We start from the raw sequence: 72089 nt of genomic DNA on the forward strand, positions 1-72089 counted from the left end.
AAACGTATTATTTTTATTTCTGAGCAGTAAATCAAATACCAGTTTTCGTAGACGTAACTTTAAAAACGTTTTAGTAGTTCTTTAATAATTATTTATTTGAAAAAAACTTTACCCACAATTTCAGCCCCTTGTGGGCTGAATTTCCATAACTGCTGAAGCATGTACTTTTTTTATTTCATAGAAAACAAATACAATTTTCGTTGTTCTAGCTTCAAAATCACCTCAATAGAGACATATTTTCAAAATACCTTTCATCCCCCATTTCATCTCCTTAAGAGTGGAATCTCGGAAAATCCCTTCTTAAACGGCAATGACTAAAGATCAACATCCTCTCCAAATTTAATGTTTCTGTCCTTAGCGCTTTTGGCTGGGCGATGGTGAGTCAGTCATTCAGACAGTCATAAAAATTTCCTTTCGGATATAAAGATAAAAGTGTCAGAATTAGAAGGAGAATATTCCTGCCAATATTGCAAAAACTTTCTCTAAATCTTTCTAAATCATTCTTCTGAAGTACTCTGCCAATTGGTTCCACAGCTACGCCTTGAGTGTCTTCCTTTTTTCCACATTCTAACATTTATTATGATCTCACTGCGCGTCAGTCACAAATAAATGAAATGGTCGTATGGCATTGTAGATCGGAAGTCACCGTCTTGGCTGATCAGTCACCTGGTTCAAATCTTTATAGTTGACGCCACCTGGGCGACTTACACGTCTTTGTGACGTGTTCAGCAACATTTTTTCTTCTTATAGAACCATGGAAACCATGAAGTCAGCGTATTATGGTTACTTTCATGCAATTATGGCATTTGCAATTATATTTTGGGGAAATCGACCACTGACTAAAAAAGTACTGTGTGTACAAAAAAGAGCCATAAGGATCATGTGTGGAGTCCATCCTAGAGCCACATGCAGGAATTTTTAAGAAGCTTGAAATACTTACATCCACTGCGCAATATATATTGTCTTTGATGTGCTTCATAAGGAAAGAAAAATCCATCTTTAAGCCGAATAGTGCATATCACAGTCACAATACTAGAAGAAAACATGATATCCACTATGAACAGCCAAATCTAAGTATGGTGCAGAAAGGAGTCCATTTCAGTGGCTGTAAGATTTTTAATGCCCTCACTTCAAGAATTAAGTTTTTGGTAGATGATGATCTCTTGTTTAAAAAAAACCTTAAGGCAGTTCCTATTGCAAGGATCATTTTATACAATAGAAGAGTTCCTGAACTACAGTGTTTAACATTTCTTGTACTGTAAATTGCAAATGTATGCCCAAATTTGTATTTGTAATACCGAATATTTTTATTGTAAACATATATTTTGCAATATTTATTACTCTGTAACACTTATTATTTTGTAACATTTATCTATCTCTAAAATGTATTTTTTGTAGTGGGACTTAAGTTACTGTTTACTGTTTTTGTTTTGTTTTATGTATTACCATAAATTCTGGCCAAAAGCTTGTAAAATTGACACGTTCCATATCCTGTGATAGTGTCACAATATGGATCACCTCAACAAGAGATAAATAAATAAATAAATTTGTTGTGAAGACTGTATACACTCCGCTATAATCAGTACACACTTAAGACCTTCAATTTTGGCGCCAGCATCGTCCGTAATGTATATTATTACCGTTCAGAGTGGGACCCACGATCGCCCCTGTGGTTACTCATTCGAGCTCTCGTCCAGCTGCTTCGCCTGGTGAAGTGCTTCGCGCGCTTTAACGTGAATTCGTTTGGGTCAAGAGCCGCGGAGATTATTCTCAGAGACATGCAGTTGGTTTGACAGCGACGGATGTTTTTGTAACGAACGTGGCAGCTGGCGGTGCGTTATTTTTGACGAGAGCGCGCACGTGCCCGGCGGGCTAAAAGGCAGGACAGCGCCCGAGGAACACCGAGCGGCACGAGGACCTCTCGGCTCCCGGGCCCCGTGATAGCTACTCCACATTTTTTTAAGTGGCGACCCTTCCCTCTCAGCTTGGAGAGGAGAGCCCAGGGAGAGTTTCAACAGGCATTCACGTCGGATGAGCAGAGCTGCAAGCGACCTCGCGCTGGGCTGCCCACCTGAGCGCTGACTCAGCCCTGCACACACAGACACACACACACACATACACACACACACACACACACACACACACACGGCGTGGAGGGGAAGGAGGAAGCCGGACACGCGCCCCGCTGGCAGTGAGTCAGGCTTTACGCAGAAGCCGAGGATCTCCCTAATTGGTTCACTGCGCTCTAAGTGACTCTACAGTTGCAATATACCCCTTGCTGTCGGCGAATACAGGCCTTTATGAGGCAGCGACCCGCAAGGACGGAAAAAAATGTTAAGTCAACAAAAGGTTATTTGTGTGAGTCAACACAACTGAAGTGCACTTGGTGAGGCTTACGTTGGACGACGGCGACCAGGGCTCAAGTGATTTCCTTTTCATTTAGCATTAACTGAAGACGGGGAGAATTCAGTACAAAGAAAATACGAGAATTTCATAATTTCCTTCACGCATACACGATTATTTCTTTGTGTGTTACATTCACATATACGAGAATGAGATTTGAGACAGTTTAATATCTACAATTCTATTATGGACCCAGATAAATGGACAGAATTAAATAACACAGCAGACAAAATCTCTAGACAATTACAAGTAGATTTCAATAGAGGGAGATCATGGAGACACAGACGGAGAGGACGTAGATCTTGAACTAATGATAGCAGTACTGAGGAACTCGATGATCATATTACTGATAATGATGCAGACACAGATTTGGATAATTTAACTGATTCACACTTATAGCATTTTGTTGTAGAACTTTGTATAAAGTTACGTAACGAACTGTAATTAAATGTGGCAATATGTAGTAGAATCAAATGCTAAATATGAATTACAGCAGAGTAGGTTTAGATATAAAATAGGGTAGAAAATTGCTGGTGAGAGGGCCATTGCTCGATGATGTCATTCCGAGCCCTGCCCCTCACACCAGCATCACAACTTTAAAAAAATAATAAAAAAATGATATATTATTATAACAAGGTCGCATTAATCACTATAGATGTTGGATATGGATACACAATATGAGAACTAATATTTAGTATGAGGCCAAGAGTGGTACGGCTCGAGGAATGTTCCGAGGTTTTCTTCTCATGGCCTTGTTGGTGAAAGGATACTTAGTAAATATCAGTGTTTTTGTATTTTTGAGTTGGTATACTTTAAATTATAATAATTAAAGATCTCTTGTATTATTAATATTTAAAATTACAAGTATGTCTGTTTGTATTTTCTTTTCCTTTGCTAATTATTAAATGCTGCTCAGTAGTTGACTAAAACTGCCTGACACTGTACTTGGTCCGCCTCCACGGTGTGGGACTCGGGCAACGTCATATCAGTAACCCAAGTACACATATGTATTAGATCAGTATGTGTAGCTTTGATGGGTCTATGTTCATTACTATGTGGATTTTCCCTTGTTCTTGATCTTGAGTTACTGATGTGACGGCTAAGAGACCAACTGCAGTATTACAGCCCGCTTTTATATACAGGAAGTGGGCCTATTTGGCAAGCAGCAAGTGAAAAAAAAATTCCTTCATGTCCACTAGCGAATGGTTGATTTCAGGATTGCATGTATCACATTAGTGTGCGCCTGTGAGAAAGTGCAGGGTGCCCTTGACCCGCCCGAATAGACGAGTTCGTTGGTGTCAGAATCAGTGACCGCAGCCACAAAGTTTAAGATTCGCCGAACTCGGAAGGAAACGGGACTAGACAAAGAAAAAGAACATCCATAAATTGTCTTTACATCTGACGAGGAAAGTAGAAACCACAGGAGAAAGCTCTGTGCTTAGACTGGTTCACAGAGACGAAGTCGGGCACACAGGTGCAACGAAGCTTTCTGGACAAAAAACGCAATCGAACCACAGTCCCAACCACTTGTTCCAGGGGTGGCATACGTCGTTTACGGAAACAAGTAAACCCACTTTTTTCACGTTTCAACGTGGACAATGTAAGCCAGGCGTCTGCAAAGAACTCGCCAAAATTTGTGTCTACGGCAGCCGGAGAGTCGAAATCCCACGATCAACAGTGCTCAGATTCTTGCACAAGAGGTTACGTCTTTATATCTACAAGGTGTAGCTAGCATTAAAGCGGACACGGAAACTTCAGGGCGAACAGAATGAAATTTCACTCAGCAGCGAAGTATGCGCTGATTCGAAGCTACCTGGCACATGAAAACTGTACGTATGCCGTGCTGACACTCGAATGTGGGACCTTTGCGCTTCACACGCAACTTGGCGCGAACGGTTTGCTGCGGATACGCCAGCCAGGATAGACGGAAACAAAGTCTTTTCGGAAAAGATTTGTTTCTCCGATAAATCAGATTTTCATGTATATAGAAAACTGAAACGTCATAAGGTTCGTATTAAAGAACAAAGTGCCCTACTGTGTCATTTGGAAGTGCCAAGGCCAGTGTGTTTTGTGGACTTACACACAGTTGCGTCGCTGGTCTATTCTTTTTAAACGACTCTGCTGTCAACATTGATGTTTACCTAAGCATGCTATAAAATTTGCTGTGGCACAGTTGGTGAACCTATATCATGACGACATATTCCAGCACGATCGGGCACCAGCTCACTGGTCCGTAAATCCTCGTCCATTTCTGGATAAAACTTGCCAGATAGCTGGAATGAACGATGGGTCACCACCATCAGCTGACCTCACAGTTCTGGATTTCGTGCAGGATGAGGTGTACCGACCCAACGTTACATACCTACAGGACCTGAAGACACTCATTCGCAATGCATTTGGACGTGTCACCGTAAAATACCGGGACCGTACATGAAGAGAAACAGAGTACACTGGAGGGTGTCCGTGTCACTAGGCTTGCACACACTGACGATTACAACTAAAGAAACAAAACTGTTAGAATGTGCAAAAAAGGAAGACGGTCAAGGCATAGTTAACTGTGGAACCAACTGACAGCGAATTTCGGAAAACTAATGTAGAAAAGGCGAGAAAAAGTTTTTTACGATATTGACTGGTATATTTTCTTTTGGAAACCAATTTTTATTATCTAGTGGGGTTTTGAAGTTATTTACTATAATTTATGGTCAGCTTATATATCTCTGGGGCAACGGCCTTGCCGCAGTGGCTACACCGGTTCCCGTGAGATCACCGAAGTTAAGCGCTGTCGGGCGTGGCCGGCGCTTGGATGGGTCACCATCCCGCCGCCATGTGCTGTTGCCATTTTTCGGGGTGCACTCAGCCTCGTGATGCCAATTGAGGAGCTACTCGACCGATTAGTAGCGGCTTCGGTCAAAGAATACCGTCCTAACGGTCGGGAGTGCGGTGTGCTGACCACACGCCCCTCCTTATCCGCATCCTCCTCGGAAGATGACACGGCGGCCGGACGGTCCCGGAAGGGCCACTTGTGGCCTAAAGACGGAGCTTTTTTTTTTTTTTATATATCTCTGGCCAACATTGCTACCTTACGGAACACACGCGTTCCTGAGGTACCCATTTCTATTTGCTTTCAAAGAGGGAACGGTTACGTTTCAATTAGAGGATATTTGTGTAGATTACGTGTAAGCAGAATCGCCGAATTAGATTACCAGTAATTTTGCTTGGTCTGGAGTCTACGGTTATGACAGTGTACACAGCTGACAACAAACCACTACGTTACTCTGTGCTTTCATTCAGAATAAAAATCACATTTCTAAACTCACGAAAGCTGCACAGTTTGTTTATAACTGTTGGCAAAAATTACAGCGGCAAACAGAATCATTAGTCTCTCCCATCGTAGACGTAACAGTCATCTCAAAAGCTACCTGATTGTGGTTACGAGATTAACTACAACAATTACAGTAACGGATGTCTAAGCTCAGAACAACCAGTCAACAGACCTAAATAACATAACAAAGTACACTTGTCAGTATTTCATAGTACGATAAAAATATCAACTGACAAAACAAGATTATGGTTTACAGAAACGGGGAATCGTGTTGCAGGAGATGACAGTGACCTTGTTTTACTGTTAAATGAACAGTTGAGTCAGTATCAATTTCTTTTTCATTTAACTCTTTTAATTGTCACATTCGGCCGAGGTAGGACATATTCATGTCTAAAACGACGGTAAAGAAGAACAGTTATTACCGCCTGCAACAGCTGGTGCATCAACCGTTCTTGAATTATCTCTATGTCTTCATACCGGTCGTTTTACAGGTACTCATCATGTGATTCAAGTTTTTGTTTTTGATTTCCTTTTAAGAACCTATACTTATCGTTATTACCAATGAAACTTCATGATAGAATAAAACGATGTGCTGATCCGGGCCTCAAACCTGGAGCCCTTGACTTTGGAGGGGAGTGCTCTGCTGATTGACCTATCCAAGCACCCTCACAGCTTCACTTCAACCAGGATCTCGTCTCCTTCCTTCACAGTTTTCCTGCAAGCCTTGCAGGACCAGTACTTCTGGGATAAAGGGTGTTGCAGACACGTGGCGTACCCACAGCCTGGATGATCGTTGCCGGAACGAATATACACTCTGCAACGGAGTGTGCGCTGATATCAAACTTCCTGGAAGAGTAAAACTGTGTGCCGGATGGTAATTTGATAGCGAAGAGCTTACATTTCGCGGGCTTGTGCTCTACCGACTGAACTATCCAAGCACTAACTACGACATTCCCTCGGAAATTCACTTCATCCATAGTCTCAAAGGCAAAGTTCCCAGTTTCGAGTCGCTGTCCGGGACACATTCAGCGTACACTCTCCCTTCTCTCCTTACATCGACTACAGGCTGCCTGCGACGAATTGATTAATGGGTAATGACTCTTATATCTCGTGTAGTTGCTGGTGTGGCCATGTATCGCCACGCCGCAGGTGCAAATCGTAGTATTATGAGGACTCAGGCGGACCCACTATAATTTTTTTTCTTGAAAGTCAGATCATCCTCTATTTAATTACGATTCTTCAATAGCAGACCCTTTCCGCTAGCAAAGAGTAGACCCACGAATAATTTGGACGTAGATTGTTGAATCACATTTGTGGAAACAGTTTGCATTACTGTGAAACAAAGGAAGCCTCCATACACCGACGTTCCAACAACACGATTATATCTGGTGTTAATGCCCTCTTTCATACAATTTTATAATGAAAGTGTTTAAAGATAAGCCCTTCCTTGAGTACGTAAGCGTTTCAGTGAGTCACTTCAAGGACATCACTGGCTGCAAGTCGTTATTAAAGTTTAAATGTCAGTTTTCATGTTAACTAGGAATCGCAGTCAGAGACAACACACTGATAATCGAAATAATTCGTGTCAAAATATTACTCCGATATCAATTATGACTATCCTAGAAGACACCAGTAACCTAAAACAGTCACAATTAGATCGTAAGCGTTCTTCAACGAAGCCTAAGTGCCGTTACTAGTTCTAACAACCTCACACGGCGTAATTCACATTCCCTGAATTTACAAACGTCGTAATATAGTTCATTGCTTTCTATTTAATCATACACTGATTAAACGAGGATTATCAGTTCTTTAAGCTTTCTTGAAGTTTCATATACACTTATTACTGAAGTGCAGATTTATTTGTCAAAATTTTAGCAATATTAACTGTCAGAGATATTGCTACACTTCCGATCCTATGCAATGCGTAAGAACATTTACTGTCATTCAAAATTCAATTTCAGTTTCCATTTACTTCCTCTGAGCTATAAGAATCTCCATTTAAAATTGCTTGGCCAGTCTTCCTTCAGTTCGAAAGTAGTATTAAGTAACTCTCATAACTGAGATATTCTAATATATCTTGTGAGCACTTACTACGTATAATCAATCAGCAGCATACACGTATCTGATAGAACACAACTTTTAATGTTCACAGTGAGATGCAAGGTACAATAGAAAATGCAATCTTTCATTCTATTTGTCAACAATGCATTTTTAATCATCAAATTCAGTCTCGACAATGTCTTCCAGGTCGTCTGCCTCCTACTAACCGTCGGTTGGGCTTCAATAGATCCCGGTACACTCGCTACCGCGTCGTCAGAACAGCACTGGAACACCTAGCCGAACTCGATAGTGAATCCCGAAACAAACACAAAACATATTTTTAGTACATCAATTAAAATAAAATCTGTAATAAAGAATTATAACACATATTCCTACTTGGCTGGCATCGCTCAGCGGAGCCTACCAGTGTTTGCCACTTTTCATCGTAAACACTACGCAACGCGCTCCAGAGTGAAAATCCATTCTAAATTATTAGCATTTATTGGAAGTCAGTACCATCTCTTATTAGCAGTGACACAATAGGTTTTCTGGCGGATAGCGCCCATCAACTGCGGTGTCGACAGTGTCTTTGTCGGCTGCACACGGCGCGCCTTGTGCCGCTCTGGTCTCTACGCGATTCTAAACAATCAAAACCGGCCGGTTAAAACCGATACCGGTATTTTAGTCATGAATAACCATTGTTTCTCGATAGGTTTATAGACTAATATTTATTAGTAAAATGTGCAGCGCTTTGAAACATTTCGTTATTATAAGAAATGGGAAAAACGATCAGTGTTATTTTAATAACAATCCCCACAGAAACGAGTACCAAACACTTGGCTTGATTGGGTGGCCATCCTCCGCACCAAGCGCACACACACACACACACACACACACACACACACACATATATATATATATATATATATATATATATATATATATATATATATATATATATATATATATATATATATTGTGTGTAAATAGAAAACGTCTTTTCTTGCTGCGCTGTATTTTGTTCTCACAGACGCGTTCCTCGTTTTTTCAGTTTGAGGCATCATCGGTGTGGCCTACAATGATACAATTATGAAACACTTTTGTTGTGAAATGTATTATTCGTAGATTATAAAAGTTCACTTCTCGCTTTTTATGTAAATAAGTGATTACTGAAGTTCTTCGCGATTTTAACTGACATCAGCGTTTCCTCTCATCTGGTCACCTGCTGCAGGTCACACTACCGCTCTATTTACGAAACATAAGAATGTTTTTATGTTTCGATCACTCTTCTTCCCACATCTAGCAGACGACCAGATGAGAGCAAACACAGATGCCAATTAAAAACGCGAAAAACTGTAAGTAAACACTTATCTACTAAAAAGCGAGAAGTGAACTGTTTTAAAATCTACGAATAATACATATCAAACCAAAAGTTTCTCATTACTGTATCATTACAGATCGCACTGATGATGCCTGAAACTGAAAAACGGCGAGACGCGCCTGGGAGGATGAAAAACAGCGCAGCAAGAGAAGGCATTTTTTATTTATAAATTCAGCGGCTCCATCAGTATTTTAAGACGCCACACACCAAGACCTGTCCCAGATCTCGGAAGACTTGCAGTGAGAGTGCATCGCTGTAGCACGACGAGACTATTCACACAGCTGGACGGTGACTGAAACTAAACAAGTTCTATGGATATTTACACGCAACCACTAAAACCTCACATCATACTTAAAGTTGTATATTCTCTTCTGTTCAACTTGTAGATATTGGAAACGAATATTTTACGAATTTTGTGCATTTCTGTCAGTTGTTAAATTACGAACGCATCATAAACCAATCTCATCATGAAAATATCACTCAAATTCTAGAATGAAATTTTCACTCTACAGCGGAGTGTGCTCTGATATGAAACTTCCTGGCAGATTAAAACTGTGTGCCGGACCGAGACTCGAACTCGGGACCTTTGCCTTTCGCGGGCAAGTGCTCTACCAACTGAGCTACCCAAGCAAGACTCACGCCCCGTCCTCACAGCTTTACTTCTGCCAGTACCTCGTCTCCTACCTTCCAAATTTTACAGAAGCTCTCCTGCGAACCTTGCAGAACTAGCACTCCTGAAAGAAAGGATATTGCGGAGACATGGCCCGTCGCTGCACTTTTAAAACTCTAGGCAAACGGGCGTTGCTACTGAGCGATGCCACGGGCGGGCTTCGAAGAGTACATCCAACCATCTTTCTCTGCGTTCTGCCTCAAAGTTAAACCGAGAATTTCCACTCGAGTTCAACAAATCGCATGAGTTTTTAATCGCACGAACATTAATTCTGTACAGCGATCATCCATGTTTAGAACAGGTGCTTACAGGTACACAGTGTGCTGAATATCAAATGTAAAATGAGAATAAAATACACACAATTTCGGTTCCCAGCGTGATTTTCGTCCCGGGCATGTAAAATACGAGAAAACTCAAGCAGAGAAAAGATGCTCTGCCTACTTGATCCCAATACGAAATTGTAAAACTACAAAATTACATGAAATCTGGATTGAAATACGCCGTTCAAGACAATTGAGATAACGTGGTATCAGATTCGTTTACTCCTGTACAAGACATTCAGATTTGGAATAGCAATAAAATCTCATTTTTATAAAAAGACAAAAGCACAGCTTTGGCTGTAGAATTTTTTTTATTAAAACCACGACTAGTTTCACGCCAGTTTAGGCGCATACTCAGGTGATATAAATTGTCTCTACAATATTATTTTACGCTGTCCTGAAACCACTTCCCGTCCTTCACGTCACTGATAAATTAAGAGCCGATAGAAGCACTTGTCAAACTGATGAATAGAGGGTGTCTCAAATTATCATCCGCAGGCGATGCGGGCGCGGCCGTAAGGAACAATGAACTAGCTAGAGTTAGAGCTGGAGGGCTCTAGCTAGTTCAGTGTTCCTTACGGCCGAGCCCGCATCGCCTGCGGATGATAAGAATTGTGTTGACTAAGGAACGCAGCATGAACGCGCAGTTGGTCAGCCACAAAGATTAAGACCCACAGAAGATTCGGAAGCAACGTTCACTATTGTCTGGTTATGATAGAGGGCTCTTGTTTCTTCAGTGTTCCGTTTGGCTCGCATCGTTTCCAGCTGATATTGTGCGACACCTCCCCTTTTTATCAATTTGACAAACGCTTCCAGCGGGTTTTAATTTATCAGTGACGTGAAAGATAGGTAGAGGCTTTAGAACAGTCTAAAATTATGTTGTAGACACAATTCATATCAAGTGAGGATGCTCCTAAACCGGCGTGAAACCGGTCGTGGCTTTATTATAAACTTTTCTACAATCAGAGCGGTGTTTTTTGCCTTCTTATAAAAATTTGGACATTTGGTTTCGTCGTTACCCAGAATTGTAAATAATATGTATGCAATAAAATCATAAGTGAAGTTGTAAAAATTGATTAGTTGTCAGTTATTATTATTGTTATATTTTGTAACGTTAACTGGAATTTCTGCCGGTGCTTCGTAGGACATGACAATAATATTAAAAAGGAAGTTTTTCCTATTTAATATTATAGGTTATACTGCGAGAATGAATATTTCTGCGTATAGTACTCTTTTCTGGGTCTCTCAACTGTTGCCTGTCACTATATTTTTAAACTTTAACAGCAGCTCCATTCATGGCATTGGTGCGTGAATGGATAATGTATTCTCCTGTTTTATCTAACGTTGTAGACGAGAAAATTCATAGCATGCCATGCATAGGAATCCAGGAGTGTCTTTTAACGTACCCCCGAAAAAAATTATTGCTCGGATTTCGAATTTTAAAATACAAACCAACACATACATTCTACGTTTGTGATGATATAAACGATACATTGTTTCAGCTTGCGAAACACAGCAACGAAGCCACCGATTGGGACGTTGTGCAAACATCCACACTTTACAATACGCCTGCGGTTCCATCTCATGGCACCATCTTCACGTGAATCACACATAAAATACATGAATTATTCATATTACGAAAGCGAGAAGCAAAATTACAAACGAAAGTCGTACGAGCTCTCACAATGTCTGTATTGTGCCTAAAAATCCTTAATAACCTGTCAGTAATCATAAATCAAATGCGAGCTAACTGAAATACAAAATTAAAAGACAGCATTTTTCGTCGTAAAACATATTTGAAAATGAAATTATCTAAAACTGTAACTATTCTCAGCTCGAAGTTGGTTTGAAAACCACAGCGATGTATGATCCTGCTGCAGGTGGTACACCTGTCACTTCCACCAACCTTTGAAATGGGTGAAATGAATCGACAAACGGCTAGCCCCACCAACTTCTTCATGCTTCAGTAATAGATCAGACAAATTACATCTACAGCTGCATCTACATATACAGGGTGGTCCATTGATCGTGATCGGGCCAAATATCTCTCGAAATAAGCGTCAAACGAAAAAACTACGAAGAACGAAGGGGGAAACGAGATGGCGCTATGATTGGCCCGCTAGATGGCGCTGTCATAGGTGAAACTGCGTTTTTTAAAATAGGAACCCCCATTTTTTATTACATATTCGAGTAGTACGTAAAGATATATGAATGTTTTAGTTGGGCCACAATTTTCGCTTTGTGATAGATGGCGCTGTAATAGTCACAAACATATGGCTCACAATTTTAGACGAACAGTTGGTAACAGGTAGGTTTTTTTGAATTAAAATACAGAACGTAGGTACGTTTGAACATTTTATTTCTTTTGTTCCAATGTGATAGATGTACCTTTGTGAACTTATCATTTCTGAGGACGCATGCTGTTACAGCATGATTACCTGTAAATACCACATTAATACAATAAATGCTCAAAATGATGTCCGTCAACCTCAATGCATTTGGTAATACGTGTAACGACATTCCTCTCAACAGCTAGTAGTTCGTCTTCCGTAATGTTCGCACGTGCATTGACAATGCGCTGACGCATGTTGTCAGGCGTTGTCGGTGGATCACGACAGCAAATATCCTTCAACTTTCCCCACAGAAATAAATCCGGGGACGCCAGATCCGGTGAACGTGCGGCCATGGTATGCTGCTTCGAAGACCAATCCACCTGTCATCAAATGTGCTATTCAATACCGCTTTAACCGCACGCGAGCTATGTGCCGGACATCCATCATGTTGGAAGTACATCGCCATTCTGTCATGCAGTGAAACATCTTGTAGTAACATCGGTAGAACATTACGTAGGGCCGGGCGGAGTGGCCGTGCGGTTCTAGGCGCTTCAGTTTGGAACCGCGTGACCGCTACGGCCGCAGGTTCGAATCCTGCCTCGGGCATGGATGTGTGTGATGTCCATAGGTTAGTTAGGTTTAAGTAGTTCTAAGTTCTAGGGGACTGATGACCTCAGATGTTAAGTCCCATAATGCTCAGAGCCATTTGAAGCCATTACGTAGGAAATCAGCATACATTGCACCATTTAGATTACCATCGATAAAATGGGGACCAATTATCCTTCCTCCCATAATGCCGCACCATACATTAACCCGCCAAGGTAGCTGATGTTCCACTTGTCGCAGCCATCGTGGATTTTACGTTGCTCAATAGTGCATAGAGAATTATGCCGGTTTACGTTACCGCTGTTGGTGAATGACGCTTCGTCGCTAAAAAGAACGCGTGCAAAAATCTGTCAACGTCCCGTAATTTCTCTTGTGTCCAGTCGCAAAACTGTACACGACGTTCAAAGTCGTGCCCTGCAATTCCTGATGCATAGAAATATGGTACGGGTGCAATCTATGTTGATGTAGCATTCTCAACACCGACGTTTTTGAGATTCCCGATTCTCGCGCAATTTGTCTGCTATTGATGTGCGGATAAGCCGCGACAGCAGCTAAAACACCTACTTGGGCATCATCATTTGTTGCAGGTTGTGGTTGACGTTTCACATGTGGCTGAACACTTTTTGTTTCCTTAAATAACGTAACTATCCGGCGAACGGTCCGGACACTTGGATGATGTCGTCCAGGATACCGAGAAGGCACATAGCACACGCCCGTTGGGCATTTTGATCACAATAGCCATACATCAACACGATATCGACCTTTTCCGCAATTGGTAAGCTGTCCATTTTAATACGGGTAATGTATCACGAAGCAAATACCGTCCTCACTGGCGGAATGTTACGTTATACCACGTACTTAAACGTTTGTGACTATTACAGCGCCATGTATCATAAAGCGAAAAAAGTGGTACAACTAAAACATTCATATTTCTTTATGTACTACGCGAATATGTAATAATTAATGGGGGTTCCTATTTTTAAAAAACGCAATTGATATCCGTTTGACCTATGGCAGCGCCATCTAGCGAGCCAACCATAGCGCCATCTGGTTTCCCTCTTCAAGCTAGACGAGTTTCGTTCTCTGTAGTTTTTTCGTTTGATGCTTATTTCGTGAGATATTTGGCCCGGTCACTATCAATGGACCACTCTGTATACTCCTCAAGCTACCGTATGCAACAGAGAGGAATGGGCCTTGGACTACTAACAGTCATTTACTTTTCTGTTTCCTTTGCAAACATAGCGAGGGAAAAACGACTCTCATGTGCCGCCGTTCGAGCCATAATTTCTTTTCTCCTATCATTTTGGTCCTTCCGTGACATGTACGTTGGTGACAGCAGAATTATTCTGTAGTCAGTTTCAAACACCGGGTCCCTAAATTATCTCAATAATGTTTCACGATAAGAACGTCCTTTTCGCTTTAAAGATTCCCATTTCAGCACACGAAGCATCTCCGTAATACTTGAGTGTTAATCGAACGTACCGGTAATAAATCGAGTAGCACGTCATTGAATTATTTCGATGTCTTCCTTTAATCCCTGGCCCCCAAACGCTCATGCTATACTTAAGAACGGATCGCACTAGCGTTCTATATGCGGTCTCATTATAGATGAGTTACACTTTCCTAAAATTCTCCTAATAAACAGAAGTCGGCAGTTCGCCTTTCCTACTATCTTCCTTACGTGCTCGTTCCTTTTCATATCGCTTAAAATAACTGCTCAGTAAGATATGAGGCTACTGTAACAGCCGCAATATTTGGTAACCGCTTATTTAAACCATTACAGTTATTTGTTGCCACCCGTCCCGTAAATTGCACAAAGCGCACCTGTTGGAGCCCGTTTAGGCCGTAGCTTAGTAGCTGAACTACTTCGGAATGTTAACTTGTACTTTCTGTAAGTATATAACTGATGAACTGACGTAAACTCTGAATACTTATTCTCCTGTCATATGTGGAACGATTGTCGTGCGAATGAAAGCGACTTTAAACACCCAGCTGAACATGTATTCGTGTCCGTAGAACTTTCAGGACAGTTGAGCGGAAAAAATCCACATGAGCAGTTTGAAAGTTTGAAATAAACAATGATAATAGCTGCTGGGATAAATATCGTTAACTTACGGGTAACGTAGGCAACGAATCGCTAATGTTTGGAACCGAGTCTCGGTCCAGGAAAGATATAGAATATTTCATTAGGAAATTGTCCGATTCACGAAGGACGTGTCGTGACAGAACTGATGGGCATGTGAAAGCCCCAATGTGATACGCAAGGAACATGGAAATTTCTTGAACATTTTGGTGCAAAACATTGGGGAATAAACGTTAGTAGTCTCACCTTCTCCGAATTAACCTTCACGTCAGCTGAACAAATCGACATATGAGAAACCGATGGTATTTTTTTCGTTAAAAAAGTGAAACTCTTCATACCTTTCAACGAAGTGTCATAATTCAGATGCTGAAATAGCATAAAGTAGGTGATCTTGTATAAAGAACAAAGTACAGTATTTCCTCGCAGACTTACAACAGAGAGCATGCATCTCTTCTCGATCTGGAAGAAAATTAGCTCTCCAAAATTATAGCTTCATCCTTATGCCTTTCGCACTGTGTAATTATCATAAAAATCTGCCAAAACATACGTAATGATTTACACGTGGCCGTTGCAACTAAAAAGCGAATGAGCACTCATCTGCGTGAACTGTCGAATGAAAAATAAGAACCAAAAATAATAAACTGATTTATCGGATGATGAATATTTTTGACTCACCTATATAAATACGATATCCTTTCAACGGCATTGGAAATACATCATAAACGAGAGAGCTCCATTAATCGTGCATTTTGTCGAAAATGACAGGAGATCAAAGACGACTTTTTTATTTTTATTTTTTTGCAAGGGTTGTTGCGCTCTTGCCAAATTCGTACTTTCAAAAATTCATATCGATGTGAATATATGTGATGCGTCGAAAGCTCGTGGCCTCGAAAAGCATATCTGATTAACGATACGCTTCTGGAAAACTCAGCGGGAATGCTCTGCCCCGTTAAATATTCACAAAGCAGCCAACCAGATTCGGTTACACCAACGAAAGTTGCCTCGGTGGTTTGCCCACATTTTCGGAGGCTCCGATGTAGAGCTAACGATATTATTTTAAAATTCTCAGCTATCAGCATCACAATAAATTACATCGGTTTTGCAGAATCCGTGGAGGCAGAAACGCAAAGACAAGAAAAGTGCAATATTAATTTCTGGAAAAATAGTAGCTACTGCTTCAGTAATCGCGCCAAGAGAGAAACGTGTCTAACCAGGGCTTGCTGCTTATGAAACACTTAAGTCCATCAGAACAGCACACGATAATAAATGAAAGAAAAACACGAGATTTTCACTAATTATGTTCTTAACAGCAATAGTAGCTTAAGCATTTTTTTCCTCATGAGTATATATACCACAAAAAAAGTTTCGTTGTAACTTTTAATGGTAAAGCACTGGCGTAAACGAAAGAGAGGAGAAAATACTGAGCTGAAGTAGATATGAGATTGCAACAAACTAGGTCTCAAAATACAGCAGACGATATGAGGAGTTTCGCTACCTTGGTAGCAAAAAAGAACGCCTGACAGAGACACAAGAGGACATATCAAACAGACTGACGCAGGCAAAGAGAACATTAATCGTCAAAAGAAGTTTATTGCATTGCCTAACAAAAAGAGTGAAGCACTCTGAAGGAATGGCCGGGTGTCAGTGTAATTTCGTACAAGTGCACACCATCAGTAGTTGTACAATATACACTATGTGATCAAAAGCATCCGGACAGCCCCCAAAACATACGTTTTTCATATTAGGTGCATTGTGCTCTCACCTACTGCCAGGTACTCCATATCAGCGACCTCCGTAGTCAATAGACATTGTGAGAGAGCAGGATGGAGTTCTGCGCGGAACTCACTTCGAACGTGGTCAGGTGATTGGGTGCCACTTGTGTCATACGTCTGTACGTGGGATTTCCACACTCCTAAACATCCCTAGATCCACTGTTTCCGATATGATAGAGAAGTGGAAACCCGAAGGGACACGTACAGCACAAAATCGTACAGGTTGATCTCGTCTGTTGACTGTCAGAGACCGCCGACAGTTGAAGACAGTCGTAATGTGAAATACGCAGACGTCTATCCAGACCATCACACAGGAATTCCAAACTGCATCAGGATCCACTGCAAGCGCTATGACAGTTAGGTGGGAGGTGAGAAAACTTGGATTTCATAGTCGAGCGGCTGCTCATAAGCCAGACATCATGCCGCAAATGTCAAACAACGCCTCGCTTGGTGTAAGGAGCATAAACAGTGGACGATTGAACAGTGGAAAAACGTTGCGTGGAGTGACGCATCACGGTACACAATGTGGCTATCCGATGTAGGGTGTGGGTACAGCGAATGCCCTGTGAACGTCATCTGCCAGCGTGTATAGTGCCAACAGTGAAATTCGGAGGCGATGGTGTTGTGGTGTGGTCGTGTTTTTCGGGGAGGGCACATCCATCCCTTGTTGTTTTGTGTGGCACTATCATAACACAGGCCTATGTTGATGTTTTAAGCACCTTCTTGCTTCCCACTGTTGAAGAGCAATTCGGGGATGGCGATTGCATCTTTCAACACTATCGACTACCTGTTCATAACGCACGGCTTGTGGCGGAGTGGTTACACGACAATAATATCCCTGTAATAGACTGCCCTACACAGAGTCCTGACCTGACTCCTACAGAACACCTCTGGGATGTTTTGGAACGCCAACTTAAGTAAGGCCTCACCGACCGACATCGATACCTCTTCTTAGTGCAGCACTCCGTGAAGAATGGTCTGCCATTCCCCAAGAAACCTTCCAGCATCTGATTGAACGTGTGCCTGCGAGAGTAGAAGCTGTCATCGAGACTAAGGGTGGGCCAAAACCATTTTGAATTTCAGCATTACCGATGGAGGGCGCCACGAACTTGTAAGTCATTTTCAGCTAGGTATCCGGATACTTTTGATCATGCGGTGTAAATCGCAGCTGGAGTTCTCTGTGACAGGTAGAATATCCACCAGAGGGCCTTAGTGTTGTTACCAAGCCTGACAGGGCACACGAGGGACGTAAAATGCGCCAGATTTTGAGTAATCACTGAGAAGCACATGGAAATGGTGCGTACTCGTGTGAGATAGCGTTATCAGCAATTTGCAGAGTTTGGAATGCCTCATTGTGGACACCATTTGGCCAGTTTTCGGATATGATAGTGACTCGATGTTGGACCTCATGGAAACTTGGCGGTAGGCATACTCGTCGTCAAGGTTCCGGTCGACCACGTCTGGCCACCACAAAAGTGGATGGCCATACTGTGCACCAAGCGCATCGTAGTCCTTTCACATCTGCGCCTGACATCCAAAAACAAGTAATGGATTCCCTGCAACAATCTGAGTCATGCCGCGCCATCGTTCAGAGACTAACGGCAGCAGTACTACGGAACTACAGTCCCATGCTCAGGCTACCACAACATTAACGGCTGTGTTTGGAGTGGTGCCATGATCGAACATTGTGTTCAGCGAAGAATCGTGGTCCTGCACTTCCCCGAATAACCATCATCGGTTAAGTGCTGAGCTCTGTAACTCACTTGCCACTCCAATGGCCATCTAGAACCATACTGCAAGCTGGACGTCCTGAACATCCGTTGAGAGCGGACGCTTCAGGTAGACTAGAGACCCTACTGCGAACAGACGTACGTCTCGACCAGCCAAGTGCCGCAGCTCGTCGGTAACTTGTAATGTGTTACCGAATATCACTCTGTGCACTTGTAAGGTAATACGGAATAAAGTATCTTCACTCAAAGGATCTGTTCCACCTCACCACTGTGGAGTGGAAATAAGGGGAGAGCAATGAGTCCGACCAGCCAAGTGCCGCAGCTCGTCGGTAACTTGTAATGTGTTACCGAATATCACTCTGTGCACTTGTAAGGTAATACGGAATAAAGTATCTTCACTCAAAGGATCTGTTCCACCTCACCACTGTGGAGTGGAAATAAGGGGAGAGCAATGAGTCCTCTCATAGTACACATCGCAAATTTAAACGTACTAATCCAGGACCAGAGACCTGCAAATGGACTGCAGTCCCATTCTTCCAATGTTTTGGAGAGGCGCAGTGTCGTCACTTCTGCGTGGGAAGCCATCCGGTACGTTTTCCGGGCATAGCTGGTGGTGATTGAGGGAACTGTAATGACACAGCTTAACATCACAGGCAGCCTGTGTTGACAGAATCTTTGTGCCATTTTTCAGCAGGACAATGCTCGTCCACACGGCACGTGTGTCTATGATCAGTGTTCGTGGTGTTGAGGTACTGTGGGACCAGCTCAGACGTCAGTTCCGTCACAGTGTCAGTTTCTAGGATACCAAGGACCAGTTACAAAAGCTGTGGGCCAGGTTGCCTCAGGGGAGCATACAACGGCCCTACGACACCGTTCCCAATCGAATTAGTGCGTGTATCCAGAACAGAGGGAGTGCAACGTCATACTGACAAGTGAGCTGATTCTGCCAAATTCTTTGCAAATCTGACTCGATTTTGTAATCACTGAAATAACATAACATACCCTCTCAAAACGTTAAGTTTCATTTCATTGCCTCCTCCTAGGTACTTCATTTTTTCTTATCAAGCAATGTAGTATCAAAGATAGGTCTTAATTTGAGAAAGAAAATTGTGAGAAAGTACATGTAGAGCTCAGCGTTGTACGAAATGGAATCATAGACTTAGATGTAGTGTTAGAGAAGTCTACTGAAAATTAAGTGATACATGAGAGAAAAGGAATCTTCTGAGAGCCCCACAGAAATTTCATTGTGTTGGTACTATTGGCTTCAACATTGAAGCAAAAGGGGGTATTGCACTCTCTGACAATAAGCCACCGTATAAATCAAAATAGGTTCTATGACACGCTGTGCTCTTGTAGTGACGATATACTTATTTCGATCTGAATAAAAGAATGGAATGCGTTGGATCTGAACAAAAGCGTGGAATGCGTTTTATGCGGATGCAGTGTTAGCAGTCTATAGACACCCATTTCCGTAATTTCTTCATTCCGGTTGCATTACAATTAAAGATATAATCCGGTGACTGCAAATCACAGGAGAAAGTGACCAAGATACAAAAAACAATGACAAGAAAAAATAAGTGCAACAAATGACAATTGGAAGGAACAGTGTTCTCAACTGGTATTCCACACGCGCCAGACTTGCAGCACGAAACAAAAACTTCTCTGCGCCAGTTATGATACAGACATTTACTTTCATTTTGATATAAGACATTCGATACCGAAATATTGTTTACTAGTTTCGAAACTACCACTACAGGTTTACGTTCCAGCCCATCAAGCATAAAACAGAATAAAAGTAGGAAGAAAATACTTTAAAACATGCAGTCCATCTTCTACTAGTCAATATTCCTACGTAATGGCCAGTTTCTTTAATCTTTATGCCAATATTTCGTACGCTATTAGCGCATTTTCAACAGTCTGTTACTTGCTTAGATCAGAAGGCGTTTGGAATAACTAATTTGCTGCTTTAATTACGAAATAGTCCTTTATGTTTAAAAATACGGCTTTTCCACAAAATGACTGCTCATCAAGTGCAAATTTTGCAAAGAAATATTGTGGTTCAGTTTGAAACGCGTGTCGACAGGGACAGATCAGCGAACGGGGGCAAAGGGGCGTTAGGTGTAGGGCGCTGACGAAGTGATTGCAAATCCATTTGTATGCAAATGCGCGAGCATGGCATTCGGTGGGGGGTCCGCTGAATAAAGTATGATCACTAGATTGGCGGAAATGCGGGCTGAAAATCATATTTCACACCGTGCGCGTCGGGTGGCGCAGTGGGACTGCAAAATTTAGTGACACTCATCGTCCGCCGGCCTAATGGAAACGTCAACTACCGATGCAAATGAGAGCCGATGCGGTGGCCGCGTCGACGGCTGCGTCGTCTGCGCTTGCGGCGAGCACCGCCGCCGCAGAACCGCTGTACACCTGTGCTGGCGATGCGGCCAACGCACTACGCCTATCCTGGTTCGCAAATCGAATGTAGGCAGAGTATTCACGCACATATGATCCTTGTCTGATTCTACAAGAAGTGAGTAGGCCTACACGTTATTGCAGTTAGTATTCACTGTCACTGAACCGTGATTTATTTACAAAGAATATTCTTAAGAATTTATTTTATTTAATAGCTATTCATCAAGAACATTAACACATTTAATCACACTATGTAAGCATGGAAGTAGTTGCCAGGGAGTAACTGATGAAATCATAACCAAATTCCTTTTAACAAATGGGAATTTTATTCACTTTAATAGTGCCTAAAAGCATTTTTTCAAAAAAGAAACTGTGGTGGCACCGCCAGACACCACACTTGCTAGGTGTTAGCTTTTAAATCGGCCGCGATCCGTTAGTATACGTCGGACCCGCGTGTCACCACTATCAGTGATTGCAGACCGAGCGCCGCCACACGGCAGGTCTGGAGAGACTTCCTAGCACTCGCCCCAGTTGTACAACCGACTTTGCTAGCGATGGTTCACTGACAAAATACGCTCTCATTTGCCTAGACGATAGTTTAGCATAGCCTTCAGCTACGTCATTTGCTACGACCTAGCAAGGCGCCATTATCAGTTACTATTGATATTGTAAAACATGTACCGTCAAGATCGACGTTTTTCAGGAACGGATTAAAGTTAAGTATTCCACCAGCTACGTCCGTTTTTCTAAATTCTAATTTCCTTGTCCTGTTCCAGACCTCCTGCCAGCCTGCGTGAGCTAAAACGCGTGCCTTTCGGCCTCCTCTAGTAACACGGTGTTGGCTCTCCTGCCAACCAAAACAGAAACAGATTTAAAATTATAATCAGAAAGCACCCTCTAAATATCAAGTTACAATTTATTCAGAGGCATAAAGAAACAAGTTTTGACTGTACGAGCTTTTGGGCAGAGAATCTTGCCTCTCCCTTTTGACACGGCCGTAGTTACGACCGCTCACACCTCAGAAAGACTACACTGGTGCAAATCTGCAACACACCAGATTACTTTAAACTAAAAGTTTTAACAATTAACACAAGCACACGAACTATGCACCCCCTGTAGGAGGGATGGAAGTGGTACAAAACACTAACAAAATATTAACTTTACCACCGAAGGTGCAACTTGATTTTAACTTCTAAAAAAAGTCTTACTGTGAAAGGGTGGCAACTTTATATTCTAAAATGATCGTTTAAATAAAAGCCTATAAAATGCAATCTTATGTAAAATTCTACGAGGTTGACCAAACAAGATGCTCTACAGTACACAGATACCGCCTTTCAAGATGATAGGCAAGATCAAAACATATTTCAGGTTTTAGACTGTTATACTCCAAGCAATAAATCCGTCAACACACCAAATCCGACAACATGACAGAGGCAGCTCTAAACGACAGATAGACACTAACTGCCTAATAAATGCAGACGGGAGACAGACGAGCATGCTGGGGACGAGAGACTGACGAAGAAAACAAGTAGAATTTAACAAGAGTTAATCACACAACATATCACCAATCACTAAACTTCTAATAAACTGCCATTTCTCGCAGAGACCTGGCGCAGCACCCCCCAAATCGCTCTCCCGAACCGTCCACTGCCAGCCGCTTCAACGGTCGCAGAAAGGCGCGCCGATCTCCCGTCTCACGGCGTCGCAACTCGCATCGGCCAGACCGATGTCGTGGGTTAACTCTCGTTGATCTCGTGTCGACCGCGAAGCCACTACCTCTCGCTTATACGGCGCGGCCTACTGGACTCACGCGGCGACCTCACATGCGCCGACGCTCAAGACGGTCAAGTCATCTTGTGTCTCAGTGCGCGACCGACCAACCGATCGATCCAACCGCCAACGACCATTGCCTGAGCAAACTAGAGCAGACTGGCGGCCTAACGCGCAGAGTCAGATGCAGGAACTGAGCCCCGACTGGGCGACCACTCGCTGAGTTCTCTTACTGGCGGAGTGGAAGGACTCGCATTTTTCCGGCTTTAAAGGTTGATCCGAACGACAGACATACTAGCACTCCGAACGACAGACAGACACTAACTGCCTAACAAATGCGGACGAGAGACAGACTAGCAAGCTGGGGAAGAGAGACTGACCATGACTGATTCAAACAGCCCACTAGTGAGTTTTTTTTTTTTTCCTTTATTGATTTTCAATTCCTCCCGAAAGGGGGCGGGCTGGCAGCAGCTTACTACGCTGCTCTACAGCCTACAGACTTGTTTTAAATAAAGGAAGAAGAAAGAAACAAGGTAGAACAGGCGATAAAATGGTGATTTAAAGTGTAAAATGGCGTAAAAATGCGGAAAGTTAAAACAGAAAGCAAAAGGGGTTGGCAATGTAGATAAAATACACAGGAATCAGACAAGTAACATAGTAGACACACAATTAAAAAACACGGCGACAGTCTGGTTTCTGTACGCAAGAGATAAAAGGCACGCCCAGCAACAGTATGATGGCCGTTTGCAACGAGTCCCAAAAAACACAACACGGAACACTCACTGTAAGACACGCACTGTAGAACACTCACTGGAGAACACTGCACGAAATTGGCAGCACAAAGATGACACTCCCGAGCCAAAGGCAGATGGGGGGGGGGGGACCTGCAGGAGGGGGAAAAACAAGGAGGGAGGAGAGGGAAAAAAATGAAAAGGGGGGGGGACCAAGGAGGGAGAGGACTAATAAAGGGGGAGAAGGGCAGACGCGAGTGGGAATGAGAGGAGGGAAATGTAAAAGGACGCGGGGGAGAGAAGGGGGCAAAGAGAGGGGAGGTGGGGAAGAAAGAGGATGGAAGGGGGGCACTAGCGAGCACATAGCGCCCCTTAAATCCACGTGAACAGGCAACCTTTCCCACCAGAGGGAGACACCAAAGCTGCGATTGCCACAGCGGCGCCACCGCCAGAAACGGAGGGCGACTGCTTCACACTAGGCGATGCGGCGCGCTCTTCAAAACAGCAATTTTTACCTCGGCTCAGTCACATTGTACAGTAAACGTTGGTGCTTGAGTGGAAAACCAGGCGACTTGCACTAAGGTGACAAAAGTCATGGGCTAGCGACATTCACATATACAGATGACAATAGTATCGCGTACACAAGGTATAAAAGGGCAATGCATTGGCGGATCTGTCATTTGTACTCAGCTAATTCCGACGTTATTATGGCCGCATGACAGGAGTTTAACATAACCCAGAAAAGTAGTTGGAGCTAGACTGATGGGACATGTCATTTCGGAAATCATTAGGGAATTCAGTATTCGAGATCCACAGTGTCACATGAGCCGAGAATACCAAATTTCAGGCCTTACCTCTCCACACGGACAACGCAGTGGCCACTGCCTTAATTTAACCACCGAGAGCAGCGGGGTTGCGTAGAGCTGTCGGTTCTAACAGACAAGCGAGCAACACGGCGTGAAATAACAGCAGAAATCAATGTAGGACGTACGGCGAACTTAGCTGTTAGGACAGTGCGGCGAAATTTAGCGTTAATGGTCTACAGCAACAAGATATCGACGCGAGTGCCATCGCTAACAGCACGACATCGCCGGCAGCTCCCCTCCTGGCCTCGTGACCACAACGATAGGACTCTAGACGACTAGAAAACCGTGGTGTGGTCAGATGAGTCCCGATCTCAGATGGTAGAGCTGATGTAGTGCTGAATTATGGCGCAAGTCCCATGAAGTCATGGAACCAGGCCGTCAACACGGCACAGTGTAAAGTGGCGTTGGCTCCATAGCGGTGTGGAGTGTGTTTGCATGGAACTGAACCTATTATTAACTGGCGTAAGGACTGTGTCAAAATTCTACATTACATTTAAAACAATAAGGCCAATTTAACGTTATTCTTTGCATTGTGTAGCTCAGTAATCGATAGTAATAATCTAAGGGCGAAACATGGGAGCGCTATTCTAAGCATTGTTGTGAGACGAGGTCTGTCTGCGAGAGTGGAAGCTGTAGTGTCGGTTGTGAGCTCGGTGACAGAAGACGTGTCACGCTACCCTCACGTCGGTGATGGCAGCTCTTACCAAACTCAAGGCCTGATTTCATTTCTGTAGCCAGGAGAGATTTAGATGGCTTAACTACGCTTGTAACTTTCCAAGTGTAACTTCCCTTTAAAATGTTGTAATCAACTTTACTATTATGCTGGATGAATGTCTGATTCGTGGAATGAGTATTGGACTCGAATTGTCGTGTTCCGTGTTGTAAGTGCAAGTGGTGTGTCTTCTCTGTCTTATTGTTAGCAAAACTTAATGAATCGATTGGGCGACGCAACTACCAATACCAATAACGAAAAACGGTCGCTGTAAAATACGCTCAGCTCCTTAGGCACTGAGTCACCCGGTCCTGTTCAAAACTGATAACTTCGGTCCCTGTGCACATAACAAATAAATTTAACTGTCTTACCCCTAGAGCAGCAACGGAGTAACGCGATATATTCTGGTCTCTCATAAGAAAAAATGTAAATGCTAGCTACAGGCTCAGCAGTGTGCAATGCTGGCCATAATACTTGAAATGCACATGAAATTCATTTCGCTTATAAACGAGAACATTTAAGAAAATCCAACTTCTTTAAAAAATACGTGACCTGGACTGGGAGGCGGTACTGATTATGGTGAATTACTAACACTCAGTTTTTTTAGCAAAATTATATTGCAAATTAAGTTTGGCTTTTCAAAAGCATCTGACAATTTAAGCTACATTACTCACAATTGATTCACAAACGTCTAAGGCGCTGCAGTCATGGACTGTGCGGCTGATCCCGGAGGAGATTCGAGTCCTCCCTCGGGCATAGGTGTGTTTGTTTCTCCTTAGAATAATTTAGGTTAAGTAGTGTGTAAGCTTAGGGACTGATGACCTTAGCAGTTAAGTCCCATAAGATTTCACACACATTTGAACACCTGATTCACAAACAATGAGATTTAAACAGAAAGTATTATCTAACTTCATTAATCCAACATAAACGTAAATTATCAAATTACATACAGCTCTGTTAACAAATCCTAAAAGCATTTAAAAAATGAAATATCTAACTAGCCTTTTTATCAAAATCGTTTACGTACATTCCGGAGTTACTCAACATAAATTATCAGCCAATTCATCTATAAAAACGCGTCGGCAAAAACAAAAATCATAATTATTTAATATTTTTACCTTAATTCCATGAAGACTTCTGCTTCCTTGTTCAACAATATTGACATACCTACATTAATTTAACTCTTGGTGGCTTCACACAGCATACCACATAAACTGCCTACCCCATCGTCTTTGTCTCACAGACAGCTACCTACAACTGAGCGCCCAGCTCTCGTACTCCAACAAAGCAGTACAGTATCTTTGACTTTGCGGTCGCGCAAAGTCAGCGGTCCGCAATATCGAGCCTATCAGAGACCTACATCGTTTATAGTGTACTAGTTTCATTTTAATTTATCAGTATTCTTACCTTACTCTGGCGCCACATACGAGTGTGCCCCGGTAGTGTCTTTTCACAACCCTCCAGCGGAGTTTAACAAATTTGACACATATGTGTAAGTAACTTGTACAACAAATGTGTGGTAAATTTATCTAACTCTACAACATCATTAAACTCGAAAGAACTGATAGTGCTCAAATGCGCTACTATAAATCATAATCTGGTTATAATCTTAGTAAATTGTCTTGTAAAAGAGGTTGCTGGCAAATAAATCATGTAAAGCAAAATCATTATACAATCCTAATCGTTCAGATGATGGTATAGGATTGGGCAAGAGAAAGGAAGATCATGCCTTAAGCCTAGGAACATGTTGGAGTGACTGCATCATAACGTCCATATCTTTCTTTTGTGCAGGTTCAACAGCTAATAGTGACCCATGCGGATTTAATTCGGTGTACCAAGACATCTGAACTCCTTACTATTTTCCTCTGTCATGTGCAGAGACACAAGAGGTACTCAGCAGCAGATTGCCAACAACTGTAGTTGGCGACTACTATAATATCAGTAATGTGATGACCATCGTCATCACTGCTCTTCACAGTAGAAATTCTGAGACCCAAACAAAATATATAGTTACTTATATTGAAATATTAATACCAGTAGTAAATTGCTCCAATACTATGTATAGATGTAGGAGACTGGATAATGGAATTGACAAAGAAGTAGCAAAGGTGAAGTTGTGGAACATGACCATTTCTACCTATGTCAACATCGAGTAATCTATCTGATCAGAAGAAGTTCAGTATCCTAATGAAATTACAGACTGGATAAAGCAGCAATGCCTTACATCAGAGTGAATAGGCGAAATTTTAAATGCACTCTGAATAAGATAACATCAATAAGTGTGACATCAGGCTGCCAATTAGACATAGAATTACCCAACAGGACAGAGAACATCACTGGTTCATAATATTATACTGTGGCTCTCAGTGGCCTTGTATTTAGAATACATGCAAATCTTAACATCCAAAAAACTGAACATTAAATATCAATCAGAGGCGGCAAGAGGCCTTTCTACATAAATAAATGCTGATCTTAATAGCTATAAAATGTTACAGGCATCATATTTGTGGCTGAAAGTGGCCAAGTTTTAAAAAGAAATAATTGCTGACCTTAGTAACCAAAAAGTGACAAAAATATTCTTTGAGGCTCACAGTACTGGTTTTACATGAAATAAACGCTGACCTTAATAGCAAATTTGTGACAGAAAACGTTTGTGGCTCAAGGTGGCCTAGTTTTACATAGCATAAACAACAAATCTGAGAAAGTATCATAAAATGTCATTTACCTATAACTTTATATGGCACTCAGAGGCTTATGCCTAATTCATGATAAAAATACATAACAAATTGTATAAATAGCAGTATTATTTAAAAGTACAGCTCTGTATGGCCTGCATGAATACCTATTAGACAAATAGAATCATAGAATCAAAGTATGGTACCATGTGAGTAAAGACACAATATTTATAGGTTGTATAGCACTCTCAGGGCTTCGTAAAACTGACTATTAAATGACCTCTAACAATGTGGATATCTACAGTGAAGCATATGGGAATGATTTACAAGGACTGTGTACTTTATCTGTAACGAAAATGATAAAAGTCAATCGTCATTCATCTTGAGTCAAAAACTGATATGGCCACAGCAAAGAAAAAATGTGATTATTGTATATGCAAGCATAAACATGGGAGTACTAAACCAATATACTTTCGTGAGTAGATAAATGTAACATGTACCAAGGAATCAAGAGATAAATATACAAAGATGAAGGTCAATGACAGAAATAGTGGAACCCATAAATGTGATTATTAACCTGGAAACAAAAAAAAAGCAGTAATGCGTGTTAACATATGAAGGCAGTATCATAATCAATCTTAAAGGAATGGCGAAAAAAAAGTATTTAGGTGTAAAGATTCTGTAATAGTCTCCCACAAACACCTCCATTTATGTGGCACAAGGCAACACAGATTTTCCTGGAAAGGACACAATACACACCAAATACATCTTAACATCATAGAATATCATTAAGAAAAATCATCAATATATCAATATAATCCTCATTATTGGAGTGCAGCTCATGGCATGAACACTTATTAAACATTAATATTCCACCATTATTCCTAAAATTGGTGAATCTCAGGGGATGAACACTCATCTAACAATACTTTTATACCTAACACAAAATGCATAAAAATATCCTTAATCCTAATGTGCCTAATTTACCTAGTACACCAAGAGGAAAATGTTTATAAAGTCCTGTCAGGAAACAGTTCGAGAAGTGTCAGCGGTGTTTAGTTCCCTATAAGCTGCTTATATCGTGCTTTCTATGTACTGCATTTCCTGCACTTCCATGTGCTTCTATTTATGGGAATAATAGTTCGTTTGAATATAATGAGCCTTTGGTACATTGATTCTGCAAATTATTCAGAATGGATGAGTACATATAATGGACATGAGTTACAGGGTACATTGATTTCTTAAATCAAGCACAAGAGATATATCAAATTAGAGCATAAGATTAGGCATAAATGACACATAGCGACATCGTAAAGTACAAAGAGTGACTATATTCTTATTCTGGTGCCACATACAAGTGCTCCCCAGTATTCTCGTTTCACGCTTGAAGATGGAATTCACGGTAAAATTCGCAAGCATAGAAAAAAAGCAATTGCAGGTTTAGGCTCGTGATTGTTTGTCCGGGTTTGCAATAATTTTTTTTTTTGGTTGTCAGTTAAGGAAGCCTCCTTATCCTCCAAACAATAATAATTATTCTTCACATCTAATTAATAAATAAAATCTGTGGTTATTAAATGTTAATGTTACTTTGAAATTGAAATAATTTGTTAATCTGGCACCCACCCATTATTAATACCCATGTCAATGTCATTGTCTATTAATGGTCATAATGATTCTGAAGTTTTAAATAGACTGAATTTATGAAATCCCTTCTCACAAGTTATTTAGTAGTTAACAGGACCAAGGCAAACTCCTTTTTATTAAAGTCATTCCTAGTAGCAATAAGCTTTAGCCGCTGCTGCTGCTTGCTGCAAACCACATGGAAAGAGGCAGTCATCTAAAGAGGTGAATGCAAAACGTAGGGCCAAAACAGAGTCACTGACACACCACAACATGTCATGTACTCTAATACAGTAAATTTCGTTGCACAAGTCACATTCTTTATCACTCGTAAATTATTGTTCAAAAACGCAGTCAGATAGCTTAGGCATTCATTGTTACAGGTTCAGTTATTCCTGTAATTTTTCATATTCAAATACGCAGTCAGGTAGCTGGTCCAAATGTTAGTTGTTAGTTTTTCATATAACGATGTGTCGAGGCTTAAATGACAGTAAAACTGACACTCATACAACAAGCACACAGTGTTATGCAGGTTAGATTCCGTTTACTGATAGCTCAGGTGGCTTATAGAGTCTATTTTCACAGACGAACATAGGCAATATTGGTTTTAGCTACGTTACATATTGGTTGCACATACATGCATACATAATTGCTGCATACACTGGAAATGGTTATTTTCGCCTACTTGGAGACCATTTGTAGCCATTTATGTTCCCTAACAAGAACGGAATTTTTATGGATGACGCTGTGCCATCTCACCAGGCCACAACTGTTAGCGATTCGTTTGAAGAACATTCTGAAAAATTCGAGCGACTCATTTGGCCATCCAGATCGCTCGATATGTATCCCATCGAACATTTATGGGACACAATCGAGAGGTCAATAGGTAAAAAAATCCTGTACCGACAACACTTTCGTAATTATGGACGGCTATAGACCAATGGCTCATTATTTCTGTAGAGGATTTCCAACGACTTGTTTAGTCCATACCACGTCGAGTTGCTGGACTACGCAGGGCCAAAGGAGATCCGGCACGATATTAAGAGGTATCCCAAGAGTTTTGTCGCCTCAGTGTATAAACTCATTGCACTTAAATCAAAGAGCGACAGTTACAGAAGAAAATACCAATTGGACTGGATAAGAAAAGGCGTAAGGGAAGTTGTTCTGATTATTGTTTGAGAACATGCGCATTTCCCAAACTTTGACCCAGTTAACAATTGATAATATTTGTGTACATTTAAATTGCCTTCTGAACTTACTGATAATTCATTCAGGTTTGTAGCTTGCTCTCCGTTTGAACCCTTGCGCGTTTGAGAAAAAATACAATAAGAAGAACTTGGGGTCCATTGCACTCAACCATATTCAATTTCTTCCTAAAAGAAAGATTCTTATGATCAATTGTGGTGAGTGAAGTGCTAATTCGATGTGTCGCTGTTGCACGCTTTTCAAGGTTGTTTTACGTCTGTGTTTTAGTGTGAGATGGAGTCTGAGTTCCTTGATCAGTGTTGCGTGTGAAGCTTCCAGATTAACCGGAGGCATCGGAGTTGAAATTTGCGTTTTGAACTTCAGTGGACATATTTTTATTGCGCTGTTAGTTTATCCGTTGTTAAAGATATTGGTGATTGTGACAAAGTGTATTTAAAATTTGCGTCACGAATGGTGTTCAAGCCCTGTCTGCCCAGTCCTTCCATCTCCAAGGCAACCAAGCGGCTGGCCGCGTCACAGGAAGCCCGCTGTCTGACCCTGTCTTGTCAGTCTTGTGACGAGAGTACTAGAGCTTGGAACTTAAGAAGACTTCCGCTTCCAGCCAGCCCTGTAATAGAAGTTTACAAATATTCTTGTTCCACTTTGAAGGGATAGTAATCCTTTACGTGTGATGAAGTCTTTTCTGAAATTACAAAAATTACAACTGGAAAGTGAAATTCTTTCAAATATGAAAAACTATTGCAAAGTACAACATGGTCCTCTACCGAGGAACAAATTTACATTCAGTTCAGATTTAATGATGCAATCAAGATAACCTCGTTAGTATTTAACAATCTATGAGTTACATTATTATTCTACTACAGACAAGTAATCAGTAATAAAACCAAATTAAGAAGTATTATCAAAAATCAGTAGCTAGTCAAAAACATTCTGAAATAGGAGGAAGTGCCAAATAACATAAATTTCCATTTTCGAGACAGGGAGAGTTATTAAGACATTAAGGAAACGCAGTTCATTTGGATATATCACGTGTTTCATGGTATAAGACCTTCTTTCGTTTCGAAGTACAAGATAGTGCACGGCCGACGATGTTTGACTCAACCATCCAGTCGTTGTGTAACTAGCTTCAAAAATGTGCAGTATTTCACTCAGCATAAAGCTCTGTAACGAAACAATTAACAGTATCCTGCAGATAACTTTAATATGTTATACAGAACTTAAATATGAAGAACTAATATTTACAAGCGCTACACAAGACACAACCTCAATTCTCATAACAACAAAAACAAGAAGATGCCGGAAACTGCTGATGGTGATTTCTAGTGCGCATTCCTTCAAGTGACTGTAAAATCAATCACTAGACTGAAACACCGATCAGAAAACATCATGTGTTCCTATACACACAATCCTCCAGGTACAACATTCTCTCGTATTTGGGGATACGATAGAGTGCTTTTCACTAGGTGACAAGGAGATAAGAAAATGAAAGAAGAAGAATATAATGTTAGCGATTTGAAGACAACGTAGTCCTTCTAGCAATGGACGAAAAAATATTACATTAAATAGTAGATATCATTTAAGCTAATGGAGAGAGCTATGGAATAAAAATCAATACAAACAAAACAAAAGTAAAGGCACCAGGAGGAAATGAATTGTTAAAGATACTGCTGCATGCAGAAACATTAAAATATTTGCAAAGCTTTATCTGCCTAGTAAGCAGAAATGAAAGCGATCCGAACTGCAGTACAGAAACTAAAACCAGAAATCCGGTGGTGAAACATTTATTTTTGGACAAATGGAGAGTTTCCTGCGGTAATATGCACAAAGATTTTAGGAGAAGACTGATGAAGTCGTTCGTACTGTGTGTCCTCCAGTATGATGCTGAAACGTGGAGATTAACGAAGAGAAAGCAGGGCTGGAGAGTTCTACCATATGGACGGGGTGGAGAATGGAAAAAAATAAGTGGAATGGATGGGATGAAAAACTGAGGAGATACTGAAGAGAGGAAGAGAACAGGGGCAGTTACTGAGTTTAGTAGATAGAAAGAATAGGAAATGGATAGGAAATGTACTAAGAAAGAAGAAGGACTGTGTGGAACGGAAGAATAACGAACCTGGACAGCTTGTTGGAAAACGGCACATAGAGCAGGATTAAGAAAGAAGCAATGGACAGCCTCAAACGAAGGTGAACATTTTACCACTACAGCTATACAGTTTACTGGAAGCAAATGAAAATACGTTGCGGACCGGGACTAGAAACCGGATATCTCGTTTTACGCGAGCGGTCACATTAACGGCTTCGACTAGCCCAGCACGCTTCGTGGACAAACCCAGAATTCCACATGTCCAGTGTCTGCTTCCAAAAGTGCTCACATAATTATGTGATTCCCGCACAGGGAGAGACTTACGCAGTTTTCTCGTTAGATTGACTTGGCTTTGGCGGGAAATACATTAGTGCAGTGTGACAGTGTTTGTAAAGTTTGACGCTATGTTCCTTCGGATATGTAAGCGCCACAGATTTTAATGTGCTTCCAATAAGTAGTATAGCTGCGGTTGTACTATATTAGCAATTTGTCAACGCATTTCGTGATTTGATCCGGTTATAAATCGTCAAAGTGTCTTTTACAGAAGCTCTCCTGCGAACCTAGCAGGACTAGCACTCCTGAAAGAAAGGATACTCCGGAGAGATGGCTTAACCACAGTCTGGGGAATGTTTCCAGAATGAGATTTGCACTCTGCAGCGGAGTGTGCGTTGATATGAATCTTCCTGGCAGATTAAAACTGTTTGCCGGACCGAGACTCGAACTCGGGACCTTTGCCTCTCGCGGGCAAGTGCTCTACCATCTGATCTACCCAAGCACGTCTCACGTCCGTCTTCATAGCTTTACTTCTGCCAGTACCTCGTCTCCTACCTTCCAAACTTTTCATAAGCTCTCCCGTTAACCTCCGCATACGACGGCCCATACATGTTCCAATGTCAACACCACGACATCGGCAACTACGACTGAAATGGGCACGTGACCATTGGCGCTGGACGTTGTCATAGTGGCAGAGCGTTGCATGATCTCGTGAATCCCGATACCTTCTTCATCATGCCGATGGGATGTTGTAAACCTGTTGTCTTCCAGGGGAACAGCTCCTTGACACATGTACTACGCGACAGAGATGATATCTCACAATAAGGGTTGCGATAATTTTAAGGAAGAACACATGGAAGACAGACCAACATATTTCGTCATTTGTTGTTTCATGGAATATACTTTATTGCTTACAATTATTATGATCAAAATTTAACCTTGTTAAAAAATAACAATGTTCACAGTAATTTAAAGAACTCAAAGAGGATCAATTCATTAATAACAAACTTAAACAATTCATACAGTTAAGAACAGGGCTAGAAACCAGGAATATACAGTCCCCAAATACAAGTAAGAAGTCACACCAACTAGGTGTAGCTGTAAGCGGGTTCAACAAACTGAGTTTTATCAGTAAAATGAATTACAAATGACTGCCACTAAACGTACTAACAATCACCAAACATGGATAACAAATTCAACAAACAGATAACTCCGATTCAAAATACAAAATGGATAACAAGTTACGCCACTGACTATGGCAGTTGGGCAGCCCTTATCGATGTATAAGCCTCACTACAATTCCTTAAGCAATAAAACACACAGTCCCGCAAAATACAAGCAAAGCTGGGAAGACATATAATGTAAAAGAGGCTCCCAACTGGTACACGCTAGCAGAAACATTGACAATGACCCTTAAATAAATATGCAGTCCCACAAACTACAAGATAAGCTTTCAAATAGAGCAGGCGGCTATGACAGCCAACAGGCAACAAGCAGGCAAGATTTACAGTGAGTGGAGTTAGCTAATGACTGTCGATAAAAGAAAACGCTCAGCAGTCAATATTCGTATGTAAAACGTCTTAAAACTTAACACTCTCCAGAAATAGCAATAAGGGAACAACGTTTAAACGTGTAGTTAAGGAACGGATATAGTGAGGCGGAATTTTGGGCTTGTAGAACACTGAATTCACAAATTGGATAAATCAAGAGTTCTCGTTTACTTGACGACGCTCCACCGTGGCACATCTCAGACGATCAGCTTTACTTGAATTGAGCCAACCGATGCAGGTGGCAGAGGCACCAGATTGCAAGTCAACCTAGACTCCGTGCCGCCGCAGCAGAAATAAGATACGTTTCTGCTCTGGGCCCTGGAAACACGAATGCGTCATCTGCTGGCAGAAACAACCCTACCAACACACATCAGAAGGCAACAGTAACCCGCCCAAATAAGGCCACAGACGACAATGCCTAGGATGTAGCCAATATTAACTTATTGTGGAAGCGACTACGCATACAAGTACAAGCTTAATACTCTTTAAAATTACTTAAAAAATTACAAGAATGAAATATCAGCGCCTGCTAACGTAATGACAAGGGCATACGCATCCACAAAGGATCCCTTGCCTTGGACACAGACTATGTTACAATTTCAATTTTATAAACTCAATTTATAACAGAGAATGCTCGTACATTTATACGGAGCATGGCATAAATTACAAATCAGTTACACTAACCGAAGACCATACACACGATCACACAGACGCGCGTTAATATAATGGGTCTAATTCCATGTTAACACAGACATGGCCTTACGATTACAAGCTCCAATAATATACAACTGATTTCATCATAGTGTAGAGGCAAAGGTGGAAAAATGGGCCCCTGCTGGTATTATGGGCCCCCTACATATTTGGAAGTACAGGAAACGAATTCTAGCGGAAAGCACATGAACTACTAGAACTAGTTGCCAAACTTCACTGTAGTGTGTGCAGACGTAATAGCTGTCATGTTTTGTGAGTAGTTGTGCTGTGAATTTTTTCGCTATCATCAAAAGTTTGAAATGTTAGTGTTTATTTGAATAAAACTCAAATTTCTAACATGTTATTACTAAAACTAAGGTAAGGTACGTATTTGGCTTGTTGTTGGGATGCCGTTTTACATTAATTAACGTCGGTGGCGAACCAAACTAACCGTAAGCAAAATCGTTTTTCCCAAGATGTCGAGAGTGGATATATGGGCCCCTTTTGCTGCTGGTATTATGGACCCCGTAAAATCAATCAGATTTTATGGGACCATTTACAAATATTGCTACCCTTTATGTTTCAGATGCTTCGAAGACATCTTGTACCACCAAAAAAATCGAAACGGCAATCGTGGGACAAAGCAAATATGTCAAATGCTATTGTAGCTATTAAAGAGAAAAAAATGGGGTTGAAAAAAGCGGTTAAAGTGTACTCTGTCCCTCGTTCTACACTCTAAAGGCTTTCACGAATCGATAAACCGGTCGAAGAAATAGTTGATATTAAACTGGGCCGTCCACCGGTTTTACCACAGGGACTTGAGGACGAACTGGTTAAATATCTTCTCATTATGGAATCCAAATTCTACAGCCTTACCAGAAATGACGTCAGGCGCATGGCCTACCCGCTTTGTACAAGAAATAAAATCCCTCATCCATTTGTAAAGGGCGAAGTTACTGGTCGAACTTGGTTTGACCATTTTATGTCACGGCACAAAAATATTCTGTCTATTTTGAAGCCATCCGCAACTTCGATTTCATGTGCTAATGGGTTTAATAAACAAGCTGTCGACAATTTCTTCAGTTTACTTGAAGCTGCGTTCAGTAACTACAAATATCCTGCGACCAGAGTTTTTAATGTAGACGAGTCAAAAAATGGCCCTGAGCACTATAGGACTTAATTGCTGAGGTCATCAGTCCCCTAGAACTTAGAACTACTTAAACCTAACTAACCTAAGGACTTTACACACATCCATGCCCGAGGCAGGATTCGAACCTGCGACCGTAGCGGTCGCGCGGTTCCAGACTGTAGCGCCTAGAACCGCTCGACCACCCCGGCTGGCAGACGATTCAGGTCTTAGTGTCGTTCAAAGAAAAATTTCTCGTGTCATCGGCCTGAGGGGAAAAAGGCAAGTTGGTGCATTATCTGCAGCTGAAAGGGGATCACTTGTAACGTGTAAAAATATGCTTATGTGTGTGACTATTGTGGATAGACTAGGCATAGGCTGTGAAAATCATCCCACCAGTAGACTAATTAACAGTGTTCAGAGTGAATCTTTCTTTCATTATACACAAAAATTAAATAAAGTTATTTTTTCAAATTTTTGTTTCTTTTTATTTCAAACCACCTTGGGGCCCATATTACCAGCACAAAGTCTTGACGCAACAAAATGCAGACTATCAGGAAAAATAAAATTTTGTTTTAAATATTAAAAAGTTGAACCAAAACATGTCGTAACTATTTGCAGGACATACTAGAGAAATGTTTTATGTTAATTTCAGGTGATTATACTAAAAATAAAAGGTGTTATATAAAAGAAACAAAGTGGGGGCCCATTTATCCACCTTTACCTCTACGGGCCTGAAGATGGCGTTGACGCAACGCCGAAACTAGTAGCGAAGTAAATTTAAAAAATCTTAAGTATAGCTGGAGGAATTTCATTTTTAATAAAAATTATACCAGCTGTGTCCCACCTTCAGCCAGTTTAAATATGGACGTACGAAGAATAACAAACAGCGCTTAACTCCACTCAGGTGTGAAGAAGCCGTGACTTCCAAGATTCCAAGCCGGGATGATACTGCGTCCAATCCGAACAAGCAATCTTCGAGGTGGCGTAAAATTTAAACTTGCAGAGTAGGCTGGAACTGGCCGACCAGGTTGCAAGCAACGTCCACTGCTCTTCCCGAAACTCGCTGCTATCTTTCATCCAGCCGACAAGACTTGCCTCCGACCGATTTTACCGCTCGCGGCTTCTCGGGGCCGTTACTGGACAGCAGGAGTCCCCCAAAAACTCAACAACTTGCCAGCCACGTGCCCTCCGTACCAGGACCCGCCAAACCGTCAACACATGCGTCGACCAAAGACCACAGCTCAAGACATATAAACAGATCGATATCGGCAAACCAAGTAGTTAATGGCGCCAGCGGACTGCCATGCCCACCAAAATTAAAGCCGCCACGATTCAGGAGACACGCTAGCAGCGGCTCCATTACACTCTGAGGAACATTCATACGGGCATCCGTGGGTCTAGTCTAGCAAGTACAAGGCACCATGACGCCCAAGGAGTATCGTACAATGGTTGCAGACAGGGTACACTCCTTCATGACGATCACGTTTCCCAACAGCAGTGGCATTTCTCAAAAAGATCATCCGCCGGGAGTGTGATGGAGTGCTGCGAGGAACACAGTGGCGAGTTCCAATTGATGTGCTGGCTCCCCAACTCGACAGATCTGAACCCGCTCGAACACATCTGGGATGTGATTGGACGTGCCATCAGAGCTCGTCGCGTCCCTCCCCGGAATTTACGGGAATTAGGTGACTTGGTTGTGCCGATGTGCTGCCAATACCCTCCAGCGACCTAACAAGGCCTCATTGCTTCCATGCTAAGATGCGTCGCCGCAGTTATCTGTGTCAAAGGTAAACGTCTGTTAGGTAGTTGCTCATAATGTTCTAGCTGACGAGTGTATACTTCAGAGATGTACAAATTCTCCTGCAGCCTGGCAGCCTCAATCTCCGCCGCAAGCATTAAAGCAGCTCAACCTGCCGCCACGGAAACAGAAGAGTACGTGTCTACTGGAGCACAGTCATTAAAGCAGGCCAGTTTGGATTTCTGCAAGCCTGGCAAGCTTCACGCGACCTGTTCAGCCTATGGCATTTGACAACAGGTAACAAGTCCAATATGAATAGCCAGGTATAAGTTTGAGTAGTTATTTCACTGCAGATTATTTATCACAAAAGTGAGAGCAGCAAAATGAAGAAACCAAACTTACGGGAGACTGAGGAGAAATTAAGACTTGCGGAACATATCCCAGTCATGAAACAGAGTCCAAGTCCAGCAGGGGGAGAACTGTCCTATGTTTATGACACAGATTCAAGTAAATCGTAGGTGATGCGCAATGCAAGTTGTGTAAAAAGTTAATAAGCACTCATTCAGGAACCTCGAGTATGTTATGACTTGTTTGTAATTTTGTTACAGATAATTTTAAAACTGGGGCAGCCACATCTAAAATAGTTATACATCACAGATTGATAGTTCATACAACACAACAAGTGTTTACATACAGGTCTTAAAACCAATTTGGATATTACAATAAAAAAAACTGTAATAAGCTAACAAACTAGTTAGCTGCTGAGCACCTAATTTCAAAAACTCAAATACTGGGAACTGGTCAGTAAAGCTTGGTGTCTTAATTCCGTTTGGTTATTGAAAGTATTATCAGGGGACACTCTTATCGACTTTATTACACATATATCACCTCAGCCACATTTAAAACACCGCCCTTTCTCTTTTTATGTAGTGTCTCCAAATTATTCTGGTGATCTGAAATAACCGAGCGAGGTGGCGCAGTGGTTAGCACACTGGACTCGCATTCGGGAGGACGACGGTTCAATCCCGTCTCCGGCCATCCTGATTTAGGTTTTCCGTGATTTCCCTAAATCGCTTCAGGCAAATGCCGGGATGGTTCCTTTGAAAGGGCACGGCCGATTTCCTTCCCCATCCTTCCCTCACCCGAGCTTGCGCTCCGTCTCTAATGACCTCGTTGTCGACGGGACGTTAAACACTAATCTCCTCCTCTCTCCTGATCTGAAATAAAATGTTGATTACCACATAAGTCAGATGTTAGTGCTGATTTAGAACTGCTCACATTGAGATGTTCTTTAAAGCAAATTTCTAAACCTCTACCAGTTTTGCTCAATGTAATTTTGTGAACAGTCGTCACAGGAAATTAAATAAACTCCTGTTTTCTTATTTTGGTTGCTGATTGACTGTTCCCTGTGTGTATTTTTCATCTGTATTCCGAGGGATAAGAAATGCTGCATTTATTTATTCTTTTTTTTAATATTTACCAGTTCTTTCTTTATCGCCAGTTAGACAGGACAACAACAAGAACTACCGTCACATTCCTTACTACGGCCCCTTTTCAGAAAGATTCCCAATTCTGTTCCTTCATTTTTTACGGCTGGATATTCATCACTGATTATGGTTTTTATCAACTGATGAGGGCTGATAACTTTGCCTAGCCACACCAACTGTTACTCTGATGCATTCCGTAACGGCTCCCTATCCTATATAACATATTATTTGTAAGTAACCCTCTTATGGTATGAAATTACAAATATTTTTCAGGAAATACGTATTATTCTTTATGGGGCAAATGTGATCCACACCTAGTTTCCTAACTAGATGCGTAATATTTTCTTCCTTGTTGAAGTCTATTCATTCAGTACTTTGAGATAGCTCGGATAACTTCATTCCCCATTTTCAAAGCATTATTTATAAAATTTTCTGTACAGATATACACCAGAAGATGTAGCTTAAAAGTTATGAAACTGGTTGTGTGGGTCTCTAATCGACTTAAATAAATACAGCTACAGCGGACTATTGGACTTTTCATTCAATTTATGCGTACGTTGGAACTTAAATAGTGGCAACACTGCTGTGGAGACACTATGCAATGGAATCTAATATTGTCGCTGATAGCACACGTTGTTAACATACCTACCTTACCTCCGAGCAAATGGATTCGCCCATCCCACGTCACGAGCGCGCGCACAATCGAGGGAAAAACAGTCACTTGCGAGCGAGCGGTCTAACATAACGGTGTCACTATGTTTACGAAACAGGAACAACGTAGTTGCATCAAGAGTGAATGTTTCCAGAATGAGATTTTCACTCTGTAGCGGAGTGTGCGCTGATATGAAACTTCCTGGCAGATTAAAACTGTGTGCCGGACCGAGACTCGAACTCGGGACTTTGCCCTTCGCGGGCAAGTGCTCTACCAACTGAGCTACCCAACACGACTCACGTCCCGTCTTCACAGCTTTACTTCTGCCAGTACCTCGACTCCTACCTTCCAAACTTCAGCACGACTCACGCTCCGTCCTCACAGCTATACTTCTGCCAGTACCTCGACTCCTACCTTCCAAACTTTACAGAAGTTCAGCACGACTCACGCCCCGTCCTCACAGCTATACTTCTGCCGGTACCTCGACTCCTATCTTCCAAATTTTACAGAAGTTTGGAAGGCAGAAGTAAAGCTGTGAGGACGGGGCGTGAGTCGTGCTTGGGTAGCTCAGTTGGTAGAGCACTTGCCCGCGAAAGGCAAAGGTCCCGAGTTCGAGTCTCGGTCCGGCTCACAGTTTTAATCTGCCAGGAAATTTCGAGATTGAATGTGCTAGAGGTCGTACAGCACGACAGTGTCGTCAAGGTCTTCAAGAGGCGTGCGGGGAATCGGCATTGCCGTACAGAGCAGTGGCACGTTGGGTAAAAGCCTTCATCGAAGGTCGGCAAACTGTGGAAGACATGCATTGGGCAGTTCGTCCTAGCGTCTCTGAAGAAGAAGTGCTGTTGCCGCGTTAGTGGTCAGTGATCGACGCCATACGATTCGTGAGCTCCCCCACGAAACCGGATTAGCGCATGCGACTGTGCTTCGCATCCTGAGGGAACGCTGGGCATGCGAAAAATTTCATCACGATGGGTTCCGCATGACTTGATGGAAGTGCAGAAATGGATGGTTACGACGCTGCTCAGACGCACTTGGAGCGCTATGAGCGCGAAGGAGAGGCTTTCTTACGCCGTATCGTAACACTGGATGAGACATGGGCCACATAGTACGAGCCAAGACTGAAACAACAATCCAATGAATGGCGCCATTATAGGTCACCGCGACAGTCGAAAATGCGTCAGAGCCCCAGTATGGTGAAAGTTATGGTGATTCTCGTGTAAGACTGTGATGGTGTTACCCTAACGCATTACGTTCGTCCACGGCAGACCGTTAATGCACAGTATTATTCTTCGTTTTTGGAGCATCACCTGTGACCAGCTTTGCGAAAGAAGCTTCGATACTCTCTGCGCAACCCGCCCATCATCTTGCACGACAATGCGTGGGCTCATAAGTGCAAGCTGTGGCTCCTCTTTTCGGCCGATGGGACTGGGAAGTACTGTACAAGCCACCATACTGCCCGGACGTAAATACTTTTAGTGAAACTTTGTTAGGGAAAGTCGTGATCCGCGCCTGTGCTGCTATTTTGCAGTCCGTAAGCTTCGGCGGCAACCTCTGCCACCTACACGGGCTGCCCACAGCGTTGGACTCTGGCGGTGGCTATATTCCTTGGATGGATATACCTCGATTTACACTCTTGACACCTGCAATGTGGCGGCAATCGAGTGCGAATTCGAGAACCACGCTGTCACCCACTACCAGGCCTGAAGACATCGCAGTCAGGTGGTAACTATCGCATTCGACGTGCCTACGCAAGCCCTATCTCTCGAAGACAGAAATTATCTCGAATCCAGTTCCTCATTACAGTACATTAAGCGAACACAAATCATCTTTAAATGAAATTTCCCGGTCTAGCCTCTTAAAACATTATTTATTTCTATTGTAATTTTAGCATATGGTCGTTTACAGGCATTCTAAAAACATTCAGTAGTCAAATATAATACACGCAATTACGAATTCGACGAACGTTGAAAGTGCAAATTTCGAAATTAGTTAAGTAGGGTTTTGTAACCCACTCAACAATGTAAAGCAGTGACATGCTGTGTAAGAGTAGTTGCATGGTGTAGCGAATTTGCCTGCCATTCCACATACCATACCTGTTACGAAGCTTGTGAAATACTGACGTAAACACTTAGGTTAAAATTTTATATAGCATGCAGGATAAATAGATCACAAAACCGGCAAAGATGTAAACATGCAAAGAGTATGAGTTATGTAGCGCAAAGATGCTAATATATGCATTCGGTGTCATGCAGTTTGTGAAACGTGTGCACAAGATGGAGAAAAGTGATAGAAATATGTATTAAATAAAAAGCCGGCCGAAGTGGCCGTGCGGTTAAAGGCGCTGCAGTCTGGAACTGCAAGAGCGCTACGGTCGCAGGTTCGAATCCTGCCTCGGGCATGGATGTTTGTGATGTCCTTAGGTTAGTTAGGTTTAACTAGTTCTAAGTTCTAGGGGACTAATGACCTCAGCAGTTGAGTCCCATAGTGCTCAGAGCCATTTGAGCCATTTGTTAAATAAAAACGGAATCCACAAATGATACTGAGACTATAGATTAAAAATAGGTAAAAACATTAAGTGACTATCAAGTCACAGTAAAGCAATCGCCACGAAATATAAGCACAAAAGAGGGTCAAAAATTTCACAAAGACTGTGGACCCAGTATCGAATTTCTGAATACAAATTATTTATTGACTCATTGAAAAAGGTTAAGCGATTATTTGGGTTGTCCATGGCTCTTTCACAGAGGTAAACAGAAATTAATAGTTGATACATTTCTGCCGGCCGTGGTGGCCGTGCGGTTCTAGGCGCTGCAATCCGGAGCCGCGGGGCTGCTACGGTCGCAGGTTCGAATCCTACCTCGGGCATGGATGTATGTGATGTTCTTAGGTTAGTTAGGTTTAAGTAGTTCTAAGTTCTAGGGGACTGATGACCTAAGATGTTAAGTCCCATAGTGCTCAGAGCCATTTGAACCATTTGACTCCTCGCTCAAGTTCTTGTTTATACAATTAAATGAATTTTCCATCGGTGTTAGACAGAATATGACAAAAATATAAAATAGGAGACACTTCCCTGACATTCTGGAAATATTACCTATTTGGTCACGAACTGGCAACTACTTAAAGACAACGTCAGGTGACAAGTGAATGTCACAACAACAGATAAAATATGTGCTACTCATACATACGTGAAAAATACATAAGATAATGATATAGTGAGTTTTTACAAAGAATAGTGTCACATTTTTACGTCACACAGGGATCGTTATATTTAACTAAAAATGGAAAATAATGTTTTATATAGATATTGTTACATATAAAGATGAAAAATAAAGTTTAATTTACGTCACTGTAATCTAATAGCTACATAACGAAAACTTAATTTAACAGAGGTGAAAAGGAAATTGTGTTTAATTGTTTAAAGCTAAGGTAGCGGTAAAATTTCACAGTCTATGTTGTACGGGTGGTATTTTGTTAAAAGATGTTCTGGGTAGGATGAATCTGTCATTTCCTAGTCTTCAGATTTACTCATAATCTCATATCTGTTATAATGTGTAACTGGGCGGTTCTGTGGTGAGATGCTAGAGTACAGAGTCGAAGGCGTTGGGTTCGATCCCCAGTCAAGGATTTTTATCCGTGACGTTGAGAGGCACCCACTTGCCTTACTCATACTGTGGCATCAAGCAGTCAGGCCTGCAAGATGAGTGGTTTGCCAAGCGAGTGGATTCTTCCTTAATTTATCGAGTAACATGAATTCTCGTATCTTACTATTTAGTTACAAATTATCCTTCTGTATGAATAATACGCAACGGAAACGCATATCTGACTATCAGTGATTTACAGAACTCTGACTGTACACTACGCACTGGCAATACCACATTTTCTTTTTGTCTTTTATTTAACGGCTTTTATTAACACGTGGCCATCCCACTGAATATGAATGGCGCACACATTATAAATTCGGGACATTATGACAACATACAATTCAATGAAAAAGGCCACCAATCTCTTTCTTTTCACTATCTGATTTATTCCTAAACACACAAATTCTATAACCTACAACAATATCACATGAGAAATTCCGCCCAGTGGGCATGGCTTTACATTAGTGAATCTCTATATTATGGTCTCGTAATTTATTTAACTCTACAGTGCACTTTCTGGATAGGCTGGTGGATCTTTTATTATACCTCACACTTCGACTCTCACAATCATCATCACGAAACTTTCCTCCAGATCGAGCGATACAGAAGGAACAAGCATAACCCACAAATCTTTTGAAACTACCTTGCTACTCCCCCATGCAAACCACACATACCCAAATTACATGACATACACCACACAACAATATGAAATACTACACAAAGAATGGTTACAACATTATCACTTTCAACTTTCCCACTTCAATTAATATTTATCCCAGTTTCACACGACACTGCCCCACTTTGTAATTCTACTTTCCTACTATGAACTCTGGAGATAAATGCACGTCTTCCTGTGCAATGCAAGCCAAGTGGCGTTGCTGGATAGACGGCCGACTCACCTTGATTCTCTCTCAGAGTTTAAATCTAGCGTCACACGGAATCATATCATGTAGTTTAATATTAAGCACACACGCGAGTCCTCAACTGATACCATGGACGAGTACTTCTCTTTATCCTTTGTCTCATACACAGATTGAGACTCACACAGTACTCACCACGTGGAAGTACCCGTCTCTAATTTCAAGTCCTGCACACGTAATTTCTTAAATATTTCAGCTTATGATACACACGCTATTTCTTAAATATTTCAACTTATTGTACACACGCTAGTAATTCAGCTTAACTTAAGCACACGGAAGTATCTCAACTTATAGCTACACGTGGTTTCATTGTGACCGTTGGTCACTTCCGAAGATTACTACAATCCCCTTAATATTACCTGCCTGACATTTAATTCTCCCCACAAAAGTTCCTGAGATAGAGAAATTATTAATTCAAACTACTCTTAAATATTCCACATGCATACCATGCCTCCACTCTTTCGTCATTACGGAGCACAACAAGAATAGGTCTTAACAGCAGAAGATCCAGCGGCAGAGTGCTGAAACATGGCCGTTCTGTAGGTCATCTCGAACCTCTGTCGAGGTGGGGGAAGCACCTTGCTATCGTATTGGTCAGCCACATTTCAGGCGCTCAAAGCTCTGGTACCTTTCACTCTTTGGTCCCACCAAAGGTGGCCAAAGGATCGACTCAAAGATGATCATATATCCACATTCACTATCTGCGGTTAGCAGACGACCATACATTCATTTATTTCACAGATCTCACCAAACTGGATGTAGGGATTTACTTTGTGGAAGTGCACATGTGATCAATTAAATAAATAAATTGTCATTCTTTCCCACACTGGTATCCGGCTTCGCTGTATTAATTGAAATTGAGTTATTTTTTTACACAAAAAATGTGTTGTTCTGACAAGAATAATGAAGTAAGTTGTACCTATTTTCAATGTCGGGCGGTACTGTACCCTTTCAACGTATCATCTTTGGCAGCGTTTTTCGACGTAAAAAAGCCGAGTTTCAGTGAGGTTCGGAGTGCACGATAAGCTCTAGGTTCGCCTACAGCTGACTGGATAAGCCAGTTCAAAGGTCGGAGGAAGGCAAGGACGTATCACTTCCATCAGGACCATGCCTAGTATGGCACTGTGATATTCAAAGCAATGTTTGTGCACGATATCACTGTCTTATCCTAGAATTGTTGCCATCTATGGCTCCCATGGTACCTAACAGAGATGTTACTATCGATCATTTTGGCATTTGTCCTATTATCCTGCCTCTTTAGGTTAGTGTTTCCTTCCTGTTTCCTTTCCTCGCCGTTTCTGCAGAGAATTGCAAATCGGTGCACTTATGAACTATGTACAGTATATAATTGAAGGTTTAGTTCTTCAGGATAAAGAAAGTTTCTACACATTTAAGATAAAGGAGGTATATTGACACAGTTAACAATTCCTGTTAAAGTACTAATGGAAAAATACATTGCCTTAACATGCAGGTGAGCCGCTGGGGATTTTGAGCCAACGGTGGTTTTGTAGTGCATTTGTTCCATCGCACAACCCATTCACAGGTGCTTGTAGCTGGCTCGTAACAATATCAGTGCCGAGTGTATCATGGCGATCTCTTCCATAACTATGGAGCAGAGCAGATCAAGTTACGAGTTTCAACATACAGAAATAATCTCGCAGCATCAAAGGTCATGCCTTTTACGCCAGCCCTTTATAGTCGTTCATGCTGGACTTCCGCTACAACGGCTCACCCTGCCATCTCCTCTAAGGTGCTTCCCCTACCGTCCTTTATCTCACATTGTATCTTCATCATTTCATTACAGGTTTCCGACATCTATCTAATCCCTGGCCGTGAGCGTGTGACAGTGCGATGCTGTGGTCACAGTCCGAAGACCGGTTTCGTGCAGCCCCTCATGTTATTTTATCCTGTACAGGCCTCTTCATTTCTGCGCAACCACTGCAACTTGCAGTCATTTGACGCTTCTTATTGTAGTCAACCCTTCCTTCTCTACAATTTTTACATCCCACACTCCCTTCCATTACCAAACTGACGATTCATTGATGCCTCATATTGTGTCCTGTGAACTAATCCGCTCCTTTAGTCAGGTTGAGCCACTATTTTCTTTTTCTTCAATTGAATTCAGTACCTCCTCATTAGCTATTTGGTCTACCCATCTACTCTTCAGCATTCTACAGTAGCACTGTATTTCCAAAGCTTATAATGTCTTTCTATCTGAACTGTTTATCGTCCGCTTTTCACTTCCGTACTAATGCGTTCAGAAAAGAGTTCCTCGCACTGAAATTCGTATTCGATGTTAACAAACTTTTCTTTTTCAAAAATACATTGCTTGGTATGTCCAGTCAGCATTTTACATCCTCTCCTCTTCGGCAATCAGGTATTTTGCTGTTCAAATTGGAATACTCATCTGGTACTTCTAGAGTCTCATTGCCTAATTTAAGATCGATCGCATTATTTCCTTTTCAGTACGTTGATGCAGCGTATATGCAAAGCAGAGTGACTCCGGTGTGGGTATATGAGCACCGACATGTAGGAAAGTGGTTAGTGTAGCATTCGTGTTCTGATGTGCGGGCGGTAAATGCGGAAACGTGAACTACGGCGACGTTATTACCAAGTAAGTCCAAACAGGACCAACGTACTGTTATTCTTTTCTTGGCTGCCGAAAGACAAACACCAGTACACATTCATCAGTGAATGAAGAACATGTATGGGGCCGCATGTCTGTCCGGGAAAACTGCGACAAGGGTTACTGCTGCTTCATTATAACAAACGACTCCATATCGCAAATACTGTAACGCAGAACTTACATCAACTGAAATGGGAGACAGCCCGTCGTTGTGACCGAGCGGTTCTACGCGCTTCAGTCCGGAACCACGCGCCTGCTAAGGTCGCAGGTTCGAATTCTGCCTCGGGTATGGATGTGTGTGATGTCCTTAGGTTAGTTAGGTTTAAGTAGTTCTAAGTCTAGGGGACTGATGACATCAGATGTTAAGTCCCATAGTGCTTAGAGCCATTTGAACCATTTAAATGGGAGACACCCGAGCGTCCGCCCTATAGTCCTGATCTCTTCCCATGCGATTATCACGCCTTCGATCCCTTAAATATGGCCTTGAAGTGTCGACGATTCCTGCCGCAGGCGGTTACGGTCTTCTTCAAGCAGCAGTACGCGGTCTTATCCCAAACGAGTATCCTCAACCTGGTGCTCAACGCTCACGCGATTTTTCCTGAATAACGTATCGATTCTTCGAATGGAAACTATTTTAACACCACTTATAATAACGTTAGTATTGCGTGATTTAATTCGACTGTTTTATATTATCCTTGTTTTGCTTTTGTTGATGTGCATCTTGTATCCACTTTTCGAGAGGGAATCACTTTGTTTCATCTAATCTTCCAAGCCTTTATCATCTCTGACAGACTTATAACGCCAGAGGTAAACCTCAAAGTTGTTATTTCCTCTCCATGAACTTTAATCCTTTTCCAAATTTCTCCGTGGCCAAGTTTACTGTTTTTCACTTTACACACTGAATTTCATTGGGAATAGGCTACATCCCTGTGTGACTCCTGTTGCAGCTACTGCTTCTGATTCATGTCTTTCGACCATTGTAACCATTATTTCTGCGTAAGTTGTAGATAACTTTTCGTTTCCTGTATTTTGTTCTCACTACCTCCGGAATTTCAAAGATGTGTTCCATTCAACAGTGTTGAAAACTTTCTCTAATTCTATGAAACCTAAAAACAAAAGTTCGCGTTTTTCGAGTGTATCTCCTAAGTCGTAATGTCAGTATTGCCTCGTGTGTTCCTAAATTTCTCCATGATCCAAACAGACCTTCTCTAAGTCTGCTTCTACCAGTTACATACAGGGTGATCCAAAAGTCAGTATAAATTTGAAAACTTAATAAACCACGGAATAATGTAGGTAGAGAGGTACAAATTGACACACATGCTTGGAATAACACGGGGTTTTATTAGAACAAAAAAAAAATAAAGTTCACAAAATGTCCGACTGGTGGCGCTGGACAGCAAAACGTCAGTGTCTGCGCATGACAATCGTGTATAAAAGGAGCTGTAATGAGAGAGAGAATCAGATGCACCAGCAGTTCAAAATGGTTCAAATGGTTCTGAGCACTATGGGACTTAACATCTTAGGTCATCAGACCCCTAGAACTACTTAAACCTAACTAACCTAAGGACATCACACATAGCCATGCCCAAGGCAGGATTCGAACCTGCGACCGTAGCAGTCCCACGGTTCCGGACTGCAGCGCCTAGAACCGCAAGACCACCGCGGCCGGCGCACCAGCAGTCGCAGCATGTTGACGTTACCTGAAACGGCGCTTTTAGTGAAGCTGTATTATCAGAATGAGGAATGTGCTAGTTCAGCATTACGATCCTATCGCCATAGGAAGGGGGTTCGAACGGGTAAAGGTCCGTTGACAAATGCAGCTGCGGCGAGAATGATTTCGAAGTTCGAAGCCACGGGTTGTTTAGACGACAGACATGGTAGTGGCCGACCGAGCAAAAGGCGTAATGCTGCTGAGACAGTTCAGGAAGAAATGGAGACTGTAGCGGGTTCGTCTATGCACGGGGAAGTCAGTGCTCGTGCAGTCGCACGTCGCACCGGCATTCCATACACTACTGTTTGGTTGGCACTGAGGCGTACCCTTCGATGCTATCCGTACAAAATCCATCGGCATCAACTGTTACCTGGCGATTTTGTGAAGCGGAGAGCATTTGCAGTGTGGGAGTTTAAAGAGATGGCGGAAAATGACGATTGGTTGAGTAACGTGTTGTGGACCGACGAAGCTCATTTCACGCTCCGAGGGTCTGTCAACGACCACAACTGCAGAATTTGGGCTACCGAAAATCCTAGAGCTGTCGTGGAAACTCCATTGCACGACGAGAAAGTCACGGTATAAGTTGGATTTACCTCATCTGCCGTTGTCAGGTCTTTTTTTCTTCGAGGAAATACGTGATTCTGGTTTTGTAACTGCTACCGTGGCGGGTGAGAGGTACCCCCCGAATCGCATCATCCCCAGCCTGGCTGATAAACACCTGCTGGAACGTACGATATTTATGCAGGATGGCGCTCCACCCCATATTGCTAGACGCGTGAAAGATCTCTTGCGCGCGTCGTTTGGTGATGATCGTGTGCTCAGCCACCACTTTCGTCATGCTTAGCCTCCCAGGTCCCCAGACCTCAGTCCGTGCGATTATTGGCTTTGAGGTTACCTGAAGTGGCAAGCGTATCGTGATCGACCGACATCTCTAGGGATGCTGAAAGACAACATCCGACGCCAATGCCTCACCATAACTCCGGACATGCTTTACAGTGCTGTTGACAACATTATTCCTCGAGTACAGCTATTGTTGAGGAATGATGGTGGACATATTGAGCATTTCCTGCAAAGAACATCATCTCTGCTTTGTCTTACTTTATTATGCTAATTATTGCTATTCTGATCAGATGAAGCGCCATCTGTCGGATATATTTTGAACTTTCGTATTTTTTTGGTTCTAATAAAACCCCATGTCAATCCAAACATGTGTGTCAATTTGTACCTCTCTGTCTACATTATTCCGTGATATATTCAGTTTTCAAATTTATACTGACTTTTTGACCACCCGGTATAATGATATAGGAACATTACGAAGACTCATAAAGCATTAATTCTTAAAAACTTATACGGTCTCTCTGCTACAATACTAAACGTAAAGCAGCAGTCATGGTTTCAATTATTACAAAGAAAATACTCCAAAATAGCATAAACAAAATTTTTCACACGTTTCGCGTGTATTATATGTGATAAAACTTTTTTATCACATCGTAAGTGAGCAGTCAGTAAGATAAATATATATTTGTGGATGATAAGCAGCGGACAGTTCTTCTTGTTGGGAACGTAACTCCCGCTGTTACTACACTGGAGCAGCTGGGAACAAAGGCGGTGGCGTGAAATATTACCAGCAACAAGCATCTCTTCCTCTATAATAAGCCTAAATGGCTAGGGAGGCCGAAATGTGACGTCGGGCACTAAATCTGCGAAAGGTACTCACTGAAACGTGTAGGGCCGTTTTCGTTGAGGGGAGAAGCGAAAAACCAGTACCGGAACAGTAAGAAATTCAAAGCAGGCTCTTTGTACAAATGACTCGGCGGTCGCGGTTAGTATGCATAGCCACGATGTATATATGTCTCTCTCGCTCGGCAGCGCCGCAATTGCCCTACTTTCATAAATTTTATGGAGCCTTCAACAGTGTAAACAGAGATCTCTCTGGAAACCATTGTTTCTCCCTTTATAACACCCACGGGCGCCCATACACAGAGCGGCGCGCGCGAGGCAAGAGTCGCGACGCAGTATTATACAGGCAAAGTTGATATCTCGCCGCCGGCCGACTGCGGCCCTGTATTTCTGCGTATCTCGGCGTCGCTTACGGCCCCGACGCCTCAGCCACGCCTCCGTGGACGCCGACGCCGCCACCGACGCCCGCCCCGCCATTACAACTCGCCACATTCATATCCTTTTTATCGCCGCTGCTTCTTCCTTTGTAAACTGACACTCCTTTCGGCTTTTATGGATCTATTTTTCATAAATATAATGTCCAAGTGGATGAGAAATGTGGCTCCTCTCCTCCTTTTCTCCGTTCCCCCACCCCTCCCCCTTCCCCTACGCACTATCTCCAGAATTTCGAGAGAGCACTTCCTTTAATTAGAGCCCATTTTCGGAAACGCCTTCTTTCACCGTGCGCGAATGAATCACGTGGGCGCCGCGTCCATTTCGCAGTTATTGGGGCAAAATGAATTGCGTGAATCGGCCCTTTTCTTGTCTCCTGTGTACTTTAATCTGGTTCTATGGTAGAAATAAAATGAGGAAGTGCGCCATCTCTTTCTGGTATATGGAGGTGTTTTAGAGACACCGCAAGAAGTGGGTCTTAAATAAGAGCGCCGTTCGATGCTAAAAGAGACAAAAGATAATGGAATTGGTTGCTGAAGTTACGAGGTGTAATTTGGCCTGTTTTCACCGCGAGAGCGTAACTAAAACTCCAGCTTTCAAGTACCGCTGGAATCGAGCATATACGACTGCTCTTAAAACGAAACAGAAAGACCAAGAGCATCGTGAAAGCAATTCTCTTCTGCCGTAAAGGTTTACAAGATTGTACAGATGTTACCTATATTACTCAACTTTCTGAATCATATTTAGTCCTCGGCTGACTCACTCCGCGCCCGTTTGATTTGCCATTTAATTAAGTCAGGCAGGCTGCACAAAGCATTGAGTTAAACTGCGTATAAAGTGCAATTTGTGACATGCCGCTTTGTAACCTACCAGCCTCTATATTTTTGTTAATGGTTCATATCAATAGTTTAGTTTGGAGCTATTGGACATGAGTAAGGATGGTTGACACAGATAACAAGCTTCGTTGCGAAATCTGGCCTGTTGCCTAAAACGGAAAAGAGTCTCTTTGCTTTAGAAATTTTAAAGGTCCTCAAATTATTTGATTCGTTACTAACACACTTCTTAACAACCACGCACATTTTAATAGTGAAATTTATTCCGATTTCGCTTTGAATTTTGCGACTGCTTATAGTTTTTTTTCAAATTAATCTTTCACACAGGGACAGTCACCTGTAGTCTTTATAACTTTTCAAGTAGTAATATGTTCCGACAGCAAATGCTGCTGACTAAGAATGACAATACTGATATGTCCATTTATTCCGTGTGTAATTACCAGCACCCTCCGAGAATAAAGCTGATAATTATCCACCTTCGCTCTATCAGTCGAATGAAAACTTTCATCGTATCTGCAATATGCGCAAAAAAAATTTAGTACGACTCATCTGCACGCGACCGTCCCTCATGAAACCTCGTATCCTGGTGCGCGATCCGTTAGTGCTTTGGGCATTGTTGAACGTAACAGCAAGACTGTTCCTGCCGAAGATGGCGCACTCCGCTCCGAAAGTTCCATCCAACCTGCGATGCATGAGGGCTACGATTTACTACGTCATAACGGTGTTGATAGTAGTACCTCTTACAATTTGCAGCTTACAAAAGACTGTAAGTTTACGAAATTCCTTAACAACAAACTTAATATAAGACTTAGTTAATTAACGTAACGCACACACAAGAACACACACTACGAAATGTAGAGTATAAATGATAAAATAAAAGATGAAAATTCCAAGTTCCTATTCAGAGTAGAAACAGCTTTTGAAAAATAAACAGATTTAATTTAGCATCATAATCTACTTTGCGAGTTAGGTTTGCCGTCTTCTTCCGCTCCACCAGTCCACTTCTTTTTTGGTAATGCCTAACGTCTTTTGACCCTTAGTCGGTACTCAGTAAATTGTCTTGGTAACTGCTCACTGGCCACTGGAAGTATGTGGTTCAGCCATTTGTGACTGTACTGCAGGAGTCTTCGCTGTGGATGTGATTCAGCCTGCTACAATCTTTGACTTCTCCCAGAAACTTTATTCTGGTCTTGAAATCTGAGCCTATCTTTGCCCTTTGGGATCCCTTCTTGGCTATCGTATAGAAGACTGGAGACTGTCACTGTCTTTAGAATCTTGTATGGTTCTCTGCGCGTTTGGCTGTCAAATGTTTTTGTGATGGTGACGCACATCCGAGAGAAAGTACCTAAATTCCCCTACGTCTCCTTCTTACACATCTGTCATACTGCAGACTTGGCAGTTAAACTTCGATATTTGTCTTCTAACCACATTATCGGATAATTTCATATCACTTAAAAGTCGTAGCTTTCCATATGCATTCGGAAGTCTAAAATAAGTCACAAGCCTACGTAATCTGTATTACTACGAGGGGCGTTCAATAAATAATGAAACACCTTTTTTTTCCTCGGTCAGTTTCGGTCGAAGAAACACACAATTTTCTGTGGGACATCGGGGAATATTCCCTCTTCAACGGCTACAGATTTATGAAGTTCCGATAGATGATGGCGCTATAAGTAACCTTCAAGATGGAGTCTTAATGGATGTGCGTTCCAAGCAGGGAGGTGTCATTGAGTTACTACTGGGGGAAAACGAGAGCATTGCAGATATTTACAGCAGCTTTCAGTATGTGTACGGACATCTGACAGTAAACAAAAGCACGGCGAGTCGTTGGATGGGCCGTCTGTCATTATCAAAACAAGGTCCGCAAATCTGTTGGATCTCCCGCGCGCTGGCCGGCCGCACATAGCTGTGACTTCCGTAAGTTCGAACGTACAGACCTTTTTATTCGAGATGATCGACAGATCATAATCAAACCCTGTTTTGCGCAACTGAGTGTCTCTGGTCTCTGGTGGTAGTGCCGACACACTCGTTTACGCGTTGGGGTACTCGAAGGTGTGTGCCCGCTAGATTCCTCGCCGCCTAAAAGAAAGCCATAGAGAGGAACGAAGGACCATCTTTGAGAACTGCTCGCACGTTACGATGCTCACCGTGACAATTTTTTACCGAACATCGTTACTGGCGATGAAACATAGGGTCATAACTTCGAACCAGAAACTAGACAGCAGTCCACGGAGTGGGGCCGCGCCACCTCTCAGCAGAAAAATTTCAAAGCCAGTAAACTTAGGGCGACGATCTTCTGCGACTCTCAAGGGGTTATTCAGTTTGATGTCCACCCTCATGCTGCAACGATAAACTGTGAGGAGTATTGTGCTACCCTCAAGAAAATGACGGAATGACTTCAGCATGTTCGTTGCCACAAAAATACAAGCGAAGTTCACCTTCTTCATGACAACGCAAGGCCTCACACATGCCTGCATCTCACAAAACTACTTTGGACTGTTCTCCCTCATCCTCCCTACAGCAGGGGTCCCGCATGTTCCTACTTCCACCTGTCAGGACCAACACAGGATGGACTCCACGGGATGCAGTGCGTGAACGATGAAGAAGTTAATGATGCAGCAAGACGCTAGCTCCGACGTCGACCTGTTCAGTGGTACCCTACGGGTATACAGGCATCTCAGTAAGCTGGAGCAACACCGTCGCATCAACGAATATTACGTAGAAAAACAGAGTTTTGTGACCGAAAGAATGGGGAATAATATGGTGAATTGGAATCCTAAATAAATCCAAGCTGCTTTTAGAAAAATCATGTGTTGCGTTACCTACTGAACATCCCTAGTACACTCGAAAAGAATATTTTTACGTATACTTCACAGCTATTCCCACTTTATGCTACATACATCGCTGATTTCAGTATTATGTTCTACTGTTAGTGTTACACTATAAAATATGCACGGAACCTGCAATTTTCGTACTGTAAAATATGAATAGTTGTGGAACAGGAAAAGCGTGTTTTCTCATGAATTAACTGTGATTTTCACCAAAAAGCCACAGTCATATCCGTTAAAAAGGTTTGTTGTTGTCAGGACGTTCGAAAGCAGGCAGCTCTAAACGCTGCCACTTTCTGAACCAGACGGTGGTTTCAGTAAGGCACTGTGGAGACTTTATTATTTCTACTGTTGTGTTTATGCACGCTGTGGTTCCTTTCCTATTCTGACATACGTATTAAGGAATTGCTACTGTGATATTGCAGTGAAGACAAGTGTCATTTCAAAAGCTAGTTACGAGAGTTCCATTACCAATACAGTGCTTTAGAAATTACTAAGCAGAAAATGGGCTTTGATTGAACCTTACGAAATAAAAGGGTTCACTAATTCCGTCATATATATATATATATATATATATATATATATATATATATATATATATATATATATATATAATATGCTTATTTAGATCTCAACCTGACAAGTTGTAGTTTAAGAGTAAGCACTAATAGAAATCTACTTTTATCAAACACAAATCCCAATTCATTGACTTATAAAAGTAAAATAATATCATATACTAATAGGAAATCAGACTAAAGGTCTAGAAAATCCAGAATGAAAAGTAATCCACAGGTTAAAGTACGAAACATTTAAGTATACATAGAAGATGTAGTTTAGATTGAAGGTAGAATAAAGGGTACAAGCATAATTGCAACCTCATTAATGTAAACATCAATAAGAATTTCAATTTGGTTAAAAAAAGGGTGAAAGGTGTGCCATGACGATGTCAAGAAATCATTTGACTCATATTTCAGTCGTTTTGAATATTACTTTAACGTAACTTCTGAGTGTCTAAAATTAAAATTAAGGTTCATTCAAATAAATGGATAAAATAGGTAAAGCTTAATAGAGTAGCAAAACAAAATGCACATTTGAAGCTATATGAAAGACTTTTACGAAATTGTATGTACTGCAACAGTCACTTGTTACTAGTTTTTCATTAGTATGACACGTTTCGTCAACATGCTGCCATCGTCAGGTTCATTTGTAATTACTTTTACATTATAATTAACGTGAAGTGAGGTTAGTCTCCTCTTTGCTGTGTGTACCAGTGAGGCTAGGTTAGGTTCAGAGTAAAGGGAACTAACCCCACTTCATGTTAACTACAATGTAAAAGTAACTATAAATGCACTTGATGATGGCAGCATGCTGCTGAAACGAGTTTAACAATAAAAGGGATATTAGTAACAAGTGCCTGTTTCAGTGTTTATTATTTCATAAAAATTTTATAATAAGGTACAATAAATCTATCATAATAACTGAGGGATGAACCGTTGAAGGTCTCATACAGACTGCAACAGTAGTTATGAACATCATGCAGAGTGGGCAAAAAAGTAGCTCATAAAAGTTTCACGCACTGTGACGTAGGGATTTCATCTTACATCTTCTGCATGCTGGGGGATGCTGTAATTGGGTTGCCATTATTAATATGCATGAAATACTTTATGGATCAGTCTCATTTTGTTCATCCCCTACAAATATTGCCCAAAAAGCAATTGTAAGCCGTTGTGAAACAAATGAAAATATCAATATACGTCAAAAAAGTAATTCAGACGTCTAAACAAATGCACTACGAGAAGAAGATGGTAATGTCAGGGAACAAAATAAAAACAATATGGGATATAGTGAAAGAGCAGACTGGTAGAACCAGAAAGGAACGGGAGCAAATAGCACTAAGGGTAGATGACACATTAGTAACTGAAGGGCATAGTGTGGCAAATCTATTTAACAAGTACTTTATATCCATTACTGATAGAATGGGACTTTCAGGATCAGTAAATAATGCCCTTGAATATCCGAAACTAGCCTTCACAAATAGCTTCAAGCACATGAATATATCACTCACTTCACCAAAAGAAATAACTTCCATAATAAAATCTTTAAAAACAAAGCATTCTAGTGGGTACGATGAAATATCAGCAAAGTTAATTAAGGCATGTTCTTGTGAGTTTAGTACAATTCTAAGTTACTTGTGTAACCAGTCAATTATAACTGGGACATTTCCTGACTGGCTAAAATATGCAGATATTAAGCCTCTAATCAAGAAAAGGTCTAAAAAGATACCATCAAACTACAGACCGATTTCACTTTTGCCAACATTCTCAAAAATTTTAGAAAAAGTAATGTACAGGCAACTGCTCAACCATCTGACCACAAATAACATATTATCAAGAACACAGTTTGGATTTCTGAAGGGTTCTGATATCGAGAAGGCTATTTACACCTTCAGTGAAAATGTACTTAATTCATTAAATAACAAATTACAAGCAGGTATTTTCTGTGATTTGTCAAAGGCATTTGATTGTGTGAACCACAACATCCTTTTAAGTAAATTAGAATTCTATGGTGTCAAGGACAGTGCTGCAAAATGGTTCAAGTCATACCTCACTAACAGTAAACAAAGGGTGTCAGTGCAAGGGACTAGTGAATTAAGTCATCAGTCATCATCAGAATGGGAAGAAATTACATGTTGTGTCCCACAAGGATCCATCTTAGGGCCATTGCTTTTTCTTGTGTACATTAATGATCTCTCATCAGTTACACTGCCAGGAAGAGTTCGTTTTGTTTGCAGATGACACAAGTATTGCAATAAATAGTATGTCGAGTGTATTTCTAGAAAGATCTGCTAATGATATTTTCATGGATATTAATAAATGGTTTAAAGCCAACTCACTGACATTAAACTTCGAAAAGACTCACTATATGCAATTCAGAACCTGTAAGAGGTTTCCACCCAGCATATGCATAAAATACGAATAAGAGCAGATAGAAGAGGTTGACAGTCTTAAATTCCTGGGATTACAACTTGATAATAAATTCAGTTGGAAAGAGCACACCACAGAACTGCAGAAACGCCTTAACAAATCTGTATTTGCAATTCGAGTGTTAGCAGACATAGGCGACATAAAAATGAAAAAGCTTGCATACTTTGCCTACTTTCATTCCATAATGTCATATGGTATAATATTTTGGGGTAACTCTTCAAGTCAAACAAAAGTTTTCAGAGTCCAAAAGCGTGTAATACGTATTATTTGTGGAGTAAATTCACGGACATCCTGTAGAAATGTCTTCAAAGAAATGGGTATACTAACTACTGCCTCTCAGTATATTTACTCATTAATGAAATTTGTCCTAAATAATATATCTCTTTTTCCAACAAACAGCTCAGTTCATACATACAATACCAGGAACAAAAATGATCTGCACTAGGACTTAAAAGCACTTACTTTAGTTCAAAAAGGGGTCCACTACTCAGGAACACACATCTTCAATAATTTGCCAGTAAACATAAAAAACTCCTTCTCCTCCATTGACGAATTTTTTAATAGAAACAAATGATGTATTGTATATATTCATACTATTAGTATTGTTATTTCAGTTTAAAAAAATAAATTGACATGTTCCACATCCACGAGGATCTCCTCAGCACGGATCTATGGAACGAAAAACTAATCTAATCTAATCTAATCTAATCATGTTTATATATCCAGTGACTATAACAGATATAAGAAGCAACAATGGAAAAACAGTTGCCCTGTTCGCATGGTTAGTCCATACAATACAGAGTGTTAATGTGTTCTTTGTTTCTTCACAGACCAGATCATATGAAGGTTTCTTCAAACACAGGTACAGTGCAGTGAGGACAGTTACAGGAAACTTGCATCATGCATATCTTGTCACTGCTTCTAACACCTTTCTAATGAAGAGACTTACAAGGAATGAAAACGGGAGCACTGTTGCTATGGAAGCTCTTGAAATTGCTTTGTGGGAACAGCTCCAAGTCAGGCAGTACACAGCTTTCAAATATGATGGAAATAGGAACAGAGGACACGTTTCCCAGGCATCATATGAATTTAAGGATGTTGAGATTATCTGTACGCCTGTAGCTGAACCACATTTCCTTCCAGGGCCCAGTAGGAATAATATTGTTTCCTGTGCCCTTCTCCAAGGTTAGGTGCTTGTCCCATCATTGCAAAGATACAGTGTATGACAATAAGAGCCGTGAAAAAATCGTATGTCTCACCTTAAAATTAACTCATTTTGTTTGTGCATTAAGATGTCAAGGAAAAAAAAGGTATGTATAGGGACGAAGAGATTTAAAAATACAATTTCCGTCTTTAAATTCCAATTTGTTTATGGAACTGTTCCTCCTGGAATTTTATATTTGTAGCTCGTGGTCTTGCGGTAGCGTTCTCGCTTCCCGCGCATGGGGTCCCGGGTTCGATTCCCGGCAGGGTCAGTGATTTTTTCCAGCTTCGAGATGACTGGGTGTTGTTGTGTCGTCTTCACCATGATCATTCATCCCCTTTATGGTCAGAGGAAGACAACGGCAAACCACTTCCACTAGGACCTTGCCTAGTACAGCAGTGCGGGTCTCCCACATTGTCCCCTACACTATTCGGAGTATGGGACCTCATCATCATCATGATCATCATCATGTAGTGGTAAATAATTAAAAAGTAATTAGTGTCTCTCATTACTGCTTCCACCTTTCTTTATGTTTTACTAAAATATCTTTCTTATTTACAATAACACTCAAGCTGTCTCTTGTAAATCTTTATACTGAAAAGACAGTTAACAGTGAAATGATTGATAACTATTTTCGGCTCTCACCTGTTTATTTACCAATGCACTATAGTGTTGAATGTGGAGGGCATGCGTAAGTGACATTATCATTTTATTCTTTGCCAGTGAATAAAGGTAGTTAGGATATTCTTCTTTGTATCCAAGACTGTTATCAGATGTTTATTTCAGCAAAAAATCAATTTAGAGTCAACTGTCTACATACCCCCCTCCCAGGACTCCGAAATGTGTCAAGTGATTCTAACTACTATTAATTGCAATGCCAAATTCTTTTCACTGTTATCTATACTTAATACTAGGACTGAAGAGTTACAATGGACAAGATGAGGTCTCTACTCCTTCCCACTGTCAAGTTATGATGTTTTTTAAAGTCACAAATTTAAAGCATAAAATGAAACAAGTGAGTTTTTCCAACATTTTTCATTTAAAAAATCTGAATGATGTATCCTACTTTTTATACATGCATCGACTTAATGGTCTACATACTACATGTATAAAACTATTTAGGTCAGAAGGTCGACTCATTATTGAGTAATAGGTCTCTGAAAATAGGTAAATTGGTGCTTGACTAGTGACTGGGTGCACACTCTTCAGTCTTCAAACCATAATTTATCAAAAGTGATTAGGGTTAGGACAGTGCTATTCAGTAGTTTTACTATTAAGACATATAGATATCCATGCACCAAATACGATTAAATTCTGAAATGATCGCCTTATCACCCCCTGTGAGATTGAACAGAATGACCTATGGGAATTCCTGTTTAACAGTATCAGATCTTTTTTCTGTAGCTATAGATCCCAATGAAGTATACTATATTTCTCTAAGTTTTCATGTCACTGCTTCTCACTCTAGTCAAAATGACAATCGACAAATATTTCTTGAATTTGTTCTTTGTATCTGTTACCCAAGCCAACTTCATGAGGTGCCAAATAAATTGCTTCTTGGCAGCTTTATAGGTCATTTGTTCTGCGTAATTCAATCAGAATTCGTTTTACTTTCTGTGGGATATGTTTATCTGAAGACCAAATAATGCTCATTGCATTGTTTTTTCCACATAATGTAAGAATGTTGGCTGGTATTGCTTCGAATCTGTAGTAGTACGAAGTTCAGCTGAGTATACTAATTTTACCAATTCTTGATCAAATCTGTACAATAATAACGTGCCTAACAAAGGATGACAAATAACTCCTTCATTCACAAAATATTTGTATATTATTCGGAACCACAATTTCTCAGCCTAGCAGTAAGTTAGATGTTTATTACTAAAAAAATGTTTGTGTAAACCTGCATTTCGACCGCTATAAAATAGTTATTGCAAGTCTGCAACTGTACAAATAATTTTAATAGTACTAATAATAATAATAATAATAATAACACTGAAGAGCATTAAGAATGAAATAGATTAATTTAGCATATTTGAGGCAATAAGGGATAAACAAAGAGGAGAAGAGTGGAATGTCAGTGACGGTGGCTGTTAGGAAATAACAGAATTCAAATCGTGAATTCTACCTTTGAGGGCGAAAGAAAAGTTGCGGAGGAGAAGGGACTGACGAAAGTAATCTGTAGAGTAGTATGTAGGAGAGATGGCTATTGTGATAGAACATGGACTGTTAGCTGTCTTTTGTAATTTGCAAGGAATATAATCCACACGTAGCCGCGATAATTATTTGTAGGCAGGAGTGATATGGTCTAAAAAGTGTATTTCGCAAATGTATCGTACACATGCAGTCACTTACAATGACGATTCCAAAAATAAGGGATAAAAATTCTCATGGGCAAAGCACTGCTATCGCAACTGTACTAATACTAACATGGTATGCAGTTGGGAGTAGATATATTTCGACACTGCCACTACCCTTACCCAAGAATTTACTCTGCCATTCCTGAAGGCCAAATATCTATTTGCACATTAAGCCCCTGTGACCACACTTAGTACGTTCATGTGCGTTGCGAATCGCCCATCGTTCAAGTGCTTCTTCAGTACTCTGAAGAGATGAAAACAGCTGAATTTGGCTGGGGTTGTAGAAAGGCTGAAGTAGCAACACAAAAAACCTCAGTGCGCCAATTCTGTAGAGTAATGAGTCATCCAACATTTTGTTAAAAACAAGATTCCAATTAAGTTGACACACAAACACATTTACAAATTTATTTATTTATTAATCTAGAAAAACATTTGACAGCATTGGGAGAAGAACTTCGCGATTTTGAAAGATACCCAATCACACTGAAAAGACAGAAGAACTACACCGCACACACACAAAATCTTAAGTTAGAGGATACAGACCAAAGCAGAGTAACATAAAGCTTAAATTAGAAAATAGGTAAGACAAACTTGCTACTTATCACCATCTTCATTTAATGTTTTCATACCGATATCTATGAAGATCGTCAAAGAAAACATGTTTGGTTAAGGTGAACGGAATTCCCTTTGGCTATGTAAGATTTGCAGTTTTTCTGCAGCAATAGCTGATACAAAGAACACACGCAGAAGAATATACTGTATAAGCTAAAACTGATTTGGAATTACAATTTCCTAGTAAACTGACATAGGGCCAGGAGAGCGGTGTGCTGACCACATACCCCTCCATATCCGCATCCAGTGACGCCTGTGGGCCGATTTTTTTTTTCTTTTTTGAAACGTGTGAAGATGAAGAAATGATTTAAATTTGTGCCACTTTCTAGTAAGCATGAGACATGGGCTCAAATCCTGGCTGTGTCACCAATTTTAATACATTCCTTCTGCTTCTATTATTAAGATTAATGGAATAACGAAAATTATGATCGTAAGGAAACAAAAAACAGAAGGACACTACACCTGAATCGAAGGAAGCAAATTTGAAAAAGTTAACAAATTTTGTACTTTAGTCACTTTAATTACTTAAGACAACAGGAGTTGAGTGGAAACCAGAAAAAATTGCAACAACAGTACATGCTTTCAATAAAAGAATTGAGCAGATTCCTTAACATAAGAAAGTTCTGGGCATTATCTGTAGTGCTCCACTGTATGTTTGCGAAAACTGTACACCGTTGCAGTCAGACAAAGTGGTTGAAGCAATAGAGATATGACTTTGGAGCAGGACCAACTAAACAGGAAGAAAATCCAGTGAAGATTTTTTGATAGAAAGTAATGAGCTCGTGGCATCCATTCGAAAAACGGAAACAAAACTTGTAGGATTATTATACAAATACAATGATCGTTAACAAATACGTTGGGAGGAAAACTCTTGGTAAGAAACAAGGACAGGCCAAGAAAGAAAATAGTGAAAGTTCTACAGGAGGCAACAATGTATCATAACTATCAATAAAGAAGGGGACAACACAAAATAACAGAAGACTGGTGACAATGGCACTATGTATACTTTAAACGTCAATTGATGAATGATAACTTACTCCACCTGTGTACCATATTTCATGTCAATGGTCTTCAAAAGTTGTTTGTTCCCTTTACATTAGTAGCAGAGGAAATTATACATTCAACCGACAATAGCTGACAGTTAAAAAATCTTACAAGTTATTCCAGAAATTTAGTTTTCCAATAAAGGACAACTCCCAAGTAATATAATACAACAAAATAAAGGACTGTGTTCCGGAATCATCACTCATCATAGTTTAAATAATTAAATTTCGTATATGTTTAGCATTCAGTGCAGTTCAGCACACATAAGAATAATAAAACGGTAGTGCACATACCAAACTCATTTTCTCTCATCAGTTGTCAGTTTCAACTCACTTAAGTGAAAACTACTGCGCCATCAACTGAGTTGAACTTGAGACGCCAGATTAAAATATGGGGGTAGTGTGTCAGGTTTTAATGCTTGAGTTGAAGAGTTCAATGTTGCAAGTAGACATACTTGTTATTATTTTCTAATGTCAGTTAGTGTTGTATGGTATTTAAATTTTTAACCGTTATGCAGCAATTAAAGCAGGGCTTCTACAGTTCTGGTGCAGCTATTTAAAGCTAGTACAGAAATAACTTTATAGTCGATTACAATCTTCCACTTTTAAAGACGTATTTAGCATTTAAGCATGCAGTCTGTTCACTTACAATCATTGCACCCTTCCACACTTTCCAGTCCTTTTTCAGCATTGTTTATAACTCTCCAGTTGCATAACTTTCACCAAAGTGAAAAACAAAAAAGAAAGCTTCACTCACCTGCTTTTTGGTACCGATCGTATAGTTCTACTGGATGAGCGTCATTCAGCTATAAGCAACAAATTACCACAGCATTACAGTGTACTGCTTTGCATCACTGCATATGATACGTTCTAAACCACATTACATCATACCAGCTGAAGGAAGTTTCTTACATATGATTACAGTTCTTCCAGTCAGTTAGTATGAGAAATGGAGAGAATTAAAAGCAATATGAAAGGTGACTAACGTTGTTGTTGTTGTTGTTGTGGTTCTGAGACTCTCCACGCTACTCTATCCTGTGCAAGCTTCTTCTTCTGACAATACCTACTGCAACCTACATCCTTCTGAATCTGCTTAGTGTATTCATCTCTTGGTCTCCCTCTACGATTTTTACCCTCCACGCTGCCTTCCAATACTAAATTTGTGATCCCTTGATGCCTCAGAACATGTTCTACCAACCGATCCCTTCTTCTAGTCAAGTTGTGCCACAAACACTGAAACGTCCCCTTTGAACAGTTATACAGGACTATGCTTAACCTGACACACAATATTTTTAGCGCAACGCAATCTGACTTTCAAAAATCCCTACAAAAGAATGGCCCTGACTAACATTAACCTATACCTTTCACAAATCACTTACCTCACCAAAAATCTTCGTTACTCGAACTACTGCAAAACAGTGAGCGCCACTACTGCCAGCTAAATAAAAGATTCAAACTACGGAAGGCACTTACTACTGATAGGCATAGTTAGGAAATGAAAGATTTTAGTAGAGAACAAACAATGTATTTACCTTAATAGTGTTGAAAAATCATAATATACATAACAGATCATGACATCCAGTCTTACAAATTTCCAAACTCCGCCATCTCTCTCCCCACATCCACCACTGCTGGCGGCTCACCTCCAACTGCGCAACGCTACACGCTGTTCACATCCAGCTGCCGCTGCCCAACACTACAATGGCAGACAACAATGCAAACTAGCCAAAGACTGCACACAGCACAGCCAGTGATTTTCATACAGAGCGCTACGTAACGTTGCCAATAAGAAAACATAAAACAGCACAGCCAGTGATTTTCATACAGAGCGCTACGTAAAGTTGCCAATAAGAAAATATAAACAGCCTACTTACATAGCCCCCATGCTCCCCCCAAAAAAATTTTACAAATTGTTTTGGGCAGTGGCCAATAATGATTTGATAAAATTTTCCATAATTACAATAACAAAGAAATCAAAGGCACACACTTATTGATACAATGTTGGTCAAAAGCTAAAATTTTCTCACAGTCCATAAAGACAGTCCTGATCATTCATCACAGTAACATTGCAGTGTTTTTCTCAAAGTCTGAGCAGTAAAAGAAAATGCACACGGAAGTAGTGGATTTCCATGCAATCTTGAAGAAGTAGTGTTGTCCTTCCAACGGAAAGACAGTGCTGACTCTTGACATGCAGACAGGTATTGGTCCACAACAGAGCAAACCCACAGCAGAGTCAGTCGAAATTTTGAAGAGTATTGGTAGGTAGGTCATCACAGAGCAGACCCACTGTAGTCCTTGTAGAGATGGCCAGCAGCCATCTGCTGCGACTGTGCAGGTGTACAATCACCATCGAGGAGTCTTGCGGAGAATATAGCAAGTCCATAAACCACCACTTGTGCACTCACACAGTTTTTGGAATTGTCCTTAGAACCAGCAATGCTGTTATCCAGTCCCTTGCTGAATTATTAACACACGAGCAAACACTAACAGTCCCTACTTCTCACATATTGTCCATATACTATGACCAACAGAAATGAGTGCAGTGAAATGGAACTTACAAGTTAATAATATGATGAACTGGTGTCAATTACAATTTTATAACATAAGAATACAATTACAAAGGTACAAAATGCATCATTAAAAAACATAACAATACAGATAACATTTGTAGACAAGCTTTACAAAGGAATAGAAAGAAACATGCACATCAGTGTTACAGGAATTATGACATGAGTACATACATAAAAGATCAGAATAACTTGCGAAACATCAACTTCACATATTAACATTAAAACAAAACAGAACAAATAATGTTTAAACATCTTTACAAAGAAAATAACATAGTATTTGAAAAATTCTACAACATAAATCTTATTAGCTAAACACATAAAGACAGGAAAAAGAAAAATACACAAGGATACATAAACACATAGCAGAATAACACAAGAGGAAAGGACAGGGTTTCTTTTCAGTGTAACATTTGGTACTGCAGTATTTTGCAAACAAAACCTTTTTTTTTTCTTGGAGATCTCCCTTTGTTCATCATTATTCCCAAAAGGTCCTATCTATACTTGCTTTCTGCACTTTTTTCGTATAACTTCTCAATGCATTTCTTCCAATTCATCGCAACTCATTCTCTTATATAGTCTACCCCCTTTAAGCTAACTTAAATCTACTGAGCTCAGATGATAAACTAAGGGACAAGGCAATGCAGCAGTACAAAACAATTAACACAAACAGCAATGACAAAATATTCAAATTGGCCAAGCAAGCAGCAGTATTACAACTAATATTACGCAATGAGCAGCAAACAAGAAAAATAAATCAGTAGTAAAACTGGCTTAACAGAGTAATGTAAAGTGAAATTTAGTAGTACTATGCCTGGCAAACAGCAGAAGCAAATGCAATAAATTATATCTAAACATGACAAAGCTCAAGCTGAAAAAGTAGTACACTAAAGACAACAATGCAGATAAGGGAAATGTCTATTCACATCTTAATATCTATGTCATTAAAGTGGTGCACCACAACTATTTCTACAAAAAAATTACCAAGTACTTGAAAAGAAAATTATATATGCAGTTACTGTTATTAGTCCCTTCTTATTGTTCTTTCCATTCCAAGAGCTCCTTTTTCGAAGAATGTGGATCATAAAATAATTATTTAATAGATCTGTTGACAGAAAGTGTTCGCAACAGCAAATGCATTTAATTTTATTTTATAAAACCAATGCTGCAACACAGCTGGAAACCAGATATCAAATGAAATAAGCAATTACGCAAACCAAAGCATAAAAATATCATTCAATAGTCATGTGGCATTTCATAAGTTAGTAGAAATTCTCTCAATTCTCGAAAGACAGTAGTCATATACAGGTGTATAGACATAAAAATATTTCTCGTCATTTCATTAGGCATTTCAGTAAATATCATAAATTAAGAGCTCCACAGTATAATCATATGTTTTCAAGTTTGAGCGTGTCATATTTGCAATGCTTTCTACAAAGGAATGTCAATAGCGAGGATAATGGCCTCCCTTTTTTTTCCACCTAATGGCTTTCTTTTGTCAGACGACTATCTCTCAGCTGGGCGCCCAAAATGCATTACGTCAAGGTCACTTACCTTTCTTTCTGAAATATTTACGACAGCAGCTTCCGCTACAGTGACAGTCTCATATAAAAATATTTTCACAGGTTGAGAATTTGCGTTACAAATGTGTAGAAACAAAATCCTATGAATATAACAGTGTCCAAAAAATTTTCAGTGGTATTGTGATACATTCACACATGTACACACATTTCATAACTCTTAAAATACGATTCTTGGTTTCCAACAACCTTTTTCACAAACCAGAGTCCCTAACCACTACTCATTATTCCTTACCTTATTCATCGACACTTTTTCAATATTTCATCATAACAGATACATAGCATACTCAAATAACTCATATAGCATCAGCTTATTGATCATAAACATACCGCAACAGCATAATACACATAGTCATCGTAATAATATCATAACACCTCAGTCAACTCTCAAAATCGTCGTGGCTTCCTCCAATAATTAAAAAAAATTCTCTGCTCATGTCAAAAGTGTCATCTGCCTCAAACGTACTTTAAAATCATGATCCCATACCAAATACATCATTCAAAGTTCTCATAATATCACAATGGGTCTGAAAATATATGAACAGTTCACAAAGTACAGACAAAATACAATTTTGTAAGTGTGAAGTTATACAATTGTGTAAATACGTAAACATCTGTCACTGATGTAGTAAAAAAAATGTTTGTCTCTCAGTTAAATGATCAGATAGCTGTGTAATTTATGTATTAGGGAAATATGGTACCGATGTGTAAAGTTGTATAAGCAAATACCATATTAGCTAGGGCTCCTTGTGCTTGCCAAACACATGGTACACAAAGTAAGCGTGTAACCCCCTGAGGATTAATGTAATTATACCCTCAGGTGTTACAGATTACAGCAATGGAATGAAATGTATCACGGAAAACCTTTGTATCATTGTACTTCAAATATCTTTAAAAATAAATGATTTAAGTACAAAATTAATCACTCAAATACGTGTCCTGTAGCGCTAAATGTGCGTCTTGCTGTAAGATAATCTCTGTGGAAGTGTCGTAGTTATCGTCCTCCGAAAGCTAAGTTCTGCAGAAGCCAATGTACTTACCTCATGATGAACAAAAGTGAAATGCTTTGCGTATAGATATCTTAGTTATTACGCTTATTGCCGTGATGAAGAAAGTACTGTACAGTAACGTATTGTTGTGCCACGAAAAAGGCTGTCTCATTGTTGCTATACCACAAAAGTTACTACTAAAACATGTTTTACTTTCCAGAATAATGCAGAAAAACTGTGCAGATATAAAACAGAAACACCGCAAAAGCAACATTGTAAATTGTCACTCATTAGTAGCGTCATGACAAAACCGTGTAGTTGTCACATAAACTAACCACTGTGTCGTCTGGTATCTCACAGAAAGTACTTTAAATCCAGAATGTATTTTCAAGCAAACCAAAATGTTGCATTAAAATCTCATTAGCAGTACTGGTAAAAGTTCTAAGTAAGTGAGCCTTATAGTCGTTACGTAATCGTGCAACTAACAAGCAAGAATGTACAAATAACAACACTGTGTTGTCTGTTCACTATAACAATGCATTCGTAATTCCTGTTGAAATAAGTTCTCTTGGTTCTTGACTGGATATTTAACTTCAAACATTGTTGCATGGTAACAGTTTCTAAGTCTGACAATGCATACTAGGAAAGTGAAGTGAAAAGTTTTATGGCAAAATCAAAGTTTAAAAAGCAGATTATCTTTCAATAAACGGTTTTACATGTGAAATGTGGTGCAATCCTTTACTCTTCATAGTACTCAGATTTTCAACTTGAACGCAATTATCATGCGGTATACGTCGGTAAAGAATACTGGAATTTTTCTCAAGGTTAGCGTCTATGTTATTTTTCTCTGAGCCCGCCGGCGCACGCTGCTGCCTGCGGTGCGAGTCATTGTCTGTCTGTTTGTTGGCGCGCGTCGTTATTGGGATTAGGAGACCTAACCTCTACAAATTCACCTTGCCGAGAGGGCCCTGCCCTGTTTAAATCCCGCCAGTTCTGATGCAATTCAGGTCTGTCGTTACGATGATATCGTCTGTCGTCATGTCGGTAGATTCCATAGTTTCTTTCTTGTCGGTCACATGGTGGAGAATTTCTCCCTGAATCGTAACTGCACGCTGGACCGTTGCGTCTGAAGTTATTCTGTCTCCCTTGATAATATTTATTTTGGTTCCCATATTGTCTGTTTCTCTGATTGTCTCTGTGATAGTCATTACCGCAGAGAGGTGATCTTTCCCTGTAATTATTACTATTCTGCCAATGGTTGTCATACGGATGGTGTCTGTTTTGGCCACGATTTGTGTTGTGAAAATAGCCTTGTCGTGTCCAGTTTTTATTTCTTTCGTCGCGGAATTGTGACGGATGTGACCTGTAATTGTTGTGTTCCTGTTTTCGCGTTCCGCGTTTCCGCGATTGTCAGTGTCAATTTCCAGTTCTTGTAAGAGTCCCTGAAAAGCTTCAATGTCTTCTTTGCAACGTCCTGCTAAAATAATATGTCGTAAATGTTCAGGCAGTTTGATTAAGCAAATGCGGATGAGTTCTGAGGGGCTGTATGGGTTTGACAGGTACTGATTCTTGTGCAACATGTCTTCAAAATATTTCACAAGACTGGAAAATTCAGATTGTTCGAAATGTTTCATCATTATGATGCTATGTTTTACTTGGTCTTGTGTAGCTTGAGACCAATATGCTGAGAGGAAGGCATGATAAAATTCTCCTTCATTGTGACAATCGTGAATGACCGATCGCATTCTTACAGCTGGTTCATTCTCTAAATAGCCACACATAAATTCTAATCTGTGCTATAATGACCAGTTGGGAGGAAAACAATGAGAGAATTGATGGAGCCACGCTTGTGGATGAATATCGTTGCCAGAATTCTTAAATGTTTTGAATTTATGTGCAGTAATGAACAGCTTATAGTCAAAATCATGATGTCGGTGAGTCGCATATCGGTCATTGTTACGTCGTTTGGGCGGTTCCATTTCAAAATTCGGTGCACCTTGCCAATTTCTTTCATAATTTTCGAAATGCGCTGTTTTATTATTTTGTGGCTGTTCCGTATTTCTATGTCACTCTTCCCGTATTGGGGCGCGAGTGTCCTCTGAAATACGTAATTCTTGTATTACCTGTGTCAGCTGATCTTGTACTTCCCGGATTTCTCTTTGGTGTTGCGTATTAATTTGATTCTGATTTTGTTTGAATTTCCTAATTTGTTCGCACTCTTCTGTGTCATTAAAGACTACCGGTTTTGTGTCATTCAGATTATCATCTACCTTCGTAGATAAATTATTTAGCTGATCCGTAAGTTCAGCTACTTTCTCGGATAGTGAACACATTTCCTCAGTGTGTTTTTCTGAACCAAGTTTCAGAGTGTCCATTTGTGTTGAAATCGAATCTACTGTGTCCTTTAAGTTTTCTTGACTTTTTGCAAGTTGCGTAACAGAATCGGTAGATGCAACTGAGTCAATTTTAGCCCACAAGGTCTCATGATTTTCATGAACAATGGCTTGCAGTTCTTTTATGGCTGCTTCGTGATTCTGTAATGCATTTTCATGCCGCGAAAAAATAGGTTGAAAATGCTCACAAATTTGTGTTTTTACGTCGTTACAGACTTTTTGACATTTCGATTCGATTTTATGTAACTCAGTAGTTAAATCTTCACGTGTTTGTTCAAGCGTGGTGTGAAGTTTTTGTTCCATTGCGTCTAACTGTTGCTGTGTTTGTCTCTGGTGTTGTTCCATTGTGTCTAACTTTTGAAGATTTTCTTCCATCGTGTTAACTTTTGAAGATTTTTTTCCATTGTGTCTAATTGTTGCTGTGTTTGTCTCTGATTTTGTTTCATTTGCTGCATTAATTGCAGTAATAATGTATTAGTGTCTGGAATCTGTTCCTCTATGCATTTCGGCAGTGCATTTGCACCGGCAGCATTCACATTTTGACAAGCAGAAAATGTGTTTTGACTTATTTGAGAAAACGGTGAGGCCCCAAAACCTGAATCTACAGTATTTGCAAGACTGTGTCCTGTCATTTCGGATTCCTGAGGCGAGCTGTTGCCGACCGATCGATCGATAATGCTTCCCTGTTCACTAATTGTTTCACTGTCTAGGCCATTATTTGCCGCCCGCTCCATCTCCCTATGCACAATTACCAAATTACCACTTTGAATGTCTGTTAATTCATTACACAGCGGTGCTGATAAGCTACGCTCGTCGTCACTATTATTTCTCAGTTTACTTTGTAGCCTAGTGTTACGTTTCTCACACGCCATTATTGTCACAATATTTCACACGATAACACAGAAAAGCACAATTTGAAGAGCAAAAATAAGAGAACACATTAACATAGCACTGAAAATAATATCTAGTTAATTGCAAGCGCAGCTGCGAAATACTTGGTGCAAATCTACATGCATGCCACAACTGCTTTACTGTACAACAATGAAAGACTGCAACTACAAAGGAGATTCTCTCTACAATTACGCGCTAGCAATAAACAAAAGCTTCACTAATTACACAAACTACAAGAAAAAATCAGAAGATTCCAGTGAGGTATCCTCGGCTAAGGGTCGACATATGAAACGTCCCCTTTGAACAGTTATACAGGACTATGCTTAACCTGACACACAATATTTTTAGCGCAACGCTATCTGACTTTCAAAACTCCCTACAAAAGAATGGCCCTGACTAACATTAACCTATACCTTTCACAAATCACTTACCTCACCAAAAATCTTCGTTACTCTAACTACTTCAAAACAGCGAGCGCCACTACTGCCAGCTAAATAAAAGATTCAAACTACGGAAGGCACTAACTACTTGTAATATCCCCACGGAA

Source organism: Schistocerca nitens, chromosome 6 (assembly GCF_023898315.1).
Source record: "Schistocerca nitens isolate TAMUIC-IGC-003100 chromosome 6, iqSchNite1.1, whole genome shotgun sequence".
Classification (NCBI taxonomy): Eukaryota; Metazoa; Arthropoda; class Insecta; order Orthoptera; family Acrididae; genus Schistocerca; species Schistocerca nitens.